Source organism: Loxodonta africana, chromosome 24, assembly GCF_030014295.1.
Source record: "Loxodonta africana isolate mLoxAfr1 chromosome 24, mLoxAfr1.hap2, whole genome shotgun sequence".
NCBI lineage: Eukaryota > Metazoa > Chordata > Mammalia > Proboscidea > Elephantidae > Loxodonta > Loxodonta africana.
This window is the reverse complement of record NC_087365.1, coordinates 13521194-13593282: the sequence shown is the minus strand read 5'-3', so window position 1 is coordinate 13593282 and position 72089 is coordinate 13521194.

The following is a 72089-nucleotide window of genomic DNA, read 5'->3' as shown; positions in this document are numbered from 1 at the left end:
TCCTCTATGATAATCCTTTAAAATTAACTGGACTAGATGTGCCTGCTCACTCATTCAATATGTATTTACTGAGCTCCCACTATGAGCTAGGTTCCTAGTAATTATAGAAGAACGAAATAGATGACAGTCTCTGTCTTTAATTTTCTATGTTCTTCAGCCCATGTTGTAAGCTCATCAGATTGTTTTTTCTGTTAGGGATGGGACCAACGTAGTGGAAGTCCAGTACACGCATGTCAGATGCATGAATGAATCAGGACTGGCTCCTCTTGGACAAATGATGCCCTTTGTCATCCCATTTCCTGCCTCTAGGACAGTTCTCTCTAATAGAACTTTTAGTGCTAATGGAAATATTCTCTGTGCTGTCAAATGCTGTAGCCACTAGACACATGTAGCTGTTGATAACTTGAAAAGTGGCCAGTATGATTGAGGAATTTAATTTTTAATTGAATTATTTTAAATAATTTAAATTGAAATAGTTGCACATGGCTAGTGTTCACTGTATTGGACAGCAGGGCTCTAGGTGTCCCACAGCCCTCCGTAAATCAGAGACTGCTGCTCCCTTGCCCTGCTGCTGTTCAGGGGACAGTGGAATGGGTCATAGTGAATACTCAGGCATCCAGAAACCAGATTGCTCATGAGGTAGGAGGCCAAGCAGGGTGCATAGCCAGGTAGGGAGAGTTTAATTCCTGGAGATGATGACTACAGGCAGCCATCCATGCAGATGTTTGCTGCTTGGAGGTTTTCAAGATCTCCTAATGGGAAATTTCAATTGGGGGGGACAAGATACTATACATGATCAGAGATCATGAGGCCTGGCCTAAGATAGTGATCTTTGAACACTAAGTTGGGTTTTAGGTGCTGAAATTCTGTTCATTGTCAGGGCAGTTGAGAGGGAGACAAGACACCAGTCTTTGAGAAACTGTGATATGGGGCCAAGTTTTTAGCTTTGGACAACAGTGTAAGCTGCTACTTGGTGACTAGACTTGGGGTACCAGGAGAGAGACAGATTTCCAGATAAAAGAACTTACACCCAAGGTCATACAATGAACAGCAGCAAGGTATACATATTATCGAGTCTAGTGAGCTAAACTAAGCTTCTTATATTCTTCCTACATGGAGCTGGCTGGTCTGGGAGGTGGGGACCAGATCCATCTGTTGGCCGGGAAGGAATGAGGGGAAGCAATAATATGTCCTCTTTGTTTTCCCGGAGGTTCGGCATGTTTCCTTGCAGGCATTTAGAAGAAACAAATCCTTTCTTGGAAAGCTCTGAAATATGAACATGTTACAAATCCTGCCATGTAACTTGAACTACCAGTATTTAATTCTATCTATTTTTGATGATTCTCTTGTGCTTTAGCTCCATGACAACAACCACAGTGGAGCCTAACAGAGACAGAACGCTGTGGCGTGCTGAGTTGGGAGGGTCCACTATGCATAAGTGTAGTGTGAAATCTCACAGATTAAGAAACACAATCTCAAAGTCCAGGTGGTAAACTGACTTGGGCAGTTGAGCACTTATTCAGGTGCTGGAGAGAGAAACAAGGATTTAGGTTAGGGGAAACCTGATCAATTAATTTCAACTCTTTGTGCCTTGACAACTTTTTGTTGGACTATTTCCCTGTAAGGTGACGCTGCCCTAGATAGCTTAAAAGGCCTCTCAAGGCCACAGAGAATTTGCAACTTACGGTTTCCTATGTATATTTGAAATTATTTTTCAAAAATCATTAGGTTAAGTGGATTCGTGTTCTGGCTCTGCCATTACATATCCCTATCAGTCAAGACATTTAACTTCCTTTCACTCGAACCTCTTCACATATTAAAGGAGGTACATCTGAGTTCCAAGGTTTTTTTTTTTTTTTTTTTCCTGAATAAAAGAAAGTATCTATCTTGGATTTCGATTGTTAGAGATGGGAAGATCAGCACTTTATACTTATTTTATAAGTAGTGGGTTATAAACTGGGTTGGTGTAGGAGGAAGGTAAGTATCAGAATCTCAGGGAAGTGGCTATATTTTGAGAAGCCATATTCAGTATTATATAAATTTATATTGGGAAACTTTTAAATACAAACCTTCTAAAGAATACTTGACTACATTTCCTCATGACTAGTACCTTCAATGATTTTCAAGTTGCTGTGGGTCCAATTGTGTTCCCCCAAAAGATATGTTGAAGTCCTAACCTGTTGCCTATGAATGTTATACCCTATTTGGAAATAGCATCTTTGCAGATGTAATTAGTTAACAGGAGACCAAATGGAATAGGATGGGCCCTAACCCAATATGACTGGTGTCCTTATCAAAAAAAGAAAGAAAAAGAAACTCAGAGAAACACAAAGAGAAGATCACGTAAGGTTGAAGGCAGAGACTGGAGTTATGCTAACACAAACTAAGTAAGGAATGCCTGGGGCTGCCAGAAGGTGGAAGAGGCAAGGAAGGATACTCCCAAAGAGATTTCAGAGTAAGCATGGCCCAGGGACACCTTGATTTCAGACTTCTAGCTCCCAGAACTGTTAAGAGAATAAATTTCTGTTGTTTTATTCAGCTTTTAATACTTAACTACAGCACCACTACTAAAAAACCCACTGCCGTCTAGGAAGCTAATACACAAGTCATCTTCTTACGGGCCCGTCCCTGACCAGCATACTTAATATAGTAACCCTTGGACTGGCATTCTTTTCCACCTTTCCCTTCTCGATTCATTTTTCCTCCACAGGCCTTGTCACTTTTAACATACTGTAAGCTTTATCTGTTTATGTTGTCTATTGTCATATCACCCTCCCCCAACCACTCTGTCATTAAAATTCAGTCTCCACGAGAAAGGTTTTTTTTTTTTTTTTTTTTTTTTCACTAATGTATCTCTGCCCTTAAACTGTCATTGGCACATAGCAGGAACTCAATAACTATTTATTGAATGAATGAATGAACCTTCTTGGTTGATAGGGATACATAGTATATAGACTAAGGTCTGAGATTTATGGATGCCACCTTCTATGAGAATTTATCAGGATTTTCCTGGAGAATGTGACAGAGACTAAGTACTCACCAAGCCCATTTCCTCTTCTTCCTTGTCCAGCTAGACTATATTTCCTATCTACCCTTGTGTTAGATGAGACCACATGATAGTGGTCTGGTCAATGAAATGTGGGTGGATGTGATGTGTGCTACTTCCAGGTCTGGCTCGTGAGAACCCGCCTTCTTGGTCCTCCCTGCTCGTTACCCCTCTGGCTGGCTTAAATGAAGCTGATTCCCAGGGCACAGAGTTCCAAGTTTAAGGTGGCCAAGTGTATAAAAAGGAAGGTTCTGGGAATCTACGCCCACCCCATAATTGAGTTTTAATATTAACATCGTTGCAACAATAAATATATTTCTATTGTGTTAAGCCACTGAGATTTTGAGTTTGATGTTATAGTAGCAGTTAGGGTTTCCTTAACCTTCAGCATGAAATTTTTATGTTTATCAAAAGAAGAACTCAAATTTTAAAAGGAGACAAAAGACTGTTATGGAATATGGCTGTGTTACTGAAATAACCACAGTGCCTTTGTCACAGTCCAGTGGGTCAACTTAAGAAAAAAGAATTTAACTTTCAAATGCCAAAAGCAAAATCTTTTTTTTCTGCTTTGTCTAACTGGTCAACTGACAAGTTTTCTTCTTTTTATGGATCGATCTCCTTCATGGAAGAGGAGCATTAGATCCTGGAAAATTTTATCATACATTCAGATTTTTATTTTATTTTGGCCTTTCATTTCTTCCAGAAACCACCTAGTGAGTTGTGTTACAGGAACATTTTAAATTAATTGAATAATTAATTAAATCAATAATGCACCTGTGAGAGGGCCAAGAAACAATATTCTTTTTCAGTTTATTTAGTATAAATTTTCTCTTTGGTTTATTTGCTGGAGTTTTTCATGTTTCTCTTTCATGTTTAGAGTATAACTTGTGGGCCATGTGTTACGATCTTATTAAGCTAACTCACAGTGTTTTTGTGGGGATGCAAATATTTTCCAGCTCTTCCCTCCCATTAATTTTAGAATTTGTAGTTCCAGCAATTTCTTTCTTTGGAACACACATTAAGAAAAACCATAGCTAAAAAATGGGTCTTAATTATAGTGTATGAAATGGTCATTCATAGTGGATAAAATTTTTAAGAATTTATTTTCTTTTGTTGGGACTTTCTTTGAGAGGCCTTATCTTGGCTGGGGAGAGATAGTTATATGGCTATATATACATATATATGTGTATATATGTATATGATATACTGGGAGAAAGATGTGGCAGTCTGCTTCTGTAAAGATTTACAGCCTTGGAAACCCTATGGGGTAGTTCTACTCTGTCCTACAGGGTAACTATGCGTTGCAATCAACTTGACAGCAGTGTTTGTTTTTTTTTTTTTTTGATATGATATATGTCATTGTAAAATATATAATTTTATACTTTCATATATGCATATAAATTATATATGCACATATAAATGTAAATATACCACTGTACATATACCTGCTCCTTACTTATTGACTATCTCATCTGATGTTTTGCATTTATGACATAGTAAAAAATCTACTACCCAACTATTTCACTAATTAATGACGTACGTCTTGCAGTAATGAATGCCGAAGTGCAAGGTGAGAATAATACTGGCTATGATGGTCAAGGTTATGTGTCAGTCTGGCTGGGCCATGATTCTCAGTGATTTGGCAGTTACATAATGATGTAATTTGGCAGTTATGGTATGATATAATTTGGCATTGTGCAATGATATAGTCATTCTTCCTTTTGTCCATTTTGTGATCTGATGTGGTCATCCTCCATTGTTGCATAATACTGATTTTTGCATAACAACCTGGTCTTTGGAACCTAACCATTTGATAAGTGAGGCATGTGTGTGTGTAAATATATATGTGTATATTTACATACTTCTTTTATTGTGTTATATATATATATACTTCTTTTATTGTGCATGTGTATATATATATATATACTTCTTTTATTGCCCCTATCCATTTAGAATGCAGATCCTGTGAGGCAGGTTTACAATTACCAGGTTCCAGTTGCCATTGAGTCCATTATGACTCATGACAGCCCCATGTGTATCACAGTAGAACTGTGCTCCATAGGATTTTCAATGGCTGATTTTTCAAAAGTAGATCACAAGGTCTTTCTTCGAGGCATCTTTGGGTGGACTCAAACCCCCAACCTTTTTCGTTAGCAGCTGAGAAAGTTAACCAGTTGCACCACCCAAGAACTCCACAATTACCAGGTAGCTGAGTATAAACTGGGGCCTCCTGTTTCCATATATTGAAGTGTGTCTATACTGTACAATATATATAAGACTTTTTTTTTTTTTTTCAGCTTGGGCTTTAAAATGTACATTCAAGGAAAAGTCTAGTAAAAATGACATGGTTAACTTGGAGATTTAATTACCTAACAGAGCAGAGATAGAGGTTACATTTTGGGTGTCAGAAGGTTGGTACTCCTTGCTGTTGGCATCAGTTTCTAGCCCTTACAGCTTTGGCTGCTGGTTTTCAATAAGGCTGCAAGTATTGTAATGCTGATGTTGTTCACAGTCACTCTGTGAGACCTCATTTACACTGGCTGATACGGCTGGAGAACTCAGGTGAAAAATAATAATGATTAAATGTATTTATATTTGACTTTGGATTGTGATTTTTTTTTTTCCTAATTGCAAATTTACTTCCCTAAATAGAGTCAACTTTTAGTTTTTACCTGGATGTAGGTAAATGTGAGGAAGTGATGAGTGGAAGGGGAAAGCCAGCTTGATATTAAATGTTCCTATAACCTTTAATCATAAATGCAAATTGGTATTTACTCAGATGGAGAATTGAAAGTTCTTGATCTCATATGGGATCACATATTAGGATTTGAGCACTATGCGGCTTAATTTGAATATGTATTCATCAGAACACTGTGGACTAAATTTACGTAATTGTATATTATTTAGAAGCCTTCATTTTAAATCTGCATGTGCATGTGGCCAGCATGTTAAAATGCTCTTTCAAGTGTGAATAAGAAAACTGGTATTTGAAGAATCTGCAGTGTTTATTTCAACAAGTTAAACTTGCTGCAGGCCCTTGATGTAATGGCAAATTCAATGGGTATGATAGTTAAGGTTGTTATTCTTTATATTTCCTCCTCTGAACACGTTAACTGGTAACTTTCCTTCCCCTGTGCATCCTCTTCATGCATTTATATCCACGGATTTATAGTAAGAACAACAAAAAATCTCATCTTTTATGAATGAAATACTTAGAATACCTAGAAGGTGAAAATGAATTTCACCTTAAGTTTTAAATATTTGTCTTCTTGTAAACATTATTCTAGAAATTGTATGGGAGCGATTTCTGCTTTTCTGAGTAAGGACCTTTTTTTTTTTTTTTTAATTTTATGCCCTCTGGTTATCTCCAAGTATTCACCTGAATCTCTGGCTATTTCTTTCCAAAGAAGGGATTGGGGATCAAACAGAAGGAAATGACAATAAATTGGGTTTAGGCGACTCTTCCATAGCTACTCTATGACACAAGAGGGCATATTGACACTCCTGATTCCATAAGGCTTGGTGTTGTGCAGACTGGGCAATAAAGAGGAAAAAGAGCTTGCCCTGAGGCTGGAAGACGATGGTTTGAATCTGGTTTTCACGTTAGCTATACGACTATGGGCAAATTAGTTCACATCTGTTACCTTTATTTTATTCATTTATATGATAGAAAAAATTATTTTACTAGATTGTTTTGAGGATTAGATGAAATAATATGAATAAAAGATTTATACAAATGTCTTAATTTTAGCATTAATTTCTATGTTTAAAATATTTCATATTGCACAGTAAACAATTTAGCCTTGCCCTTGGCTCCTGACAGAAACCCTGGTGGCATAGTGGTTAAGTGCTATGGCTACCAACCAAAGGGTCAGCAGTTTGAATCCACCAGGTGCTCCTTAGAAACTCTATGGGGCAGTTCTACTCTGACCTATAGGGTCACTGTGAGTCGGAATCGACTAGACAGCTCTGGGTTTGGTTTTTTTTGGTTTGGCTCCTGACAGCCAACCTTTGTTAGTGCCAGATAATAACAATGTGTTTTAGAGTGAGGCCTGGTCACAACCATATAGTCTTAGGGCTGCCATTCCAGAAAGACCAACTATGTGATTTAGGGTGGGAACTGGCCAGTTCAGAAAGACTAGTCATTTGACTTAGGGTGGAGGTTTTGGGTCACGTGGTCATGTAGTCTCAGTCAACCCACCTGGGCAATAAATCAACCAATCATACCTAATTAATGAAGCCCCAGGTGGCCTTTTATTTTGTAGTGACAAGATTATGTGATGGCAGAACCAATCTGTTAACAGAAGATCTAACCAACCAGTCAACCAGTTTTCATCAAGTTGATTCTGATTCATGGTAACCCCATGTGTGTTAGAGTAGAACTGTGCTCCATAGGGTTTTCAATGGCTTATTCTTCAAAAGTAGGTCACTAGGCCTTTACTCTGAGGCACCTCTAGCTGGATTAAAATCTCCATCATTTTGGTTAGCAGACAAGAACATTAATCGTTTGCAACACACAGAGACTACAGTGGAAGACCTAGTGTCTCCAGTTTCAACAGTCTGTTAAATAAAGAGAAAAGGTTAGAGCAAAGGCAATATAAACAACGAGGATGAATCAACACAACAATGTAAACCTATGCGTGGTGGAATAAGAGAAATTAAAGCTTGTAAGAAAAAAAATTCAGAAGACACAATGGTAGTATGGTTTTCACAGCAGTGTCATGGTAGTATGGTTTACACAGCAGTGTCATGAGTCAGCGGCAGACATAACCAATCAAGAGGGCTTTCTTACTCCAGCAGCTATCACCAGTAGAGGAAATAAGATAAAGCTCATTGCAGTTTATTTGGAGAGCCAGGTGTGCTGTGGACCACTTGGCCCATATAGCATAAACTCTACTGCAAGGAAACATTGCCTTCCATCAAGCCCTGACCTGTCTGACATGCTCAGATTGTATTACTGCAACAGGAAGAGAAAGACATGTGGACCCACATATCCATTTGGGAACAATAAAAGCTCAAATTTAGTGTAATATAAACAAATTCTATAGAAATGGAAGGCAAGAGGAATTATCATTATTAACCAGTGTTTTTATAGCACTTAATATTTTGCAAAAAGCTTCACAATTTGGTATAATGTATCAGTAGCGGGGAGGGGCTAGGGGACAGAAGTGTTTCATGGTTCAAAGGAATAGCACATCTATTACTAAAACCAAAAAACCGAACTGGTTGCCATTGAGTCGATTTTGACTCATAGTGAGCCTATAGGACAGACTAGAACTGCCTCATAGGGTTTCCAAGGCTGTAATCTTTATGGAATCAGACTGCTATATCTTTCTCCCACAGAACAACTGGTGGCTTTGAACCACCAACCTTTTGATTAGCAACTGAGCACTTCAACCACTGTGCCATCAGGGCTCCTTCATCCATTAATAGTGTACTACTAATGTTTTTATTGTCTGATTTGTTCTCATGAACTAACTTAACCATAACAGAAGGTAAGAGAAGTTAGCATGGTCAACTTGGCTGGACTATGATCCTCAGTTTGGCAGTCACGATGTGGTTTGACAGTTATGTAATAATGTAATTCTGCAGTTATGGTTTGATGTCATTGCCTCTATAATGTGAACAGTTGTGATCAGCCATCCAGTTATAAGGGAGTTTCCTCAGTGATATGGCTTGCATTCAATTTATATGTATGTTCCAACAAAGCACACTGGCTTTTGCTCGTGCTGGATCCTGCACCTGGCACATCATCATCAGCCCTCCTGTTCTTGGGACTTGAGCCAGCAACCTGCTGTCTTAGCTGTCGATCTTGGATTCATCAGCCTTCACAGCCTGTGAGCCAGCAGCTTGCCTTCTGATTTACTGATCTTGTATTCATTGGCCCCTGCAGCTACATGAGTTAGGAGAGGCCTCCAGCTTGACACCTGACCCATGGATTTGGGGTTTGCCGGTGTCTATATTCCTGCGAGCCATTCACTTGAGATAAAGCTCCCTCTCCCTATATATATGTGCTTCACTGGTTTTGCTTCTCTAGAGAACCTAGCCTAAGACATTTGGCACCAAGAGTGCTTCTAGAAAAACAAAATTATAAGGATGAGTTTTCTAAGTTGGTTCTCAAGTCTGGTTAGTCTTAAAGATGTTGAGGACTGTGCTTCCAGTAGTAAAGATGGCACTGTTATCCATGGCATGAGGTGGAAATATGCAAAATATCACCACCAATAGATCAAGTATTGGTGACAGGTGAGGCTCTGGGTGATTGCATGTTTGATACTTTTCTACAATTTTGTCAGAATGATAAATATAAGGAAACTACTTGATCGGTCCTATCTTTGTTAGACGAAGTGGTGTGTAAAAGAAATGAGCTTAGGGATCCAGAGTCAAGGCTCAAGCCCTGTATAAACAACCTCAAAATTTCCACTCACGCCCCTGAATGAAAGCCTTATTTCCTGTAGTAACAGAGCTGATATTGTTGAAAACCAGACCCAAAGTCTTATCGTAAAAGTGTCTAAGTTACAATGCAAATTGAATTCCTAGCCTCAAATGGTGTCTGAAGCTAATGTGGGGGATTGATTGGGAGGAAAAGGTATCCTGAAACTTGATATGGGGACATATGGGCAAATAATCAGGAAGCTGGGGACACAGACCCCCAAAATTCCATTAAATCAATCCTGCCAACAGAACCAGACCTCTCACTCTCATGTAGAGAGTTTACTCCATTTTGTTCTGCTAAGCCACCTCTCACTCCCATCTGATGAAATTAACCCAGCTGTGCCTGAAGACCCTTTGCCCTGAGATACAGAATGGAGTAGCATCTGAGTCGTCACCTGGGAAGGCATCTGAGCCTTTGCCTGGGGCATTGAAAGAGGGAGATTCCTTACAAGATATTGCTGAATGTTCTCAGAACACATCTCCACCACCCATTTTTGCTTCTAGATCTATAACTAGACTTAAGTCCTAGTGACCCCAAGAGGTGAAGTAAAAGTATGACCCAAGAATAGGTATGCTACACTCCAAAAGCACTGCTTCACTTTTCTAATATGTACAAACAGCAATCTGGGAAATGTGTGTGGGAATGGCTATTAAGGGTGCAAGGGCCATAAAGTTGGATCAGTCTGAGTTTATTGATATGAGCCCACGAAGCACAGATCCTTCATTCAATGTTTTAGCTTCAGAAGTTAAGAAAGGACCTAATAATAGTTAATTTGGTTGGGTTGTTGAAGCATGGACTATGTGGTAAAAAAAAAAAAAAAAAAATTTTTTTTTTTTTTTTGATGACCTACACTAAATCAAGTTGAAGTACCAGACCTGCCTTGGTATACTATAGAAGAAGGTATCCAAAGGCTTAGAGAAATTGGCATGTTAGAACGGATTTACCAGCTTAGACCCACAGAGGCACACATGGAGTGCCCAGCGGGCACACCATTTACCATAACGGTGAGGAACAATTTTGTGAAGGGAGCCCCAGCACCCTTGAAGACTGCTGTGATTACTATTTTATGTAAGTCAGATTTCACAGTGGGAACTGCCTTAACTCAACTAAGACACCTAACTACAATGGGGAAACACTGGTAGCAAAATGGTTAAGAGCTACGCCTGCTAACCAAAAGGCTGGCAATTTGAATCCACGAGGCACTCCTTGGAAATCCTATGGGGCAGTTCCACTCTGTCCTATAGGGCCACTATGAGTCAAATTTGACTCAACAGCAACAAGTTTGGTTTTTAACTACAATGAGGTTGATTGGACTCTATGGTGGGAGGGGCCAAGTGGTAGAATTCAATTGACAAAGACAAGCTGGGCATGGCTATCATAGTGGACAGCAGAGTCAAAACAGTAATCAGAATAGTTTGACTCGTATGGACTTATGGCATTGTATACTTAGTTATTGTGTCCCTAAGAGTGAATTAGATGGGGAATCTACTAAATATTTACTTGATCTGTACAAGTGGAAGATTTCTAGGTCAAGTGAAAGACAGCCTAACTCAAATTGCCAGAATACAGAATCTTGGCCTCTCAATCATCTCCAGGCTTGGGCCGTTTTACAGATCCACAACCCCTTGAATGATAGGGGTCCAGGTCCCCTTAATGAAGGACCCTACAGCACTGCCAAAAATTTGTACTTTTTATCTTCCTACTAGCCTTCCCCAAAGAGATCTATGGCCTTTTACAAGATGACTGTTCATTGGGAAAAAGTAAATCAAACTTTTTGGGAACTTCTAGACACTGGCTCTGAACTGACACTAATTCCAGGAGAACCATCACTGTGGCCAACCAGTCAGAGAGCAAACATATGAAGTTCAGATTATAAACGGAGTCTTAGCTCAGGTTCATCTCACAGTGGGTCCGGTTGATCCCTGAACCCATCTTGTGGTGACTCCCCCAGTTTCAGAATGCATAATTGGAATAGACATACTCTCAACTGGCAGAACCCTCACACTGGATCTCTGACATGTGGAGTAAGGGCTATTACGGTAGGAAAAGCCAAGTAGAAGCAATCAGAACTTCCTTTACCTGGGAAAATAGTAAACCAAAAGCAATACCATATTCTTGGAGGAATTGCACAGAATACTGCCACCATCGAGCACCTGAAGGATACCCACCACATGCCCATTCAACTCACCTTTTGACCTGTGCAAAAAGCAGATGGATCTTGGAGAATGACAGTGGATTTTAGCAAGCTTAATCAGGTAGTGACTCCAATTGCACCTGCTGTTTCAGATGTGGTTTCATCGCTTGAGCAAATTAATACATTTCCTGGTACCTGGTATATAGCCATTGGCCTGGCCAATGCCTCTTTCTCGATTCCAGTATCGAAGGAACACCTGAAGCAATTTGCTTTCATCTGGGAACGCCAGTAGTACATTTTCACTCTCCTACCTCAGGGGTGTATCTCCTCTCTAGCCCTATGTCATAATTTAGTTCATAGAGACCTTGATCATCTGTCCCTTCTATAAGACATGGTCCATTACATTGATGACATTATGCTGATTGGACCTAAAAGGAAGAAGTGCCATTGATTCCAGAATTACTGGTAAAAAAAAATTACATGCTAGAGTGTGGGAAATTAACATACAAAAGTTTAGATACCTTCCATCCCAGTGAAATTTCTAGGAGTCCAGTGATGTGGGGCATGTAAAATATTCCTGCTAAAGTGAAGCATAAATGTGGGCCTCTTTGAATTTTAGAGGCAGCATATCCTTCATTTGGGTGTACTCCCTTGGCATATTTATCAAGTAACTCAAAAAGTTGCTAGTTTTGCGTGGGGCCCAGTACAAGAGAACAACCTGCAACAGGTCCAGGCTGCCATCCAAGCCACTTTGCCACTTGGGTCATATGATTAAGCTGATATACAGTAGTGTTTGAAGTGTCACGTGAAGATAGAGATGCTGTTTGGAGTCTTTGGCAGGCAGGAGTTTATTGGTAAATCCAGAGCACGTCTTAATATTTTTTAGCAAATTCCTGCCGTAATCTTCAGATAACTACTCTCCTTTTGAGAAACAGCTTTTGGCGTGTGGGTGGGCCTTAGTGGAGACTGAATGCTTAACCATGGGCCACAAAGTCACCATGCTACCTGAGCTGCCCATCATGAGCTGGATGTTGTCTGACCTACGAGTCATGAAGTTGGATGTGAACCACAGCACTCCATCATTAAATGGAAGTGGTATATATGAGATTGGGCCCAAGCAGGATCTGATGGCACAAGTAAATTGCATGAGGAATTCACCTAAATGCCCATGGTCTCCACTCCTATCACATTACCTTCCGTCTCCCAGTCTACACCTATAAAGTACTGGGGAGTTCCTTATGTTCAGCTGACTGAGGAGGAGAAAACCAGTGCCTGGTTTACAGATAGTTCTATGTGATACACAGGCACCACTCAAAAGTAGACAGTGGCACCACTACATCCCTTTCTGGGACCTCTCTGAAGGACAGTTGTGAAGGAAAATCATCCCAATGGGCAGAGCTTTGAGCAGTGCACCTCGTTGTTCACTTTTCTTGGAAGGAGAAACGGCCAGATGTGCAATTATATACTGATTCATAGGCTCTGGCCAATGGTTTGGGTGGATGGTCAGGGAATTGGAAGGAACATACTTGAAAAATTGGTGACAAGGAGGCATGGGGAAGAGGTCTATGGATAGACTTATCTGAATGGACCAAAGAAGTGAAGATATTTGTGTCTTATGTGAATGGTCAACAAAGGACAATCTCAGCAGAAGAGAATTTTTACAGTCAGGTAGATAAGATGACACATTCTATGGAAACCTGTCATTCTTTTTCCCCAGTCACTCCAGTCGTTGCCCACCGGGCTCATGAACAGTGGCCACGGTGACAGGGATGAAGGTTATGCATGGGCTCAGCAACATGGACTTCCATTCACCAGGGCTGACTTGGCTAGAATCACTGCTGCGTGCCCATTCTGCCAGAAGCAGAGACAAACACTGAGTCCCCAGTATGGTACCATTCCTCAAGGCAATCAGCCAGCAGCCTAGTAGCCGGTTGATTACATCAGACTGCTTACTTCATGGAAGCGGCAGCATTTTGTTCTCACTGGAGTAGATAAGTACTCTGGATATGAATTTTTCTTCCCTGTGTGCAATGATTCTGCCAAAATTACCATAGTAGTCTTACAGGATGCCTTATCCACTGTCATGGTATCCCACATAGCATGACCTCTGATCAAAACACTCACTTCACAGTAAATCAAGTGTGCCAATGGGCCCATGCTCATGGGATTCACAGATCTTACCATGTTCCCCATCATCCTGAAACAGCTGGCTTGATAGAACAATGGAACGGCCTGCTAAAGATACAATTACGGTGGAGCTAGGTGGCAATACTTTGTGGGTTTTTGGCAATGTTCTCCAGGAGGCTGTATATGCTGTAAATCAGCACTAAATATATGGTGCTGTTTCTCCCATAACCCAGATTCATGGTTCCCAAAATCAAGTGGTGGAAATGGAAGTGATACCACACACCATTACCCCTAGTGACCCATTTGCAAATTTTTTATTTCTTGTCCCTGCAACCCTACACTCTGCAAGTCTAGAGGTCTCAGTTCCAAAGGGAGGAATGTTCCCACCTAGAGACACAACATAGATTCTGTTGAACTGGAAGTTAAGAATGCTACCTGGCCACTTTGGACTCCTCATCCCTCTTGATCAATAGGCAAAGAAGGGAGTTACCATATTGGCTGGTGTGATTTATCCTGATTACCAAGGGGAAATCGAAATAGTGTTGCATAATGGAGGTAAATAAGATTATGCCTGGAATACAGGAGATCTCTTAGGACATCTCTTAGTACTACCATGCCCTATGATTAAAGTCAGCAACCCAATTTCAACATTATTACTAATGGCCCAGACCCTTCAGGAATGAAGGTTTGGGGTCACCCCACCACGCAAAGAACTATGACCAGCTGAGGTGCTTGCTGATAGCAAGGAGGACGTGGAATGGGAGAGAGAAGAAGGTAGCTACAAATATCAGCTATGACCATGTGACCAGTTGTAGAAACAAGGATTATGATCATGTGATCAGTTGTAGAAACAAGGATTATAATTGTTGTATTTCTACCTTGTAAGTGTGCATCAAATATTTTTGTTCTGTTAATTTGTAAAATACGAGATGTAAACCGGGCTAGTGTGTTTTCAGTTGTACACATGTTTTAGGTGGAAGTATGACTTTAAAATTGTCTTTATTTGGAGATCATGTGTGATTTAAGGAGATGCCTACAGGTGACAAACTGATAAGGGTTGAATTGTGATGGTTAAGGTTGTATACCAACTTGGCTGGGCCATGATTCTCAGTGGCTTAGCAGTTATGGTATAGTATTGACAGCTGTGTAGTAAAGTAACTTGGCAGTTGTGAGCTTATATAACTCTTTGGGTTGATATTCTGTAGTTTCCTCGGGGGTATGGATTGCTTTCAATATATGTGGACATTCTGGCAAAGCTCGCTGACTTTTTTGCTCACTCTGGATCCTGCATCATCTGACCTCTGGTTCTTGAGACTAGAGCCAGCAACCTCCTGCCTCCTTAACTGCGATCTTGGGTCCATCAGCCCCTGCAGTTACGTGAGTCAGGAGAAACCTGACCCCTGATGCCTGACCCACAGATTTGGGGTACCAGCTCTACAATTGTGTGAGCCATGTCCCTGAGATAAATCTCTCTCTCTTTCTGTATATACATATGTATATGTATCTATCTATCTATCTATCTATCTATATATATATATAATTATTTCCCCACACACACTGGTTTTGCTTCTCTAGGGAACCCAGCCTAAGATACTTTCTTTACAGTGTTTTTTGATAACTTTTGGCAATTAATGCTATAATTTTAATGGATATATTTTATTTTTTTGGTATCAAATTTTCTGGTATGAACCCAACCTTAAGTGGCTATATTACTGCACGTAGTACAAGCATCAGAACTGGATTATATTAATAAATAGTTATTATTAATAAAACAAAGGCTAACATGCTCTTCATGATTTTATTATTCTTATTTAAAGATCTCTAGGCTATGTGACTTTTGCTTCCTCTCACTATCCACTTTTCTACTTAAATAAACACCAGTCTATTTTAGAGATCTTACCAGTATTGACTATTTGCCCATTTACTCCAAGGTAGTCCCACTTTGAATCTTTCTGTCCTATTATTCTCATGAACTCACACATTCATTTTTTTATATATAATTTTTATTGTGCTTTAAGTGAAGGTTTACAAATCAAGTCAGTCTCTCACGCAAAAACTTATATACACCTTGCTACATACTCCCAATTGCTCTCCCCCTAATGAGACAGCCCACTTTCTCCCTCCACTCTCTCTTTTCATGTCCATTTTGCCAGCTTCTAACCCCCTCCACCCTCTCATCTCCCTCCCAGGCAGGAGATGCCAACATAGTCTCAAGTGTCCACCTGATCCAAGAAGCTCACTCCCCATCAGCATCCCTCTACAACCCGTTGTCCAGTCCAATCCCTGTCTGAAGAGTTGGCTTTGGGAATGGTTCCTGTCTTCAGCTAACAGAAGGTCTGTGGGCCGTGACCACTGGTCCTTCCAGTCTTAATCAGACCATTAAGTCTGGTCTTTTTATGAGAATTTGGGGTCTGGATCCCACTGCTCTCCAGCTCCCTCAGGGGTTCTCTGTTGAACTCACACATTCTTGTCAGGACACATGTCTTGGCCTTTTATATGGAAAGAACAATCATTTTATCCAGCTTTGCCCGACTGTCCTTCCCTGTGTAAAGATTGTCTAGTTTATTATGCATGCAGTGTTTGGGAAATGGTTTCCAGTGTTATGCCACTTTTGTTCATATTGATTATTTCTCCATCAGGTTGGAACACAGTCTTAATTCTCAAATGAGTGGGATTTAAGAGTTTGTAGGAATTTATTTAATGCCAAGAACAAAACTAATCACTGAGGTAGGATTAATGGTGATGGTCTCTCAGATCTTTTTTTCATCAGGTCACTACCTGCATGTGTATCCCCCAGTGAAATAATAGCTTATAGCAGGGATCAAGGACAGTGCTCAGCACATAGCAGGCCCTCAATACAAGGATGTTCACCAATTAACTGGTCCCCTAGATGGGTCCTTGAAGGAAGTGGGGGTTGCAAAGTGTTACATTCCAGATGAAAACCTAGTGTGGACAATGTGGTATAAAATTGTGTAACTGAGAATGTGTTCGATCCAACTTGTTTTCTCTAACATTCTACTAGCTGTAGAACAGTAAAAAAGGGAAGTATCAAGTGAGTCATGAGAGAAAAGTTAAAAATCTCCAAGTTTAATCTGTTCACAGCTGTTTTACTGACAAAGTCAGAAAGAAATTCAACTGTGCATTTGTTAGAAAGATCACATTTTACTCTGATTAGGAATATGCTGAGACTTGCTTTTTAAGGCAACTTTATAATTGCACTGCACATTAGTTTTTAAATAACTGGAAAAAGTGTTCTACAGTTCTGAGTTTTTTAAAAGGGTTAAAAACTTAAGGCAGATGTTTTAAATCAAATCCAGTGTTTTGTAGTGGTTATAGTTATATGTATGAATATTGAAATACCTATGTAAGGAAGTTGTCATAAAAATAGAGAGACAAAAAAAAAAAAAAAAATGCCCTGCTCAGTTGAGTAACAAATTCAGAGCCTCTCTATCTGAACTTCAAAATCTAGAGCCTTTAAAAAATATTGGGAAAACTTCGACAACTTAACAACAAAAAGACAAATAGCCTAATCATAAAATGGGCAAAAGACTTGAATAGACATTTCATCAAAGAGGATACTCAAATGACCATCAAGCAGACAAAGATGCTCAGCATCATTAGCCATCAGAGAGATCAAATCAGAACCACAGTAGATATGATTTCATTCTCATTATGATAGCTAAGATTTAAAAAAAAAAAAAAAAACCAGAAAACAACAAATGTTGACAAGGATGTGAAGAAATTGGAACCCTTATCTATTGCTGGTGGGAATGCAAAATGGTGTAGCATTGTGGAAAACAGTGTTGACATTGCTCTAAAAACTAAACTAGAAGTATGATATGACCCAGCAATTCTACTTCTAGGTGTATACCTAAAGACCTGAAAGTAGAGACTCAAAAAGAGACTGATACATCAATGTTCACTGCAGCACTATTCACAATCGTCGAAAGGTGGAAACAACCTAAACATCCATCAACAGCTAAATGGATAAACAAAATGTGATGTATACGTACAATGAAATACTACTCAGCCAGTAGGAGAAATGGAGCCTTGATACGTGCTACGGTATGCATGGAGCTTGAAGACATTATGCTGAGTGAAATAAGCCAATCACAAAAGAAGAAATATTATATGATCTCACTTATATGAAAAGACAAGAAAAGTCAAATGAATAGAGACTAAAGTACATTAGTGGTTACTAGGGGTGGGAGAGAGGTGGAAAGGGGGGTTAATGGTGTTGGAAAAATAACACTGATTAAGCACAGCGTTGCACAGCCAACTACTGTAATTACTGTCAATAAGTTGTACACATGTAAAAAGTTGAATTAGCAAAAGTTGAGTGATAGAAATATATAGAACAATGACAAAAAAAAAAGAACGAAATAGCTGCTGAGGCTGCTTATGTACAACCAAACACCTCATAGAATTTGGTTCCTTGGTTTGGAGGTTCAGGGTCATGATTTCAAGGGACATCCCAGTTAATTGGCCTAATATCATGTTTAGTGCTTCCATTCTACCTCCTAGCTCTTTGCATAGTGCTTGGAGTCTTGAAAGCTTGCACGCAGTCATCCAAGGCACAAGAATTAGTCTCTATTCACCCAGAGCAACAGAAGAAGAAGGAGAGTCAGGAATAGGAGGATATAGAATGCGTGGCTCGTTGCCTCTATGAACATTTTGTTCAAAGATTCCATAGAAGAATCCTGGTCAAAAGGGGGAAAATGCAGAACAGAATTTAAAACTCTCATAGACTCTAGACTTTCTCGAGCCATGGAGGATAGATGAACTCCTGAAATTATTGCCCTAAAATAATCTTTAATCCTTAAACCAAAAATATCCCCTGAAGTCATCTTAAAACTGGACAGTAGTTTAGCTTAACTGGTAAAAAAATGTCTGCCTTGAGCATTATGCTCTTTTAAGAACTACCTATATGGGATAAAATTGACAACAGCAACTTAAAAGTGTAGATAGGAACCTTTTGGGGCAGTGATTTTATGTTAATTTGAGGAATGTAATCAGTGTCACTAAATTGTACATGTAGAAACTTGGATTAGTTTATGTTTTACTGTTTAAAAATATAAAGAACAAAAAATAAAAAAGTAATTATATTTCAGGATAAATTTGACAAAAGATATTCAAGACCTGTGTACTGAAAACTCTAAAGCCTTACTGAAAGTAAAGAAAACCTAAATAAAAAAAAAGGGGGGGGGGAGTGTATGGGAAGATAATACCGTTAGTCATCAGTCAGATCTCTGATGTTATGCTAAGTTTTAATTACAATGAGGAGAGAATTTTCATTTGATAAGATAAATCATAGTTCTGTAAAAAGAGTAAATTGATCACACCATTAAAAATTTAACATGGTTGCGGTTAAAGAAAACAAAGTTGTCTAAAATTATATCAATTAAAAAAAAATTCTGAAATTAATTTCTCTTGCCCGCTCCTTATTTTAAGATGCAGAGAATAAGAGAAAGTAATTGAAACGTGAAGGTTGAAAAGTGAACATTAATTTCAAGTGGGCAAAAACCTTTACTTGTTTTAAACTCAAAAGGTAACCTCTCAGGTAAATACAGATAGAAGGACTTAAGGTGATGTTCAACAGGTGACCAAAGGCGGAGGCAGAGGAGAACAGATGTGTTCTGTTTTTCATTTCAGCTGTCTCTTTTGAGCAGAAAATTCATCTTTCCCCTTCTAATAATTTTCTACTGGAACCAACTTTGTACATTCAATTAGCTTTTGTCAAAAATATGAAGAAAATCAAGGTATGGAAGTTTTCAATCTTTTTTCAAAATTGTTTTTTCCTTGTTTCTTACCCAAGTATTCTGGAAACTTCCACCTTGTTCTGAGCCTAGTGCAGTTAATAACAGACACCCAAAAATTAAAGTGAAATTAATATGCTGATAGGGGCATTTAAAAGATTTCGTGTATTATTAAAATAACATTGACATATTAAAAGAAAAAAATAAAAATCATCCATATTCTCAGTACCATAGCTTATTGTTCTTTCTCCCTGACCCTTCTTGTGTCGTGTCTTCTAAGCAGAGAAATTAATTCTGAGATCTGTTTTGCACATAGCACACTTTCCAAAAATGTCTCATGTGTTGGCATGCCCTTTGTAACTTTCGTATTTAATCATAACACAATGTCCCATCAACTTAGTACTCACAGTTTATTAACTATTTCCCTGTTTGGAAATATTTAATTTGTGTAATTTTTTTTTATTGTACTTTAGATGAAGGTTTATAGAACAAACTAGCTTCTCATTAAACAATTAGAAAATTTTAAAAACATTATAGATAATATTGGAAACATTGTTTCTGGGCCTTAACTTTGTTATCTTGAATTATTTCCTTGGAATAAGTCTCCTTGGGGGAGTCAGAATACATGGATAATTTTCATTTGTACCATAAGAGGGTAAAAAAACAAAAGGACATTTTAAGTTTAGTAGAATTTTTTTTTAAACTCCATATTCTATCTTCTCCTAAAGTAGCACCTGTTTATAAAAGTGTGTAAAAAGAAAATCATTTAATCATACATGTTGTATTGTTGTGTGTCATTGAGTTGATTCTGACTCACAGAGAACCTATATGACAGAGTAGAACTGCCCCATAGAGTTTCCTAGGCTATACTCTACAGGAGCAGATCACCAGGTCTTTTCTGCTGCAGTGCCCTTGATGGGTTTGAACTGCCGACCTTTCAGTAACCAGCGAGTGCTTAACCATTGAACCACCACCAGGACACCTTATATATGTTGTACAGCTAAGGAATTTGACATTTCTTGATATTATCTATTTCTCACAATTTCACCTTAATTCTTATATGTTAAAATACTAAGCAGTGTGTATCAAAAGTAATTTAGGTATCATCACTGTAGTCAGAAATTGCCAGGAGAGAAAAATATCTTCATAAACCGTGTCCCATAGTTCTTCAGCTTTCAGATGTCAATTCAGTTATTTCTAAAACGTCATATTGGAAATGGAGAGACCACTTTTGTCCTCATTTATTTACAGAACCCTTTTCCAAACTAAAGTTTGCTTCAGCTAGAGGACCCTAAAACATATTTGCCAAAATATTTTGTTTGAAACACTAGTCCCTTAAGATGAAATTTCCATATGGAGAGAAAAAAAATAAATCCATAAGTGTGTGAAATACTGTATAGCTGAAGTCGGTGGTTTTCAGAACATTGTCCAGCAGCATCTTCATCACTTGGAAACTTGTTAGAAATGCAAAATCTCGGGTCTTCTCTAGACCTATTGAATCAGAAAACTTGGGACGGGGCCAGCAACCCATGTTTTACAAGCCCTTCAGATGATTACGAAGCACACTGAAGTTTGTGAACCACTACTGGCGCTTCTCCTTGGTAATTTATAATGCTATTGTCTTATTAAAGTTTCTGAGAAGTTCTGCGGGAGGAAAAAAAATACTACAACACAGCAAGAATTTCTAAACCTTATTTGCCCAAAAATTTGACCTTAGAATATCTAGTTTATGTTCCTGCAAGCACACACACACATTTCTATAGAGATACAATGTTTGAGTCTAGGCTCAAATTGCAGGTGCTGGTTTCAACCTGACTTGTCAATACGTTTACAGGTGTTAACTAGTGTTTGACATATTTCTTGTGGCTAGACCATGGGGAGAACCACAGCATGTTATTAGGTAGTAGGAGGATACTTCATTGCCTGCTAAGTTTGATTCATTTTTATTATCATCTAGTATTTGCTGTAGCACATATCTTAATAGATGTGAGTGACGGATGTGTCTGGTATGAAATGTGTCATTATAATAGCCCTGTGTAACCAAGACTAATAGGAGAGCTTCTATTTGCATTTCTTCCTATTAGGAATGATAACGTATCTGAGTATTAAGTCCTAATATTTAATAAATGAACAGATCCTGAGTGAAGCAAATTTTACAGCCTTTGGGCTAAATATTTATTATCTGATAAGAGAAAATAACCATGTTACAAAATGAGAATATGAAAATAATAAAATGGAAAATTGGAAGTAATTACCTTTACATGAGCTAGAAAGTTGAAGTTGAATTTCTTGCCTATTAGCTGTTGCCATTTCAAAGGTTAGTGGGAAAATACCATTTTGATAGCAGACTTCTGACAATTTAATAATAGTGATCAAGCTTTGTGCATTTTATTTAAAGACTTATAGGCAACATATTCTAGTAACTGTCTTTATAACTATTGGAAAACTTAAATTTTAAAGGAAAATGGTATGTTTTATCTCAACAAGAAAGTTTTGGTTTATATATGTTTTATTTTTGCACGTCACTTATCCTGTGTGTTTAAATTACAGAGAAATTTTGAAGTTCAAATGAGCATGAAGTTGTTTGGCAAACTGAGATTACATAGATACAAAACCCTTGGTGATGGTATCTAAAAATAGAGGTGTCTAACATGAAAAGCGTTTGCCACAATACAAATGGCCCATTTTCAAAAAGAAGTGAAGAGGAGAAAAGCCTACAGCGTTGATTTAAAAGATTGTAATTAGAATCAGATTCTGATAATTAGATCCCAGTAGACTGAATTCAGACTTTTTTTTTCACTCAAACAAACGAAACATAAATGAGTGTAGGATGTCATTTCTGTAAGAATGAAAACAGAAATGGAATTTTAAATAAAGATCATGAAGCAAAAATGAGGCATTTTAATTCTTGCACCTGGAATCTTTCCATAATGAAATGAAAATTAATTCTAAAAATTTCTGACCTCTATTTTGCTGATTGCAGCCTAATATCATTCATTTTAGTTTTTAGAAAAAGAGGAAACACGTATCAAAATAAAATTATTTAGTACATGTACCTTGAATTTCGTAATAAAGTTAGATGATTGACTGTATGGTTGAATGATTTCACATTTCTCTTATGAAGAAAGATGAAGATCAAGGATGGAGTCCTTGGTATAAATTGGGGGGATCCATTATGATTATTTGAATCTTTTTTTTTTTTTTTTGCTTAAAATTCTATTTATCCTTCACCAGTGAGCTCTTACAGAATGTTTACTTATTATAGATTTATTATTCTAAATTTCCAAAACAAGTAATACTGCAATCTCCTTTTCAGCTGTAAAGAGCATGAATCTGAGTTTCATTAGTTTTGTTATTGTTGTCCGCCTTCGGGTCGATTCCAACCCTTAGCGTGTATGAAAAAGAAGACGATTGCCGGTCTCATATTGGTCTTTAGGTAGAGTTTATGATGGTAGAATATATGAGAGCTGATAGGTTGGTGGTGGTGTTGTTAGGTGCCATCAAGTCTGCTCCGACTCATAGTGACCCTGTGTGCAACAGAAGGAAACACTGCCTAGTGCTGCGCCATCCTCACAATCACTGCCACGTTTGAGCCCATTGTTGTGGCCACAGTGCCATCCATCTCACTGACGGTCTTCCTCTTTTTCACTGACCCTCTGTTTTACCAATCATGATGTCCTTCTCCAGGGACTGGTCCCTCCTGATAATATGTTCAAAGTACATGAGATGAGCTCTCACCACCCTTGCTTCCAAGGATCATTCTGGCTGTACTTCTTCCAAGATAGATTTGTTTGTCCTTCTGGCAGTCCATAGTATATTCTATAGTCTTCACCAACACCATAATTCAAAAGCATCAATTCTTCTGTCTTCCTTATTAATTGTTCAGCTTTCACACACATATGAGGCAATTGAAAATACTGTGGTTTGGGTCAGCTGTACCTTAGTTCTCAAAGTGACATTTTTGCTTTTTAACCCTTTAAAGAGGTCTTTTGCCACAAATTTGCCCAATGTAATATGTCATTTGATTTCTTGGCTGCTGCGTCCATGAGTGTTGATTGTGGATCCAAGTAAAATCGAACCCTTGACAACTTCAATATTTTCCCTGTTTGTCATAATGTTGTTTATTGGACCAGTTGTGAGGATTTTTGTTTTCTTTATGTTGAAGTGTAATCCATATTGAAGAAGGTAGTCTTTGATCTTTATCAGTAAGTGCTTCAAGTACTCTTTGCCTTCAGCAACCAAGGTTGTGTCATCTGCATATTACAGGTTGTTAATGAGGCTTCCTCCAATTTTGATGCCTCATTCTTCTTCATATATCATGTAGTCCAGCTTCTCAGATTATTTGCTCAACATACAGATTTAATAAGTATGGTGAAAGGATACAATCGTTATGTACACCATTCCTGATTTTAAACTAGTATCACCTTGTTCTGTTTGAACAGCTCCTTCTTGGCCTATGTTCATATTATCCCTGAGTACAATTAAGTGTTCTGGAATTCCCATTCTTTGCAATGTTGTCCACAATTTGTTATGATCCACACCATAAAAGGCCTTTGCATAGTCAGTAAAACACAGGTAAATATATTTCTGGTATTCTCTGCTTTCCGCCAAGATTCATCTGACATCAGCAATGATATCCTTCGTTCCATGCCCACTTCTGAATCTGGCCTGTATCTCTGGCAGATCCCTGCTGATACACTGCTGCATCTACTTCTGATTTATCTTCAGCAAAATTTTACTTGTGTATGCAGTTAATAATACTGTTCAATAATTTCCATGTTCTGTTGGGTCACATGTCTTTGGAATGGGCGCAAATATGGATCCTTCCCAGTCGGTTGGCCAGGTGAGTCTTCGGAATGGGCGCAAATATGGATCCTTCCCAGTCGGTTGGCCAGGTGAATAGGAGAAGGAGCTTCAAATCTCCTTCTGGGATCTACGGCCACATTATGTCTTATTTTTTTTTTAATCATATTTATGAATGATGTCATCATTTTATCTATCAGGAAAACAAAAATTGGAAAATTATTAAAACTATACATCACCAAACGAATTGCTGTTGATTCTGACGAAAAAGTAACTGGCATACTCACAGATATTTATAAAACAGATTGTATGAGATTGGGAAGAATAGAATGAAAATTTTGAATCTAATGGAAAGAAGTCTCCACAAAGACTTTGAAGTCATTTACAATAATGACTCTCAGACTTTTTTTTTTTTTATTTAACCTTGACTAGACATCGAAAACCAGAACTTGGATCAAAAACAAAAAACATAAGGGTAAGGTAGAATGGTAACCAAGAGTCTTAACAGGTTTAACACAACATACTTTATTATAATTTGTGTAAACTTAGGCTCTGAGCAACCTGCGGCCAAAAGCAAATGAAGCATGTATGTCCATAATTTTAACTGTAAATATACTGGAGATTTTTGGTAGGCTTAATAACAGTATATAGATGAGACACACATTTAATAAATATTTGCTGCTGATGACATTTATCCATAAGTCAACTGGTTCAATTGTCAATGTCCAAGTCCTCATCTTTTAAAATCTCTCAGCGCTTTTATTCTATTCTTTTAAATCACTTAAATGGACAAAACAAAACACTAGTACTTTGTTTTCTTTAATTTTATTTCACTGCTCAAACTTGTTCATGTTGACAACCAGAGCAGAATAGGATAGTTTGATGATTTGCTGAGCTCCTTATTCCTGCTAACCCTTCAATATAAGGTGTTAGAATAGTAGTTTTCAAATTTTGTAGCCTCAGAGCCCTCTTAGAGATTTGAGGCCACTTTATGGGTAAGAAGGAGAACAATTTACTCAGAACTGCATTACTCAGAACAACTTCGCTTTTCTCTGTTTTACGATGTTGTTTTCTATTCTTCCTTGCTTTGAAACAAGAGATCTGCTGATACTAGTTTGAAAACCACTGAGTAAAGGCAACCAACCAAGTTAGAGTGGAAAGAATTAATAGACTACCCTGAGGGGTGAGGTTTGTGAAACCTCTAGTCAAGGAATCCCAACCTGGAAATTGGTGGGTAGTGTTCCAGAGTGTTCGGAACCCCATGAAATCATAGAACAATTCTGTTTTTACAGGTGATTTATCTGTAGGGAGGGCCCATGATTTTCTTTGGTTCTTTTTATATTCTCATTAAATTTTGCAAACATACAAATAACATAAGAAGCATTTAGAGTTAATATATATTAACTTTTGTTAATAAAATAAATAAAACATAATGGAAAAATTTAAAATCCCTTTTTTAACCTTGCAGACATATTCCCCTTGTTCTCTCCTTAAACACTATTTTCAATTTGGTGCATAAGATCCTTGTATTTTTACACTTTTTCTAAATTTGCAGATATACCCATTAAATTATATTGTATTATTGTGCATTTTCGGAAACTTTTATAAATATTATAGTGTAATTATCATTGAATATCTTGTTTTCTCACATTACTTTGTGTTTTGGTTTCCATGCTGATACACAGAGATTCTCACGAATTCATTTTAATTGCCAGATACAATTCCATATTATGAACATGTCACATTTAATCTATTTTATATCTGTGGAAAAACATTAAAGCATCTTCCATTTGCTTGCTTTCACAAAAAACATGGTGACGAATATCCTTGCACACATGCACAAGAGTTGATGTAGACTGAGTATAAAACTAGAAGTGTAATTGAGACTCACAAAGGGTGCACATATTCACGGTATGCATAAAAGCCACATTATTATTCAAAGTGGCTGCACTCGTTTATATTCTCACCATCATTTTACAAGGATTCATATTTTTCTACATCCATCAGCAGTATTTTTTTTTACTTTAATTTTTTCCAGTCTAATGAGTAAGAAATAGTATCTCGTTACTTCTTAATGTGCATTATTCATTTTTTCCCCTAATGGATTAATTCTTTTTTTTATTTTTTTAATTTTTATTGTGCTTTAAATGAAAGTTTACAAATCAAGTCAGTCTCTTATACAAAAATTTATATACACCTTGCTATATATTCCTAATTGCTCTCCCCCTAGTGAGACAGCCCTTTCCTTCCCTCCACTCTCTCTTTTTGTGTCCATTCCACCAGCTTCTAACCCCCTCTTCCCTCTCAACTCCCCTCCAGATAGGAGATGCCAACATAGTCTCAAGTGTCTACTTGATCCGAGAAGTTCATTCTCCACCAGCATCTTTTTCTGTCCCATTGTCCAGTCCAACCACAGTCTGAAAAGTTGGCTTTGGGAATGGTTCCTGTCCTGGGCTAACAGAAGGTCTGGGGGTCATGACCACTGGAGTCCTTCTAGTCTTAGTCAGACCATTAAGTCTGGTCTTTTTACTAGAATTTGGGGTTTGCATTCCACTGTTCTCCTGCTCCCTCAGGGATTCTGTGTTGTGTTTGCTTGTCAGGGCAGTCATCAGTTGTAGCCGGGCACCATCTAGTTCTTCTGGTCTCGGGCTGATATAGCCTCTGGTTTATGTGGCCCTTTCTGTCTCTTGGGTTCATAATTACCTTGTGTCCTTGCTGTTCTTCATTCTTCTTTGATCCATGTGGGTTGAGACCAATTGATGCATTTTAGATGGCCTCTCGCTAGAGTTTAAGACCCCAGATGCCACTCTCCAAAGTGGGATGAAGAATGTCTTCTTAACAGATTTTATTATGCCAATTGACTTAGATGTCCCCTGAAACCATGGTCCCCAAACCCCCACACCTGCTACACTGGCCTTCGAAGCATTCAGTTTATTCAAGAAACTTCTTTGCTTTTCATTTAGTCCAGTTGTGCTGACCTCACCTGAATTATGTGTTGCCTTTCCCTTCACCTAAAGTAGTTCTTATCTCCTATCTAATTAGTGAATACCCTTTTCCCTCCCTCCCACCTCTCATAACCATCAAAGAATATTTTCTTCTCTGTTTAAACTATTTCTTGAGTTCTTATAATAGCGGTCTTATACAATATTTGTCCTTTTGCAACTGACTAATGTCACTCAGCATAATGCCTTCCAGATTCCTCCATGTTATGAAATGTTTCACGGATTCATCACTGTTCTTTATCGATTCATTGTATGAATATACCATAAATTATTTATCCACCTAATAGATTAATTCTTGTTGAAATTTAGTAGTTCTTAACATATTTGATATTTTTATATTTATATATATCTCTTTTCTTTTTTTTTTTGCCAAGTGTGTGTGTTGCCAATATTTTCTCCTATGCTGGAGCTGCTCTTTAAACTTTGTCCATGGAGACTTTTATCACTTTGAAGTTTTAAATTTTATGATGAAAAAATGTACTAATATTTTCTTTATAGTTTCTGCTATTTATGCCTTATTAAAAAAAAAAAAAAAAACTTTCCTAATGCAATTTTAGGAGGACTCTGTTGTTGTTGTTAGGTGCCGTTGAGTCGGTTCCCACTCATAGCGACCCAATGCACAACAGAACGAAACACTGCCTGGTCCTGTGGCATCCTTACAATCGTTGTTATGTTGAGCTCATTCTTGCAGCCACTGTGTCAATCCACCTCATTGAGGGTCTTCCTCTTTTCCGCTAACCCTGTACTCTGCCAAGCATGATGTCCTTCTCGAGGGACTGAGCCCTCCTGACAGCATGTCCAAAGTATGTAAGACACAGTCTCGCCATCCTTGCCTCTAAGGAACATTCTGGCCGCACTTCTTCCAAGACAGATTTGCTCGTTCTTTTGGCAGTCCATGGGATATTCAATATTCTTTGCCAACACCACAATTCAAAGGCGTCAACTCTTCTTCTGTCTTCCTTATTCATTGTTCAGCTTTCACTTGCATATGATGCGATTGAAAATACCATGGCTTGGGTCAGGCACAACTTAGTCTTCAGGGTGACATCTTTGCTCTTCAACACTTTAAAGAGGTCTTTTGCAGCAGATTTGCTCAATGCAATGCATCTTTTGATTTCTTGACTGCTGCTTCCATGGCTGTTGATTGTGGATCCAAGTAAAGTGAAATCCTTGACAACTTCAATCTTTTCTCCGTTTATCATGATGTTGCTCATTGGTCCAGTTGTGAGGATTTTTGTTTTCTTTATGTTGAGGTATAATCCATACTTAAGGCTGTGGTCTGTGATCTTCATTAGTAAGTGCTTCAGGTCCTCTTCACTTTCAGCAAGCAAGGTTGTGTCATCTGCATAACACAGGTTGTTAATGAGTCTTCGTCCAATCCTGATGCCCCGTTCTTCTTCATATAGTCCAGCTTCTCGGATTATTTGTTCAGCATACAGATTAAATAGGTATGGTGAAAGAATACAACCCTGACACACACCTTTCCTGACTTTAAACCAATCAGTATCCCCTTGTTCTGTCTGAACAACTGCCTCTTGATCTATGTAAAGGTTCCTCATAAGCACAATTAAGTGTTCTGGACTTCCCATTCTTTGCAGTGTTATCCATAGTTTGTTATGATCCACACAGTCAAATGCCTTTGCATAATCAATAAAACACAGGTAAACATTCTTCTGGTATTCTCTGCTTTCAGCCAGGATCCACCTGACATCAGCAATGATATCCCTGGTTCCATGTCCTCTTCTGAAACCAGCCTGAATTTCTGGCAGTTCCCTGTTGATATACTGCTGCAGTCATTTTTGAATTATTTTCAGCAAAATTTTGCTTGCGTGTGATATTAACGTGTGATATCAGGAAGACTCTGAGTGGCACAAATGGTTAAGGGCTGGACTACTAAACTAAAGGTTGGTGGTTTAAACTCACCCTGAGGTGCCTCAAAAGTAAAGCCTGAAAATCTGCTTCCAAAAGGTCATAGCCTTGAAAATCCTATGAGTGCAGTTCTACTCTGCACACCTGGGGTGACTTTGAGTGGGAATCAACTCAACAGGAACTAATCAAAATGACAACTCACAATTTTATAAAATTATTCTATCAATTTTTGTAAAAATGTTAAAATTCTGATATTCATATTTAGGCAATTAGCCCATGTAGGATATATTATATCTTATTTAATTTTATTCTCCAGATGGCTGTCCAATCGTCCCAGTACCTCCCCTCGTACTTGTAAAGCTGTATCTTTGAAAAGTCACATTTTCATAAATGTACATCTCTACTTCTATGATTTCTTTTTGATCTATTTGTCTATCTTGCCTCTATATCTAAACAGTCTCAATGATGCTATCTTAATAATCATGATTTCTGGAAGGGAAAAGCCCCTATTACCTTATTTTTGACCTTTTCTCTTCCAGATAAATTATAGAATCATTTTTCAAGTAATTCTTTTTGGGAATTTATCGAGGCCACATTGAGTGTACAGATGGTTTATAGATGTTGAGAGTTGTTATCTTTCTGAAATTGAATCCCCCAACTTACGAGCATTGTATAATTACAGGTATTTTTTCATTTTTCGTTTATAAACATTTGTAGTGTTTTTCTTGGTAATTTTTAACATTTTAATCTTTTACATACCTATGTTATAACTTCATTTTGACATGTTTAGATTTATTTTTGTATATTTTGGTATCTGTGTGTATTTTTTGTTTGTTTTCAGGATCAGGATCCATGTATTTCTTCAATTCTGTACAACCTACAATCATGCCATTTTTTTTGTTTTTCCCGTTCTGTCTTTTTTCTGGAGCTCTTGTAATATATATTGCCATAGCTACCTAGTGCTGCTATAACAGAAATACCACAACTGGATGGCTTCGACAAAGTGAAATTCATTCTCTCACAATTTATTAGGCTAGAAGTCAAAATTCAAGGCACCAGCTCCAGGCAAAAGCTTTCTCTTTCTCTTGGTTCTGGAGGAAGGTCCTTGTCACCGATCTTCCTCTGATTTAGCAGTTTCTCAGCACAGGGACCGGAGGTCTAAAGAACCCTCTCTGCTTCCAGCACTATTTTCTTGGTGGTATAAGGTCTTCATGTCTCTCTGCTTGCTTCTCTTTTTTGTATCTCAAGAGAGATTGACTGAAGGTGCAACCTCATCTTGTAGATTGAGCCCTCCTTCATTAACATAACTCTCTCTACTCCTACCTCATTAACATCATAGAGGTAGAATTTACAATACATAGGAAAATCACATGAGATGACAAAATGGTGGGTAATCACACAATACTGGGAATCATTGTCTAGCCAAGTTGACACACATTTTGGGGGGGACACAATTCTATCCATAACATACATATATGCATATATATATATATATATTTCTCTTTCATACTGCCTTTGGGCCTCAAATTCTCTCTTACATTTTCAACTTACACCAAACCTATTTTCAAACACAATGTTATTTATAATTTATATTTTTACATATTTGCCTTTCACTTATGATCCATTTAAAGAAGGGATAACAGATTTCCCTGGGCCCAGTTTTCCCTGAGACTATGCAGCTTCCCTTATATAGTTGTGTTTTAAGACTGTACAGATGATTAATATATTTCATCTTTGGAAATCTATTCTCAAAAGAATAGAGTACTATTATTCCAGAGCATGAAAAAGAGAGACTCTTCCAATTTCATATCATGAACCTACTCACTCTCTCACTATACACACTCATAAAAAAAAAAAAAAAAAAATCATAAGCATGTATTAATTCTGCACTGCATTGATAATAATCATAGGTCTAAGTCTGGGAATTGTCCAGGATGCTTATTAATCACTTTTGCTGCTAATGCTACACAAATAAAAAGAGGCATGCCGTTTGCCTTGAGATTAGTTACCATGTAAAATATATGGCATTGTCCTCCCATTCCAGTGCACAAAGAGACCAGACAATTGCTCATGGATGAGAATGGATTGGTTTTGCAAAAGTTCTTCGCAATATATATTAAAAAAGAGAGAGGGAGAGAGAGATAAGGATTTACTTGTTCAGGAAATGGATTAATATTGTACCGACTTCCATCAGTTCCTGCCTCCTCTAGCATATGCTTATATTTTGAAAACTATTCCGGTTTTACATTATTCAAATAAATGTTTCAATACTGCATGTAAATCATTCATATTACTAAATTATCTCAGAAGGTCCATCCATCAAGTGCTTCTCAATTTATCATTAATTTAAATCTTCTGGTCTACCCAGTAGCAGAACACTTACTCACAAAATAAAGTCATATAAATTGTAGATAAATTTATGGCATACCTTGGACTTGGAATTATAATCCCTATATAATAAATAATACATTGTTGTATGGGCCAGCAAAGTTGAGAAAATGAAGCTTTGCCAACACTTGCTAGTGTTAACTGAAAGAGCTCTAAGAAAGACTCAGGTGTTATGATTTTGTGGTAATTTGGTAAGGCCGCTGCTAGTTATGAATCAAGAATGAGAACAACCTTGGGAAAAATCTCAGGATTCCAAGATTCATTTGTAGCAGAGCTAGAGTCCCAGTCAAACAGTAATTTGTAAAGTTATTAAAATGACTACTAAAGTAAAGCTCCCTGGACCAGATGACTTTCTATACCTTCTGAACTTTGAGTTAAACCAAGTTGATTGAAGCTACAGTTCCAGAGCTTTTCCATTCCTTCATTGATTTCATTATTGAAAAAAAAGGAAATCAAGATTTAGGGAGAAGTTGATAAGAAAGGGGGCTAGTTCTAATTGTATGTCTTACATACTGTGTGTTATGCTAGGCATTTTTCATATGTCAGCTCATTTATTTTCATTCTCACAAACCTGTCAGGCTAGCATTATCCCCATTTTACAGATAATAAAATAGTCTTTCTAGCAGTTGAGGAAATACATACTTTAGTCCCTGTGTTAGCTTTCTATTGCCTAATGAAAAATTACCACACATGTGTTCTCCGTGAGTTGGAGTCAACTTGATGGCAACTGGTTTTGGTTTTTGGTTTTGGTGGATCAGGAGCCCAGATACAACTTAGATAGATACCCTGAAAAGTTGCATTTAAGGTGTTGGCCAGGACTGGATTCTCATCTGGAGGCTTGACCAGGGAAGTAGCGATGCCTGATACTGTGCTTACTCAGGTGTTTAGCAAAATTTATTTCTTTGTGGTTATAGAACTCATGGCAGCTTGTTTCTTTTAAGCCATCAAGGAAAGCAATACTCCAGAGAAAGTGTCTTATGTAACAATCATAGGAGGGACATGCTATTACCTTGCCGTATAACATAATATAATCTCGGGAGGGATATCTTATCGATTTTGTTATATGTATTGGTTAGAAGCAAGTCACAGGTCTTGACAGCACTCAAGGGAATAAGATTACAGGGTGGCAGGAATATCAGGAGGTGGTGATCTTAGGGACCACCTAAGTCTGTTCAGGCAAGTCCTGATGGAGAGAAGTGCACAACACTGCACAATGACCATGGCACCTAGTGCATCACCACCAGGTCACATAAAAAAAAAAAAACACTAAAATTTCATCAAGCCTACAGCTCATCGAGGAAAACACAGAGACAGATGTTAGGAGAAATGAGGCTATAAATTATCATTCTGTTAATAGCTTTAAAAAAAATGCAGAATCAGAGAGACCAATAGCAGCATTTACAACTGGAAAATAAAAAGAAAGAAATATTAATTAAAACAGATTGAGACTGATTGCTTAGTTGTAGGAATTATAGACGACCCTCCTTCCAATTTCAATAAAGGCATTTTTTTCCCTTACTATTAGCTTATTCTTACCATAAAGCTTGTAAGAAAACACTTTTAAACTATTAGTGTCATTTAGCTTGTTAGTACAAATACTTTCAGCCAGGAATGAAAGAATAGAGAATTATAACATTTGAATGCTAGATAAAACCTTTAAGATCACTCTTATTCTACAGATGAGGAAACTGAGAAGTAGAGAAATAAATTAAGTTCAAGGTCAGACAGCTAATTACCCACAGGACTAAGACTGAAACTTAAAATCTTTGATTTCGCTTATCATGCCATCTCCTAGTTTCTGTAGTTTTAAAACTCTTATTTCCAAAGTTTGTTTATTTAAGTTCATTGCACTTAAACAATGTAAAAGCATCTTTCTTAATTGTTATAGATCTAGAATCCCTCATTGATCTTCACAGAGAAAATGGAAGCCAGAGGCAAAATAAATAAATAAATAAAATACATTATGTACTTCTTGCCTCCAGATAAAATTGAAAACTGTAATCTGAAAACCCTTAAAATTGTGACTTACTTTCATTATGAGAGAAATTGTGTTTCTCATTATGTCCTAGCTCCCAAGTACTTCCTGTGTGGACTCAGCCAATTAATCCATTTACAAAATGCCACAATTAATGCCCATAGTTTAACATGTTTCCAGATTGAGAATATTTTCACTAATAAATTGTTCTCCTTATTGGTCTGAAACTTATTTAGAGAATAAAACAATATTCTTCATTTAACTTCTTCACATACATTGGGAGCTTATAGTTCCACACCTGGCCTCCTAAAGAGAGGTCTGTGGTGAACCATACATATTGTGCCATTAGTCACTGAAGATGGCAGTGAGCGTAGGAAGATCGGGGTGACAGGAATATAAAGGGGAGGGAAAATGGGGGTGGGGAGAACTGTTAGAGGGCACTTTTGGTAAGCTAGGCATGAGGGGACAATGGCTATGCTAGACTGATGGTGGGAGGAGGGAAGGATAGGAACACATTCTAGAGATTCTTTAAAGGAAAAATTGAGAACAATACAGATTGTATATATTTGTACAATTACACTGATAATTATAATAATGTATCTTGCATTATTATGTAATGTTATGTATTCATTTGTGTTACAGTTCAGTCAATTATTATATCATCGATTAAATTAGTGTATAGTCAGGAGGGGCAGAGCAAGATGGCAAAGTGCGTGGACACTACCATTTACTTCCCCAACAACTAAACCACTGAACAATGAGTAAAAACAAGCAAAGACTGAGATGTCAGAACGCTGGATGGCAGCTGAGACATTAGAAAGTCAGGATTTCCTGAGCACCGTGACATCATCAAAGGCATAGAAAGAATTTTCCAAGAGATAATCAGAGAAAACTTCCCAGACCTGAAGAGAGAACCAAGGCTTCAAATACAGGGAGCCACATGAACCCCAAATAGCAGAAATATGAAAAAATCAACTCTGAACCATATCCTAATAAAAGTCTTGAAAACCAAAGATAAGAACAGAATTCTGAAAGCAGCAAGAGAAAAATGCAATATAACATACCAAGCATCTTTTATAAGAATCATTGTGGCTTTCTCCCCAGAAACTCTAGAGGCCAGAAGACAATGAAGAAACGTATATAAAATGCTGAACAAAAACAATTGCCAACCAAGAATTCTTTACCCAGCTAAGTTGTCATTCAAAAATGAGGAGGAAATCAAGACATTCCCAAATAAACAGAAACTCTGGGAATTTGCCACTATCAGACCAGCTTTGCAAGCATTACTCAGGGAAGTACTCCAAATGGGAAGGAAACAGCATTAAATAAATAGTCTTATTTATTTATACATAGGAGGAAAAAAAAATAGAGAGTTCCAAAAAGGCAACAACATGGGCAATCATAAGGACTGAGTATGTGATATTTTCAGGCAAGAAATTCAATAATTATATCCCACAAAAAATGCAATATGAAATTTGGAAGAAACAAGCACAAAGTAAACTTATTGTTTTACATATAGGTTGAATATAGTTTGTATATTGATGTTTATGAAAACACACCAACAGAAATGGGAGAGGGAGGAGGAAATCAGGAATAGATTTAATATGTTAAGATTGTAAGTTAACTGTTGTTCATATGTTAAATGTTGTTTCAGTTGAAAGTTGAGTAATGTAATACATGTACCAACCACTAAGAAATCACCAATGAAAAATATTCAGAGAAAAGAAGGGGGAAAAAAAAGGCTCATCAAAAGAAAGCAGCCATATACAAACAAAAACAGAAAAATCAGAATAAAAAAACAAAGATACAAAACACTCAAAAAAACAAATAGAAAAATGAGTGAGGTAGACACTTCTTTTCAGTAATAACATAAACTGTAAATGATTTAAACAAGTCAAGCAAAAGGCAGAGAGTGGAAGAATGGATAGGAAAACACAATCCAGGCTTTTGCTGTCTATAAGAAATATACCTTAGACACAGGATACAAACAGACTAAAAATAAAATGATGGAGAAAAATATTTCATGCAACAAGTAAACAGAAAAGAACAGGCGTGTCCATACTGATATCAGATAAAAATAAGTTTTAAATCAAGATCTATTACAAGAGATAAAGAAGGACATTACATAATAAGATAAGGGTCAATGCAGCAAGAAGACATAACAATTATAAATATATACGAACTGAACAGCAATCTCCAAAATACATAAAATACATACTGACTAATATGAAAGGAGAAATAGACAATTCCACAGTAATAATTAGGGACTTCAACATACCACTTTCAATTATCGACAGAACATCTAAAAAGAAGATCAAAAATGACATTGAGAACTTAAAGTATAAGCCAATTGGACCTCACAGACATATATATAGCACTTCACCCAGCATTGGAACAATACACATTCTTCTCCAGTGCACATGGATCATTTTCCAGAATAGGCCATATTCGGGGACACAAAACAAATCAAAACTAATTTTAAGACATTGAAATTCTGCACAGCATGTTCTCTGACCATAGTGGTATGAAGCTAGAAATCAACAACAGGAAAAATAGGGAAAAAATAAACAAATACATGGAAATGAAATAGTACACTACTAGAAAACTATTGGGTCATAGAAAAAAATCAAAAGTGAAATTAAAAAATTCCTTGAATCAAATGAAAATGAAAACACAACATATGAAAGCCTTTGGGGCACAGCAAAAGCAGCACACAGAGGGAAATTCATAGCAATAGATGTCTACTTTAGAAAAGAAGAAAGATCCAAAGTCATTAACCTAAACCAACAACTTGAACAAATAGAAAAGGAAGAGCAAAAGAAGCAAAATACTAACAGAAAAAAGGAAACATTGGAGATCATGGCAGAAATAAATGAAATAGCAAATAGAAATACATGAGAAAGATTTAAGAAAAATCAAAAGTTGGTTCTTTGAACGGATCAATAAAATAGACAAACCACTGGCTAGATTGACAAAAGAAAAAAAAAAGAGGCAAGTAACCAAATTAAGCAATGAAATTGGTGACACTTCAAGTGATACAACAGAGATAAAGATCATAACAGATTACTATGAAAAATTGAACTCCAACAATTTGAAAACCTAGTTGACGGACAAATTACTAGAAACACATTACCCACCCAAACACAAACAGAGGCTGTTGTCGTTAGGGGCTGTCAAGTTCGGTCCAATTCATAGCGTCCCTATGTACAACAGAACAAAACGATGCTCAGTCTTGTACCATCCTCACAATCATTGTTATGCTTGAGCTCATTGTTGTAGCCACTGTGTAAGTCCATCTCACTGAGGGTCTTCAGAGTGATTAAGAGCTCGACTGCTAACCAAAAGGTCAGCAGTTGAATCCACTAGCCACTCCTCAGATACCATTTGGGGCATTTCTACTCTGTCCTATAGGGTTGGTATGAGTGGGAATCGACTGGATGGCAGCAAGTTTGGTTTTTGGGTTCCTACATTACCAAGCATGATGACCTTTTCCAGGGACTGGTGCCTCCTGATAACATGTCCAAAGTATGTGAGAAGTTTCACCATCCCTCCTTCCAAGGAGCATTTGGGCTGTACTTCTTCTAAGACAGATTTGTATAAGCAATATTCTTCACCAACAACAAAATTCAAAGGGGTCAATTCTTTGGTCCTCCTTATTCTTGCCCTGCTTTCACATTCACATGAGGCAATTGAAAATACCATGGTATGGGTCAGGTTTATCTTAGTCCTCAAAGTGACACTTTTGTTTTTTTTAACACTATGAAGAGGTCTTTTGCAGCAGATTCGCCCAATGCAATACATCATTTGATTTCTTGACTACTACTTCCATGGGTGTTGATTGTGGATCCAAGTAAAATGGAATCATTGACAACTTCAACGTTTTCTCCATTTATCATGATGTTGTTTATTGGTCCAGTTGTGAAGATTTCTATTTTCTTTATGTTGAGGTGCAATCCATATTGAAGAATGTAGTCTTTGATCTTCATCAGTAAGTGCTTCAATTCCTCATCACATTCAGCAAACAAGGCTGTGTCATCTGCATATCGCAAGTTAATAGCGAGGCTTCCTCTAGTCCTGATGCCACATTCTTCTTCATATAGTACAGCTTCTCAGATTATTTGCTCAGCAGCATTAGAAAATTTTAACAGATCCATTGCAAAAGAAGAGATTGAAGATGTCATCAAATCTTCCAACAACAAAAAAAGCTCAGAACCAGATGGCTATAGTGGGGGATTCTACTAAACATACAGAGAAGAAAAGTTGACACCAATCCTATCCAATCTCTTCAAAAATATAGAAGAGGAAGGAATACTACCAAAAAGTTTCTATAAAGTCAGCATAACCCTGATTCCTAAACCAGGCAAAGACATCATAAAATTAAATTAAAAGAAAAGAAAAGAAAATTATAGACCAATATCCCATATGGACACAGAGGCAAAAATTTTCAACAAAATTCTAGCCAAGAGATGTCACCAGCACATCAAAAAATCATACTGCATGATCAAGTGGGACTCATACCAGGATTATAAGGGTGGTTCAACATTAGAAAATCAATGTAATCCATCACATAAATAAAACAGGAAAAAAACATATGAATATGTCAGTTGATGCAGAAAAGCCTTTTGATGAAATTCAACACCTTTTCCTGATGGTAAATTTCTCAACTTAATTAATGACATGTATGCAAAACCAACAACCAACATTATACTCAATGGAGAAAGGCTGAGAGTCTTCTCTTTGAGAATGGGAACAAGACAAGGTTGCCTGTTATCACCACTCTTTTTCAACATTATACTGGAAGTTCTAGCTAGGGAAACAAAACAAGAAAGAAATAAAATTATCAAAATCAGAAAGGAAGAAGTAAAACTATCTCTATTGGCAGATTACATGATCCTATGCATAGAAGACCCTAAATTTTCCACAAGAAAACTGCTGGAACTGATAGAAGGATTCGGCAACATTGCAGGGTACAAGATCAACACACAAAAATCAGCTGGTACAAAGAGTACTTCTAAAAAAAAATCAAGAAAACAATATCATTTATAATAGCCCCCAAAACAATAAAATATCTAGGGATTAACCTAACCAGGGACATAAAAGACTTATACAATGAAAAGTATAAAACACTACTGCAAGAGACTTAAAGAGGCCTATAAAAATGGAAAGACATCATATGGTCACAGGCTGAAAGATTTAATATAGTGAAAATATCAATTGTACCTAAAGTGATCCACAGATACAATGTAATCCTGATATAAATCCCAACAACATTCTTCACTGAAATGGAAAAACTAATGGCCGACTTCATATGGAAAGGAAAGAAGTCCCAAATAGCCAAAGCAATATTAAAGACAAAGGACAAAGCAGGAGGCCTCACACATACTACTATCAAAACATATGTATACCTATTGTAATCAAAACAACCTGGTCTTGGTTCAATGATAGATGCATAGATCAGTAGAATAGAATTGAGAACTCAGAATTAAACCCAGCCATCTGTGAACAACTGATTTTCTATAAGGTGTCAAAGTCCCTTCAATGGTAGAAGAAATCTCTTTAATAAACAATGCTGGCAAAACTGGATATCCACCTACAGACAACTGAAACAGGACCCATGCTTCACACCATACACAAAAGCTAACTCAAAATGGATCAAATACCTAAATGTTAAATCTAAAACCACAAAATTCCTGGAAGAAATTATTATTCTATATTTTGTAAAAATAGAATAATAAACACGAGTACACTAATAGAAGAAAAGACAGATAAATGGAACCTCTGAAATTTTTTTTTAAAAAAATGCTCATCAAAACACTTTATTAAAAGAGTAAATAGACAATCCACAGACTGGGAAAAGATCTTCAGAAATGACATATAGTGTCTAATCTCTAAAATCTAAGGTTTTGGACTAGTTCATTATGGTTCAAACCTCTGCTGAGAATTTGCATTTCTATCCCAGATATACTAACTAAGAACTTACATTTTAACAAGATCCCCTGGTGATTCTTACATATAACTTTCTGGGAACTTGTTAGAAATGCAAATTCTCAACAGGGGTTCAAACAGGAATGAACAGGTTCGAAGCCCTGCTAAAATCTATAGAGAACAACAACAAACAGACAAACAATGCAATCACAAAACGGGCAAAGGACTCATGAACATTCACCAAAGGCCATCCAAGTAGCCAATAAATATATGAAAAGATGCTCATGATCATTATCCATTAGAGAGATGCAAGTCAAAACTACAATGAGATACCATCTCTCTTCTGTTAAAATGGCACTGATTAAAGAAAAAAAAAAGAATGAAAGAAAACAGATAACAATGTTGGTGAGAATGTGAGGAGATTAGAAACCTTATCCATTGCTGGTGGGACTATAGAATGGTACAACCACCATGGAAAATGGTATGGTGCTTTTTCAGAAAATGAGAAATAGAACTACCCTGTGATACAGGAATCCCACTCCTGGATATATGTCCTAGAACATATGCAAACCTATGTCCCCTGCTGCTTTATTCACAACAGTAAATAAATGGAAACAACTGAAGCACCCATCAATGGATGAATGGATAAGCAAAATGTAGTATACACATACAATGGGATACTATGCAACCATAGAGAACAATGGTGAATTCACAAAACATATTATTACATGGACGGACCTGGAGGGCATAACACTAAGTGAAATAAGTCAAGCATGTAAGGACAAATATTGTATGATCCCTTCTTTATCAGAAGACAAGAATAGATATAGAGAGACCAATGTTCACTGATGGCTACCAGGGACAGAAGCAGGGGAGAGGAAGGTACCCTTTAGATTATCAAGACTTATTATTTTTGGTGATAAGAAAGATGGCACCAAATGTGGGCGTGGAGAGCACAGTACAACCAAAGAAAATGAACACTCAAGAGAAAAGTTGACTGTACTAGAGAATTTGACATATATAAGATGGCAGAAACTCCAACAAAGACCAAAAAACAAGTGTTTGAGCACATATGGATGGATGTAGGCATATAGGTATACGGGTAGATACAGGTTTAATATATAGGTGAAGCCCAGATAGAAGTATCTCTAAACCCCAAAACCAACTGCTGTCCAGTTGACTGCTACACATAATGACTCTATAGGACAGAGTAGAACTGCCCCATAGGGTTTCTGAGGTCGTTAAGTCTTTACAGAAGCAGGCTGCCACATCTTTCTCCTGTGGAGCAGCTCATGGGTTTGAATGGCCAGCCTTTCAGTTAGCAGCCTAGTGAAGCATCTACAAATAGAAATATGTGGGTGCAGGTACATATATTCACCGAAGACATAAATACAGATGCTCCTCAGACGTAATCAAACACCTTCCAAGATTGTTTTCTGGGTTTGAATACTTAGGACCATAGTCTCATGGGACAATTCAGTCAATTGGTATAACATAATTGACAAAACTCATGTTCTGCATCCTAGTGAAGTGAGTAGTGTCTGGAGTCTTAAAAGCTTGTGAGTAGCCCTCTAAGATACAATTCCTCATCTCAAGTTGACAGGAGCAAAAGTATAAGAAGGTAACCAAAAGCTTGGAAAAGGAACAAGTCTACATAAGCCATGATCTCATTTACTCTGAGACCAGAAGGACTAGATGGTGCCTGGCTACCACCGCTGACTTTTCTGACCAGGGTCACAGTAGATGGCCCGAGATAGAATTGGAGAAAAATGTGGAGCAGAACTCGAATTCTTAAAAAAAAAAAAGAACGAAAGTAAAACAGACAAACTGGAACAGCAGAGAGCAGAGGACTCCCTGAAACTACTGCCCTGAAACACTCCTTAAACCTAGAACCGAGCCTATCCCCAGAGATTTTACCAAAATACCAGAGTGGCACACAAAATAAAGGATACTACCAGTGAGATTCGTGCTTTACTTAAAAGCCATCTATCTGTATGAGACCAAAAAAGCCAACAATTATCCAAAAGCAAAGATGAGAAGATAAGGGGGCAGAGAAACTGGAGTACTGGAAATGGTAATGAACAGAACACAAAGACAATGTTGACACTTAGTGATAAATGTGACTAATGTCACTGAAACATTTGTGTGGAAATTGTCAAATTGGAACTTAAGTTGTTATGTAAACTTTTGTCAAAAACTCAATAAAATGTTACTAAAAAATTAGTATATAGTTGTCCTTTGCTTTGAGAGGATAATCTATTTCTGGAAAGAAGAAGTAAACTATCACAGCATAAATTCTTCTAGGTCAAAACTTCACTGTTGTCGAAATTAATGATCCCTGATCACCTCAACAGTTAATAAAGTGTATGTGCTAATTGATTTTTATATACTTGAAACTTTAGTGCAAAGAAACCCCAACAGAACAGTCAAAACATAAGAAAAAAAAATTACAAATGATGCATGAAATTATCTACTATAAACTGGCAAACTACCAGTACTCTGAGAGGAGAATTTAGCACAACATGTGCCAACTATAAAACTGCAAAGATGACTGCATGGCGACTCTTGTTTCATGATGCTCAGCTGCCACTGAGGCATGCAAATTCTAATCTAAATTGGTTCTCATAAAGGTGAAGAAATGTCTCGCAAACCAAAGTAGGGTATTAAGGGAAATTACTTGTAGATTTTGAGTTCTCATAACCTGACTGGTTACATCAAGGGGCATGACTACATACGAATGTTTTAAAAATAGTTCTAAGATACAGTTACATATCTTTCATGGTATGGACAGCATCTTCATATATGTCTGACTTTGCCACTGAGCTTCAAATGTATATTAAATTAAACCTTAGGAAATTGTCAGTATTCAACCATTTTTGCTCTATGGAAATGACCATTTTGCACGATTTGACTGAATACATCCCATTCTCAACTTTACATTTCATCTTTTCATTATCTTGGCTTCATCTAGGCATATATAACTTATAAAGCCTTGTTTTCTCCAATAAAAGCTGTTCCAACCACAATTACTCAAATTTCAGCAAACGGTACTACTTATTTACTCAAGTGCTCAAGCTTCAGATCTGGACATCATTTTCATTTCTTTCCTGTCCCTCACCTTCCACATTCAATTCATTGGCATTTTTTTCCACCTTTGCCTGGAAGATAATATGTCAAATATGTGCATTCTGTATCCACTATCAATACCCTAGTTCATGTAATCATTATCTTTTGGCTGAATTCACACAAGAATCATAGCTAGTCGCTCAGCTTCTGAGCTTTCCCTACTCTAATTCTTTCTCTAAACAACAGCATAAAGAATTTTTTTAAATTATGAACCATATTATGCCACTCTTCTGCTTAAAACCTTCCCAGGCTTTCCACGACACCTACAATGATGTGCAAACTTCTTACAATGGCCACACGGCCCGGCGTACTCTGGCTCAGACCATGCTAATCTCTTTTGCTGTCACCCCAGCACATACCACACATACGAGCTACATTGAAAAGCTGGTGGAACCACGCCTATTAGAACTTTTGCTGTCACTCTTTTTTAAGACCCAGTGCCATCGAGTCGAGACATTTACTCTAAATCTTCACATGGTTGGTCGTTCATGCCATTCATGTCTCAGCTTAAATGGCGTATCTTTAGTGAGGTCCTACCTGACAACACGTTCTCAGTAATCATCCTCATTTTTCAGTTTTTATCATATGATAATTTAAGAATAAACCTTTTGCAGAGTACTTATCACTGTCCGAGCTTATCTTATTCTTATATTTTTGTAGCAAGATGTTAGAATGAAAGTTTTAGTTGTGGAGCATTCATTTATAGAGTGGCCGTTGTAAGAAAAGAAAAGGAAAAAAAAAAAAAGAGAGAGAGAGAGAGAGAAGTTAGAGCTATAGGATACCTTTAGTCTTAAATGAATAGTAAGAAAAGTCCAGAGGGTAGGAGTTTAGTTTCAGTAGGGTGAGAAAAAAAAAAAAAAAAAAATCAAATACATTTTAATTAGTTGAAATCTGAACATCAGTTGTACGAAAAGAACTGGAATCTAAGTACATGTTTCGAAATATTCATCCCAAATGCCGTTTTCCAAAAAAAATCCCAAGTATGTTCAAGGATATAGTTTGTAGGTGAGAAGTTTATAATTCCCACCAGAATGAGTCAATGTTATCAAAGATGTACTGAGTACCTTCTATAAACCAGGTGCTGTGTTCTTAATCCTTATGGCAACCATGAGAAAATTCTGTTTTTGAGTTGCGTGATTCAGAAAGCTTAAAACTTGCCTGCGCAAATTCTCTTAATTAGTAAGTGGAACATCGAACCCAGGTTGGACTAACCTTAGAGGCCAGGTTCTTTTCACAAAGGCATTTTGCTTCCCAGTAAGTGTTTCAACCTTATATTAACATGATGTTCCCTTTGGATTTAATGTTCTTAAGGGGTGAAATGGATGAGGCTGAGCATATTCTGCTGGCTTTCATAAACATGAAATAATTGGATTTCCTTGTTCCTATTATTTTTAGTCCTCTGTATGCAGACTCACACCACTGGTCTACAGGAAAGCTTGTGTTTTCTGTTGTCATGGTGTACTTCCCAGAAACAAAATATAATTTGTGTTCTCTTTTGAAAACAATTGATAAGTTCCACATTGAACAGAAACATTTCATTTTCTGAGCCATTTATCTATTCGTTGTAGAAGGAGTTATAATGGTATGCTGGTGTCAGTAATCCAGGTCCATTCCCTTTAGTAGATTTTCTTTTATTAATACTTCTCTGCTTAAATTCTGACCTCAAAAAGTGACCACTAATTAACTCTGGTAGCAACTCAGCCATTTTTTCTGGGAAATGGGAAATCGGGCAAATGTTTTGTACTGCTTTGTCAAAAACATTTATTTTTCAAAACTGCTTGGGAACATTTAATGGCACTCCATAAATTTCATGTGTCCAGTCACATTTGGAAAGGAGGCCTTGGGGACTGTGTGCCCTTCTTACTCACATGCTGGCTTGGCCTCAGCACCATGGCTTCTACTCAGCTCTTAATGAACATTAATCTATAGTGTATGACCTCCAGGTAGAACAATTGATTATTTATGTCTTTTTTCTGGAAAGATCCAGGATAAATCCAAAATTGTCTCCTTTCATCTTAAGAAATCTTACTTTGGGTTTCAGTTAAAAACATTTCTAATCAACTACTTGAAACCTCTTAAGACTGAGGGGAGCTTGAGGCATTGCATTTTGCAAACCTTTACATACCCTAAGGCCCTAATTTTTTAGATCACCCATTCTTCCATCCAACAAATATTTATTGAGCTTCTACTGTATGCCATGCACTGTGCTAACTGCTGAAGCAGTACCCATGCTTATGAAAATTGTATAGTTTGTGTCTTTCAAATCATAATTAGTCAGCACAATTTTATAAGTAAAATATAAAATAAAACTCTTCTGGTCCAATTCTCCTTCTTAAGGAGGTAATACTTGTAGTAAAATCAATGAGAAACCCATTCACAGAGTATTTACTGTTACTTGTACCTTGGCAAACAGGCAATGGACCCTTCCAAAACCGGGCTGTATAGACTTTTAATTAGGCTCAAGTAAGACTTACCCTCTTTATTTGGCCCTCTGACTTGACAAGTTCGTGATAATATCCCACAGGAAATAAACTGCTAAACCAAAGTGCAGGGGAGACAAAGAAAACATTGGTGCAATAACTGCAGAGTCTATTCTGAAGATTCTGCAATCAAAACGGTCTTGAAAGCCACATTCAAGGTAGATCATTTCCAAATACACACTGTGGGGGTGAGCGAAGGACAGGAAAGATGGTATCTACATATGACAGATTCAAGTTCATGCAAACACCCCGAAGACAGACAAAGAATCTGTCTTGATATTTTTTTAATTTAACAAGGTGGAACTTTGGCCTCATAAAGGATGGAGGGCCAGTAAGTTGTGGAATAAGATGATTACTTTTTGGATGCAAAACATGGAAAGCAGTTTCCCACAAAATAAAGTTCATTCATTTTTTATCAGGAAATAAATAAAATTATTTCAAAATTGTGTCCCATAGAAGGCCTAGAATACAGTCATATTTAAAGCCTATGAATACTGAGGGACATGGTCGCATAATTCAGTGTGGTCTCGATTATGTGAGCAAATTATGGGGATGTACTTGTCTGTTTATTTATCTATGTGTTCTTGACATTAGTGTCTAAGGAGTATCCTGAGACCTATCTTAACATCCTCTTGAGAATGGATACATGGACTGATGTAAATTATTAACTTCTTCCTGGACAGGTTCATTAATATTCTGTGAGTTATTATGGCTTTATTTGTTTCCCATCAGTTATTCTTGGTCTCTTTCCATCAGAGTCAAATTCACTCTTACTTAGATTTGTGTCTTACAATGAAGGTGAACTTAGCCAACTGTTCTTGGAATTTATTTAATGTTAAAATCATTTCTTTAGATAAACTTTTGTGTATCCTTAGAAGCCTCTTTTTTTCCAAAAATACTGAAAAGAAACTTTCCTTAATTGGGCAAAAAATAACAGTTCCTAGACATGGATCATTCTATAAATGACAGTCTGTTCTACAGGGTTACTGGGTCACAAGGAGTCGGAAACTTTGGTGGTTTTTGCAAACTGATACTTGAAGGTCTGAAAGACTGCTTTGTTTCAGTCCCACACTGACAACTATTAAGATGTTGACTTTCCAGAATGAGTACCTTATGCAAGGAGATGACAGCTATCAGGATATGATCAAGAAAGTGCCCATGAAATGATAAATCATCTGTTTTTCTTCTATGCTGTCCCAGTAGTGGTGATCTTAAGCAAAACAGATTACATGTCATAGTTATTAGCAATAGCGGTAGACTTCCCTCCCTTTCTCTTGAGCAGTATTATGTCTATAAGATCTTAAACAATAATTTAATAATTTAACTTCTACAAGTAATATATGAGCTCATTATCTTCTGTATTCTTGTGGTCTCCTCCATGTAGTTTTCTTGATTTTAAGGTTGGGAGGGACATTAAAAAGCATTTTATAACTCCCTCAGGTTAAAGATGAAGAAAGTAAGACACAGAGAAGGCAAGTGACCTTTCAAGGTCAAACCACTTATAGCAGTAAAATTTTTAGTAGACCATTTGGGAAATTCCATTATGGTTTCAGTGGAAGCCACTAAAAGCACTATTGAGATGTTCAGGACCTTAATGTCAGTGAGTGATCCTGAGTCGCTGGGTCCAGGGCCTATGAAAATTCCACTAAATTTGTAATAACTTAGCCAATAATTACAGCGTAATGTTAGACTCTTTGTAATGTGCTATGTCCTAGTCATTGACTGTAATGTGTTATGTCCTAGTCATGTTCCTTCCAGGGGTGGGACTAATGCCCTATTCATTTTCCCCCCTTGGACAATAAGATGATGCTTCAGACCATATTGACCAAATCATTGAAAAATCAATTACTATCAAGTTAGAAAAAAAAGAAACCTGTTGCCATCGAGTTGATTCCGACTCATAGCGACCCTATAGACCTGGCCGAAATATTTTGGAAAGTATTTAATTTATTCCTTGTAACATCTATTCTTTTAAAGTTCTTGTAATTTATGATCCCTGGCTGATGTGCCTATGATTCCTGACAATAAATCTCATTTTCAGATCCTTTTTTCTTCTTTTCCCCACTATCCTTCTAAATAAGAAAACCACTAAAAAAAAAAACAAAACAAAACATTCAGCACAGTGAGATAGGAACAAATCTGCCCAAGTATTATTAGAATAAAGCCTGTTTCACTCATTAATCAAAATTCACAGTCAGTGTGAAGAAAACAAAGTCAAACGGGCAGAAATAATACACTTAGACTTAGGAAAGACTTAGAATGCAGTCATATCTCATAAAAAGGTTATTTGGAAAGAAATCTGATGGCTGTGGAGGTGAAAAGTTAATGCTAGCATGGAGCCAAACCTTAATTCACTTGGTGATCTGCTGTTTCTGAAATGGTCTCCTAAAATCAATCTTATATTTCATTTTTTTTTCCCCTCTCCCTCCATTCCTCTCTCTCTCCTTTTTTTGTCTCCATTCTTTCTTTCTTTCTTCCTTCTTTTCTCCCTCCCTCTCTCCCTTTCTCCATTGTTCCTTTCCTCTCTATTTCCTCCCTACATTTCTTCCCCCTTCTTCCTGTCTCCATTCCATCTTTGCTTTCTCTTCCTCCTCTTTTCCCTCATTTTCTTCCACAAAGTTTTTACTTTTCTCCAAGCTCTTATTTTGTTCCACATTCTAAGTTATGTTCTGAGGATATAAAGATACAATACACAGAGCCTGAAACTCCAGCCCTCATAGGCAACAGCAATAGACAAATTATCAATCCTAAAACAATGTGTTAACTTCTAAAATTTAAGAATGCGTTAAACCGTTATTGAGAAAGGGTTTTTCTAAACTAACCCAACATGGGGTGATCTGATAAGACTTCTTGAAAACGATGATAGTTGTTTTTTTAAGAAAGATTAAGAGTAAGCCAATGAAAATGGGAGTGAGGATGGAAGAAGGGAAGAGAAGGGAGGACGAAGAGGGTAAATGTAGGTTCCTGCCATGGAGAAAAGAATGTGCAAAGGATGGAGGAAGTGAGGGAGAGATGGTAGAGAGAGAATGAGAAACCAAAACTCAAGGAACTACAATTGCTTCGGTCTAGAACATGGATTTCAAGTCTTTATACTTATCTGCCTTTTTTTCGCCTCTCTCCAATACAGTGAAAGCCTTAAGAAAAGAGACTATATTATTATCCTCTTAATTGATTTTTTTTTTTTTTTTTATCACACTAGCAAAAGGGTGGCCAGAGACCAGACCAGACGCCCTGTTAAATTTGAATAGAAGCAAATGGTGTAAAACAAAAGACAATAAAAGAAAACAAGGAAGCCAGAGAGGCTTGGAGTTTTATGAGGGGAATGGGACAGAAATTGATGGAAAGACAAAAGAATGGTTCTCATGGTAAAGTGGAAAAGAGAAGTTAGACAAGCACTCAAGCTGGTTGGGTTCAAGAGAAGTTTCTTTTTAGTGTGACTGTGATGTTGGAGTGAAGAAAGACAGAAACTTGGGAGCAGTAGCCTGTACTATGAGAAATATTGAGAAAAGGACAGAGAAAGGAGATTTTGAAAGAAGACATATTACGTATAATGAATGTGCTTTTCTTTTATAAATGTAAGACAACGAAACATTATATTGATTAAAATTACTTCTTTTTAACGGCCAAATTGTGCTTTTTTTTTTTTTTTTAAAAGTATGTCTCAGGTCCTAGGTCTAGACTACGAAGTCACCAGCTATATGTGTGTTCAACAACCAATAAGTACCTTAACCAGCCAAAGATCAGTCCTGTCTTTCCCTGATGATCAGGTCAATGATCCATTCCAGCCCCTGCCCAAGGTCTCTGGGGAATCCTGCAGAACCCAAAGTCAGATACACCACTCCTTGAAGAAGGGCATGAGGGAGGAATTGCGTGGCACTCCCCTCACTCACCATGGCCAGAATGACTGCTCCTACAAAGTCTCTTTCTCCTGCTGTTAGACATGATTGCACCCAGCACAATTAGATCACATTGCTGGGCCATGGTTCATCTTCTGAGTTCTGGTTTTGTTACTCATTCCTGAAGACTGAGACAGGAATGAAAACAAGTGGCTGGGGGAATTTATATCCAGTCTCAAAGCACTTTTGGAGTTACACTGGGAAAAAGCTATGGTGTCTGTAGCCCTCTTTTCCTTCTTCTCTCATCCTCTCCAACTCTTCTTTGCCTAGCCTACCTACCACTAACCTGTCTCTACACCTGTCATACTCTAACCCTTTCCCTAGCTTCATGAAGGCAGAAATTTTGCCTGTCTTGTTTACCTCCAATTCCATTCATTCATCAACATTTGTTCTGAGCACTGAATGAATCAGTGAGTAAATAAAATTTCCCCTGTCTCTGTTCTAGCTGTGGGTACATAGGAAGCAAAACAAATCCATACTGAAGGAAGGACAATGTGGTCCTGAAAATCCAAGTGACAACTCTGAAGTTATTTTCCCATAGACCCATAGAAAAAAAATATATATATATTTTTTCCTATAGACCCATAGACCATTATAATTCTGTCCTTTAAGGATAATAGTACAGATGATTTAAGGTGTATATAGGGGCTCTGGAACCCCTGGTGGCATAGTGGTTAAGAGCTACAGCTGCTAACCAAAAGGTCAGCAGTTCGAATCTATCAAGTACTCCTTGGAAAATCTATGGGGCAGTTCTACTCTGTCCTATAGGGTCACTATGAGTCGGAATTGACTCAGTGGCAATGGGTTTGGTTTTTGTTTTTTATAGGGGCTCTAGGACTTGATGGCAATGGGTTAGGACTAGTAAGCATTATATACTTGGAACGAAATCCAAATGCTTCACTACGGCTGAAAAGGCCAACATTGTCTGACTTCCATCTAGCTTTCTAAACTTATCCCTGACCACATTCTCTACCTTGGTCATGTTATTCCAGCCACACTGGCCCTATATCTATTCTTTGAACAAACGAAACTTATTCCCACCACAGGGCCTTTGCATTTGCTATTCCTTCTGCTTAAAATGCTCTTCTCCCAAATTGTCTCATTCAGATTCAGATGTCAGCTTCTCAGCAGGATCTTCTCTGAACACCCCACCAAATATAACCTCTACTCTCCACCTGCCCAAGTCCATTTCAACTATATTCCCCAATTTAATTTTTTCTTAGCACTTATCATCTGAAATAAAGTTGCTTGTTTATCATTTCATTGATTAGTTTATCTCTCACGACTGGAATCTAAATCTCTTGTAGGCTGTATTCTCAGCCTCTGGAACAGTGTTTGACACATAGTACGTGTCTAATAATTATCTGTTTAATGAGTAAATGCGTTAGTGGGGGCAGCCAACATCAAGCTCTCTGTGAATTAAATGAGTATCGTGGCCTGCCCTTGATTCCTATCCATCATTCCCAAACCTATTTCTTGGCAAAATCAATTTCTTTAAAAAAAAAAAAAATATTCTAAGCTTCACCAAGCAACATTATAAAAGAAAAAGAAAAAAATTCCACTGGACTACAACCCATTATAAATTTCAAAAGTTCTACATTGTAAATACAACTAGAAATGAATTGTTTGGATAAGTAGACATTTTTGAAACTTAACTGCCCCAATTGATTGGTCAGGAAAACTCAAATTTTTTGCAAAGCACATTTGTTTAAATCAGGGAACAAAAATTAGTTAAGTGGTTTCTGCTTGAGAACTCAGCAGCCAGAGCTCTTTTATCACTGCACTTCCTAGCCTAGGGAACCTTGGTGATTTAGTGGTTAAGTGCTACAGCTGCTAACCAGAGGGTCGGCAGTTAGAATCCGCCAGGCGCTCCTTGGAAACTCTACGGGGCAGTTCTACTCTGTCCTATAGGGTCGCTATGAGTCAGAATCGATTTGATGGCACTGAGTTTGGTTTGGTTTGGTTCCTAGTCTATGCTATTTCATTGATAAACCATTCATTTGGAAGATGGGGATAATACCAATGTCTGTGGGTCCAAATATCCTGGGGGGGTCCAACACCACCTCACTTCATCAAAACATTAAAATTTCATCAAAGCTGACTGAAGCACCCAAGAAAATAGCTAGAGGTAACTGAAGAAGTTGATGGCAGATGAACTCAACTGCTAGAAAAATAAAATGGAGCCAATAAATACTGTGTCGGACGAGCTGAAAGACTCCGACCTCCGACCTACTCATGGGGTTTAAATTATCAGTGTAATCTTTTAAAAGTGGGATCTAGGGATCTTCCCAGACAGTTTAGCACAAACATCTGCTCAATTAGTGTGTATGTTTTTATGTGTCACCTTTTAAAAAAACAAAATACTTAATGGCAGTAAAAAAAATGGGAAAGGAATAGCTATAGGGGTATAAAGTTGCATGCTGAGATTTGATGGTTTGGGGATGTCACAGCTGAGTTAGTATTATTGGAGGTATAGCTCAGTGGTGAGTTAGTGTCATTAGCTAGCATTTTAAAGTGCTTACACAGGTGTTTGGAGTTGTGTGGAGCAGAAGCAAGGTCTGTAATGGTGGAGGTGCATTACCAAAGGAGGACAGTCCCAGCCACAGCCACAGCTTTAAGCAAATTATGTATTGTGGGAGTTTCTAAAGGCTCAATTTTGCCTTTAGAAACTGGATGGAGGTTACAGGAAGGGCTTTGGGTGGCAGCTCTTGTTCTGCCACCAAGATCTTCCAAAAATGTCCATTTCTCCTTTCATTTTCTGCAACTTTCTTCCTCACCAGAAGGAAGAGCTTCCTCCTGTGCCAACTTTTCTTGAAAACAACAACATAATAATAATAGAGTGAAATGGGCTTTTCATTAGCTCAGGGACTTCACTTTAGGCTGCCACTGAAGTGTTCCCATTTATTTATAAATTTTATCTACAAGTAGGAAAAAAAATACTTTCTACATTAATCTCCGGATAAACAAAACAAAACTCAGAGGCTGTCAAGTTTTTACCTAATGTAAGTCAGTTCCCCAAATTTGCTTTTACATCATTGTCTTGTTATTTGGGGTCAGGGCTTTTAATTACTTTTTTCTTTTTTAATTGGGGAAAATATGGAATGGGAAGAGAGAGGTACACTTGACGAATTATATGGTTTTGCCGTTTGACAGTGTAGATAAATGTACAAAAGACCAGTTATTATGAAATTTAAAGCTGGTATAAGATATATTTATCATCTCCAAGAGATTTTGATAGCTAGAGGAACTACAGGAAAATTTCTTTTTTATATTAAAAAAAAGTCCTTATTCTTGCAAGTGTGACTTGGGCTCACTAATACCAAATTACCTACCATCACTGACTTTTATTATGATTGGTTTTCTAATAGGTGAGATTAAAATTCAGTGTTTGAATATGTTGCCCATTAGTGTGAAGAAAAGCCAATAATTTGACACTAATATCATATTTAATGTGATTTATTATTTTAATTTTTATGTTGGCTCTTGATCATTCCATATCTTTAATATTCAGATTGCAAGGTTGTTAGGCCTTTTTTTTTTTTTTTTCTTTTTCAGTTACTTCTGTTTTTGCATTGGTATCATTTTATCTCATACCTCCAGTCTGAGGTGAATAATAATGCATCATTATGCCACTTTACCAACAGAAAAACTGAAGATTCAGAGATATTAAAGGGATTTACCTAATATTTAGAAAATTTCAACTTCTGTTTAGGGTAGTGATAACTTCTTCTCTACCTCTCTCTATTCTTTCCTTCTTTATATTTCTTTCTTTCACTTGCACCTTTCTTCTGTCACTTCTTTCCTCTTGCCCTTCCTCCTTCTGGTTCTCTTTCTTCTATTCCTTCCTTCCTTCCTTGTTTTTCTAAGGAATGTACAGTAAAACCTCCAAAAGTCAGAAACTGTGTAAGGCAGAAACCTGTCAGAGGAGGAAAACTAAAATATTTTTCACTAAAGCGAGTGATAGAAAAGCAGTAAGAGTGTGCTGTCAAAGGCAGAAAGCTTGTGAGGCCCAGAAAAACAAATCAGTCCTGTTGAGTTCTGGCTTTCACAGGTTTCACTGTATAAAAACAAAACAGAACAACAACAACAAAAAAATGTTTCTGCTATTTTATAAGAAACAATTACGCATTATAAAGTTACAAATTTCTATTTAGGGAAAATACTATCTAGGACAATTCTCACTCCTTCTCAGTTCACTATAGTAGTGAGATGGGGGTGAGAAGAGTGAGAAAATGTCCTGGCTATATGGGGTAAAGCAGTGAGCTGGAATCAGTGTCCTCAGGCAGTCAGACTCACTCTTTCTTAGAAAGCAAGACTCCAGTTGAAGAGGGTCCTAAAACTGCCCCCTCTGATTCTGTGTCGTGTTGGATCACATAGCCCCTGAAGCTGACTTGGAGTAAAAAAAGTGACATGGTCTCTTGCCAAGAGGTTAATGACACAGCCAGTCTAGGTACTGCAATATTATAAGCTAAATCCTCTTATTATTTCAGGGCACTGATAGGAAGAGAGCAGATGGGGCAAAGGGTCAAATCTACCTACCTAAAACTAACTCAACACCTTTTTTTCTCTAATTTGTCTCCAGGCATTCCTATTTCTTTCTTTTATTTTTTTAATTGTGCCTTAAGTGAAAGTTTACAGTTCACATCAGTTTCTCATACAAAAACTTATACGCACATGGTTATGTGACCCTAGTTGTTCTTCCTGCAATGTGACGGCACATTCCCCCTCTTTACCCTGTATTTCCCATGTCCATTCAACCAGCTCCTGTCCCCTTCTGCCTTCTCATCTCACCTCCAAACAGGAGCTGCCCGCTTAGTCTCATGTGTCTACTTGAGCTAAGAAGCACACTCCTCACCACTATCATTTTATGTGTTATAGTCCAGTCTAATCTTTGTGTGAAGAGTTGGCTTTGGGAATTGTTTCAGTTTTGGGCTAACATAGAGTCTGCGGGCCATGTCCTCTGGAGTCCCTCCAGTTTCAGTCAGACCATTAAGCCTGGTCTTTTTACTAGAATTTGAATTTGAGTTCTGAACCCCACTTTTCTCCTGCTCCATCAGGGACTCTGTTGTGTTCCCTGGCAGGGTAGTCATTGGTGGTAGCCGGGCACCATCTAGTTCTTCCGGTCTCAGGCTGATGGAGTCTCTGGTTTATGTGGCCCTTTCTGACTCTTGGGCTCCTATTTTCCTTGTGTTTTTAGCGTTCTTCATTCTCCTTTGCTCCAGATGGATTGAGATCAATTGATGCATCTTAGATATCCGCTTGCTAGCTTTTAAGACCCCAGATGCCACTCATGAAAGAGAGATGTAGAACATTTTCTTATGCCAGTTGACCTAGATGTCCCCTGAAGCCATGGTCCCCAAACCCCCACCCCTGCTACTCTGTCCCTTGAAGTGTTTGGTTGTATTCAGGAAACTTCTTAGCTTTTGGTTTAATCCAGTTATGCTGACTTTCCCTGTATTGTGTGTTGTTCTTCTCTTTGCCTAAAATAATCCTTATCTACTATCTAATTTTTTTTTTTTAATCTAATTAGTGAATACCCCTCTCCCTCCCTCCCCACCCTTGTAACCATCAAAGAATGTTTTCTTCTGTGTTTAAACCTTTCCTTGGCTTCTTACAATTGTGGTGTCATATAATATTTGTCCTTTCACGACTAATTTCACTCAGCATAATGCCTTCTAGATTATTCCATATTATGAGATGTTTCATAGATTTATCAGTGTTTTTTTTTTTTTTATCGTTTTGTAGTATTCCACTGTGTGAATACACCATAATTTGTTTTTCCATTCACTCATTGATGGGCACTTAGGTTTTTTCCATGTTTAGCTATTGTAAACAGTGCTGCAATGAATATGGGTATGCATATATCTAATCGTGTGAAGGCTCTTATTTCTCTAGGATATAGTCCAAGGAGTGGGATTGCTGGATTGTATGGTAGTTCCATTTTTAGCTTTTTAAAGAAGTGCGAAATCAATTTTATGTCGTGTACTAGGGTTCCTAACATGGTCCCTATTTTTTCTTGCATGAGCTTTATCATTTTAGATTTTATATTTAGGTCTTTCATCCATTTTGAGTTACTTTTTGTGCATGGTGTAAGGTATGGGTCTTCTTTCACTTTTTTGCAGATGGATATTCGGTTATGCCAGTACAGTTTCTTAAAAAGACTGCCTTTTCCCAATTAACCTTACTTTGGGCCTTTGTCAAATATCAGCTGCTCATAAGTGGAAGAATTTACCTCTGGATTCTCAATTCTGTTCCATTGGTCTATGTATCTGGTGTTGTACCATTCCCAGGCTGTTTTGACTATCGTGGCAGCATAATAAGTTCTAAAGTCAAGTAGTGTGAGCCCTCCTACCTTGTTCTTCTTTTTCAGTAATGCTTTACTTATCTGGGGCCTCTTTTCTTTCTTGGTGAATTGTTTCTCCATCTCATTAAATAGTGCGATTGGGATCTGGATCGGGGTTGCATTGAATCTGTAGATCACTTTGGGTAGAATAGACGTTTTTCACAGTGTTGAGTCTTCCTATCCATGAGCAAGGTATGTTTTTCCACTTATGTAGGTCTCTTTTGGTTTCTTGCAGAAGTGTCTTGTGGTTTTCTTTGTATAGGTCTTTTACCTCTCTGGTTAGATTTATTCCTAAGTATTTTATCTTCTTGGGGGCTAATTGCAAATGGTACTGAGTTGGTGATCTCCTCCTCAACATTCTCTTTGTTGGTATAGGGGAATCCATTTTTGTATGTTTATCTTGTATCCTGATTCTCTGCTGAACTCTTCTGTTAGTTCCTGTAGTTTTCTTGTGGATTCTTTGGAGAGTTCTGTGTATAAAATCATATCACCTGCAAATAGAGATATTTTACTTCTTCTTTACCAATTTGGATACCCTTTATTTCTTTATCAAGCCTAATTGCTCTGGCTAGGGCCTCCAGCGCAATGTTGAATAAGAGTGGTGATAAAGGCAACCTTCTCTGTTTCTTGTTCTCAAGGATAAGACTTTCAGACTTTCTCCATTTAGGATGATGTCGGCTGTTGGCTTTATAAAAATGCCCTTCATTATGTTGAGGAATTTCCCTTCTATTCCTATTTTGCTGAGAGTTTTTATCATGAATGGGAGTTGGACTTTGTCAAATGTCTTTTCTTCATCAATTGATAAGATCATGTGGTTCTTGTGTTTTGTTTTATTTATGTGATGAATTATATTGATTGTTTTTCCAATGATGAACCATCCCTGTATACCTGGTATGAATCCCACTTGGTCATGGTGAATTATTTTTTTGGTATGTTGTTGAATTTCTATTGGCTAGATTTTTTTTGTTGTTGTTAGAATTTGTTGAGGCTTTTTGCATCTAAGTTCATGAGCGATATAGGTCTATAATTTCCTTTTTCGGGGGCATCTTTACCTGGTTTTTGTGTCAGGGTTATGCTGGATTCATAGAATAAGTTTGGGAGTATTTCGTCCTTTTCTATGCTCTGAAATACCTTTAGTAGTAGTGGTGTTAACTCTTCTCTAAAAGTTTGGTAGAATTTTCCAGCGAAGCCATCAGGTCCAGGGCTTTTTGTTGTTGTTGTTTTTGGGAGTTTTTTAACTACCTTTTCAATCTCTTCTTTTGTTATAGGTATGTTTAGCTCTGTTTGTGTTAGTGTACATAGGTAGTGTGTTTCTAGAAATTTGCCCATTTCCTCTAGGTTTTCAAATTTGTTACAGTTTTTCATAGTATTCTGTAATGATTCTTTTAATTTCAGTTAGCTCTGTTGTGATATCACCCATGTCATTTCTTATTTGGGTTATTTGCTTCCTCTCCTGTTTTTCTTTTGTCATTTTTGCCAGTGGTTTATTGATTTTGACGATCTTTTCAAAGAACCAGCTTTTGGTCTCGTTAACTCTTTGTTTTTCTCTTCTCTATTTCATTTAATTCTGCTCTAGTTTTTCTTATTTGCTTTCTTTTGGTACCAAGGGGCTTCTTTGGCTGTTCTCTATTTATTTGAGTAGTAAGGTTAATTCTTTGATTTTGGCCCTTTCTTCTTTTTGGGTGTGTCCATTTATTGCTAGAAATTGACCTCTGAGCACCACTTTTGCTGTGTCCCAAAGATTCTGGTAGGATATGTTTTCAGTCTCATTTGATTCTGTGAATTTATTTATTCCATCCTTAATTTCTTCTATAACCCAATAGTTTTTGAGTGACATTTCCTTATCTGCTAGCAGTTTCCTCATTCTTCCTTCCTGTCACCTGGGCTGTGTATATTAATCTTTGGCTCTTCTGTCTTTCCATCTCCAAGCAGTCCCATATTTTTTTTCTTTTATTATGTTTAATAAATCTATCTCTTCCACACAATTCTAGCCCTCTATCTCCCCACGCAATTCTTGAGACGTTTTTCTTCCTGTTGACCTGTCTGAATTTTTCTTCTCACCTCCATTCCAAAGTCCACTGTTAATTTAATCAACTACCTTAGCCAAATCAGCCTTTGCCCCAAACCTTTTGATACTTTTCCATTAGATACAGAATATAATATAGATTTTTTAGCCCAGAATGCAAGGTTTTTGAAAATCATTGTTCACTTACAAGTCCTTTAAAGCCATACTTGTTCTAATAAAGCCAGCATCCATTGTACCATCTTACCGTCCATAAGAGGCCTGGTGGCACAGTGATTAAGAGCTCAGCTTCTAACCAAAAAGTTAGCAGTTTGAATCTACCAGCTGCTCCTTAAAAACCCTACCATTGGTTACCATTGCCTTATTTCTTGGCTATTCCAGTCTCTGAGTGTTTGAAAATATCATTCTCTCTGAAAGTAATGTTTTCATACCCCCCCTCATTTGGATATATGTGCCCAAACACACAAGTGCTTGTGCACATACACACTTGCCTGTGACCTTCAGTTCATAGAATCTATGAATTACAATTTCCTGGTAAATGTTTTGATAGAGATGATGGTGAAGACAAAGAAAAGAACAGGTTCAAAGGGATAATTTCTGGGTAAGCTTCTGGCCAGAAGGATCATGTTTGGAAATGACATTCTTATCTTGTTGCCTTTCACAAGAGAAGTTCCTTAAATAAATGCAAGAGGAAAGAACTTCAAATCATGTCAATTCTTCTAACAGTGGAGTAAAAATAACCGTATAAAAAAAGCTATCAGTTCTGAAACACTTCTTAAAGTCATTCCCATTACGGGGTCAACAGTGCCCCTGCTGGGTACATGGCTTCTTTTTTGTTTGTTTTTAATAATTTGTTTGTTTTCTCAACTCAATGGCAATTTTTTCTTTCCCCTCCAGCTCAATTTTAGAAAAACTTGACCATCCACTGTAGGTTAAACTCAGTGAGTACTGTGTAGCAGAGATACCAAAGCCAAACTTCTTCAGGTTCAAGGAATGAACAGAGTAGACTTTACTAATGCCCATCTAAGAACTCTTGCTCTACAAAATATCTGTCTTCCAAGTGCATTAAGGAGGCTAATACTACCTTTCAATTATCCTTCCCCTACAATGAAGAAATGAGAGAACACAAATAAATGATATACTCTCTACTAATTGATTTGATTTCAAAACAGAATTGTGGAGAGAACCTCATTTCTTTTGATTTTGACTATTACCCCTTGTCACATTCTACTTCCCTACTATGTCCACCAAACATAGAATGCTTTGAACACAGCTGTTGAACATAGGCAGAATGTCACAACCACTGCTGATGATAGCCCATTTGAACGTGGTCTATGATTCAGGAACAGTGACCTTCCAACCCTATTTATCCTTCTTGTCATTATTTTTTTTCTGTCCTAAAGAAAAAAACCAGTCGTTCTTATTCTGTTTATTATTTATTGAACATTGTTTTTAAAAACTCTGTAATTACATTCATTCATTCAATTATTTAACACAGGCATTTGTAAACATTTTCTCTAAAGGGCCAGAGAGTAAGAAACAATAAAATATTAAACTTTGTGAGCTACGCAGTAGCTGTCACAATTACTCAGATTTGCTGTTGAGTGTGAAAGTGGCCATAGAAAACACACAAATAAATGGAACTGGCTATGCTTCAAAGAAACTTTATTTACAGAAACAGTAAGTGGGCTGTTGCCTGGAACCTCTGATTTAACTTATTGATTAGTTTCTATGTTCTCATTACTATGGTTGGTTCTGGGGACACAGATGAATAGACTTTGGTTTCTGCCTCAAAGTTGTAAACAGGTTAATATTTCCACACACAAGGCTGGCCTTTGGCAAAGTCACTATTGGTGTTTTTCCATTGCTCCACTGCCCCTTTCTCTGCCAGTGTCTTAGGCCTGTGTTGCCACTCTGATATGCCATCTAGGGTGTCTTGGTGTCTGAGGTTCTGTGTTACATAAATTCTCTTTCATTTCTGCCCCCATCACTACTTGCTGGCTCTCAGCTTATTGCCCTCCACTAGCCAGGGGACATAATAAATTGTACACATCCAAGAGTGACTCGCTGGCAGTAGCTTAATTTGTCCATCTTCTTAGCAGTACTTCCATATTAAAAGAGGCTATTTTAAATTCACAGACATGTACCTGAACTTATAAAATTCCTGGCAGAAGGCTAAAGGAGATCTTCCTGGGTAGGGAATTTATGATGCCATCTAAATCCCACAGTATAAGTGGCCGCACATTTCTACTTGATAACCAACATATACCGAGTTAGTATAGTGTTTCAGCAGTTGCTGTCCTAAGTGCTTTCAGGTAAGATCTACTGTGAGGCTCCTAATAACCCTATGAATTAAGTGCCATTATTAACATCCCTATTTTAGAGATGATGAAACTGAGACTAGAGACGCTAGGTTAACTTGGCAAAAGTCACACAGCTTCTGTGTGGCCCAGGCGGTATTCGAACACAAGTAGTGTGCAGTCTTAATATTGTAACCTCTAAAGAAGTGAGTCTTCTTTCAATCAAAGATAGTTGAGCTCTGTAATAGAATCTTATAAGAGGAGGTAATATTGGGGATTCTTTTAATTTTTTTCCATTTGCCTGATATGCATGTGAAAGCTGGGCAATGAAAAAGGAAAACTGAAAAAAAATTAATGCATCTGAATTGTGGTGTTGGCGAAGAATATTGAATATACAGGGTCACTGTGAGCTGGAATTAACTCAATGGCAACGGGCTTGCCAGAAGAATGAGCAAATCTGCCTAAAAAGAAATATACTCAGTATGCTCCCTAGAAGTAAGGATAGCAAGACTTCAGCCCACTTATTTTGGACACCAATTGGGAAAGTAGACGGTTAGTGAAAATGAGTGAAACCCTCAAGGAGATGGATTGATACGACAGTCACAACAATGAACTCAAACATACCAATGATGGTGAAGAAAGTGCAGAGCTGTGCAACGTTTTGTTCTGTTATATGTAAGGTCACGAAGATGGAGCTAACTTGACAGCAACTGATTACAACAACAAAAAGTAATTTTATTTTAAGAACAAGGGGGCTAAGGCTTAGAAAGTTTTCAGTCTGACAAAGTAGCTGCAGGCTGCTAGAAGTAATGATGTTTTGTTTTGTTTTTTATTGTGGTAAGTAATATATAACAAAACATTTGAACATTCTGTTCTTAATGCAGAGCCCTGGTGGATCAGTGGCTGAGAGCTTGGCTGCTAACCAAAAGGCTGACAATGTGAATACACCAGCTGCTCCTTGGAAACCCTACAGGGCAGTTCTATCCTGTCCGAAAGGGTCCCTATGAGTCAGAATTGACTCGACAGCAACAGGTTTTTTTGTTGTTGTCGTTCTTAATGCTGTTTTTTTTTTCTTAATTTTTTGTTTTGCTTTGTTTTTAAATTTGTATTTTAGTAACACATGGCCTCTTGAAAATAGTGATGAGTACATGAATTCATTAGAAAATGATTCCTCCCTGCTGGGGACATTAGTCTGTGTAAGACTATAACTTGTGCAAATTTGCTATTTTATGCTTCCATTCACCAATAATCGTAGGCCTAGAGGATCCAGGTCATTGCCCCTCATCCAATGAGAGATTGAGTCTTAGTGAAGTAAACCCACACAACAGGCTCTATTGAATAGGAACGATGCATTCCTTCACTGAAATTTCACATCTAAACACCGGTGAAAGAGAACTCTTTCTCTGAATTTCCCAAAGGCTACTTGAAAGTCCTCACAAAACATAGCTAAGGCTAAAGATATCTGTATGTTTTATAAAGAATGTAAAGAATTTCCCAGTTAGGTGACTCAAGAAAAGGTTTTGTCTGAGCAAATTTACTTCTGTGGTAAATTCTAATTAGATCAAAAACTGAAACAATATGCATCATTCAATTAAAAATGGCAATAATTGTTAAAAAAAAGAACTTACCATCATATGGCACATCCTTATATATACTGTGCTTACTATTTTAGCTTCTTGCGTTTTCTGTGAACATATTTGTATAATAGATAGCTATTGTTAAGGCAACAGAACAAAACATTGTCCAATCCTGCCTCATACTCATGACCACCAAAATATTTGAACCCAACCTTTTGGCTATTGGGCCACATCTCACCAGTAATCTCCCTCACCCTCGTTGACCCTGTACATTTCACCAAACATGATGTCCTCCTCAAGCAATTGATCTCTCCAGATGACATAACCCAAACAAGTGAGTCAGATAATGTTCCGTCGTGATTTATAAGGCTTTCATTGACTAATTTCCAGACCTAGATCGCCAGACCTTCCCTTCTCTGTTTTCCTCTGGAGCTCTGCTGAAACCTGTCCACCACGGGTAATTCTGCTGGTATTTGAAAGACTAGTGGCATAGCTTCCAGTATCATAGCAACATGCAAGCCACCACAGTACGACAAATTGACAAATGGGTGGTAGGTTTTCATAACAACTTGTTACAATCAAGGCAAATCCTAGAAGTGAAAGAAGATCTAGGTATTTCATATATCCTAGGAATCTGATTGTGTAAATTGTCATAAAGTGAATGGAAACTCACACTCTCAGCCTGTACATCATGTTGGGAATTTAGCCTCTCAGTGTCTTTCGTGAAGATTGGTTTGCATATTGTAAGGATGCAATCACAGGGATATCTTCACCAACTCCACTGCTGGCATCATTTTCATTTGAAAAAGATAATGTTGGGCAGAGAAAAACTGCTTTTCCATCCATTACATAAATTATATGTCAACTTTTTTTTTTAATTTTTATTAAGCTTCAAGTGAATGTTTACCATTCCAATCAGTCTGTCACATGTGGGTTTACATACATCTTACTCCCTTCTCCCACTTGCTCTCCCCCTATTGAGTCAGCCCTTACAGTCTCTCGTTTCGTGCCAATTTTGCCATCTTCCCTCTCTCTCTATCTTCCCATCCCCCCTCCAGTCAAGAATTGCCTACACACTCTCCCGTGTCCACCTGATTTAATTAGCTCACTCTTCATCAGCATCTCTCTCTCCCCCCACTGACCAGTTCTTTTGATGCCTGATGATTTGTCTTCGGGGATGGTTCCTGTCCTGTGCCATCAGAAGTTCTGGGGAGCATTGTCTCTGGGATTCCTCTAGTCGCAATCATACCATTAGGTGTGGTCTTTTAGTGGGAATTTGGGGTCTGTATCCCATTGGTCTCCTGCTCCCTCAGGAGTTGTCTGTTGTGCTCCCTGACAGGACAGACATCGATTGTGGCCGGGCACCAACTAGTTCTTCTGGTCTCCGGATAATGTAGGTCTCTGGTTCATGTGGCCCTTTCTGTCTCTTGGGTTCTTAGTTGTCGTGTGACCTTGGTGTTCTTCCTTTTCCTTTGCTCCAGGTGGGTTGAGACCAATTAATGTATTTTAGATGGCCGCTTGTTGGCATTTAGGACCCCAGGTGCCACAATTCAAAGTGGGATGCAGAATGTTTTCATAATAGAATTATTTTGCCCATTGACTTAGAAGTCCCCTTAAACCAAGTTCCCCAGACCCCAGCCCCTGCTTCCCTGACCAATCTCTGAAACATTTCATAACATGGAGGAATCTGGAAGGTATTATGCTGAGCAAAATGAGTCAGTTGCAAAAGGACAAATATTGTATAAGACCACTATTATAAGATCTTGAGAAATAGAAAAAACGGAGAAGAACACATACTTATGTGGTTACAAAGGGGGGAGGGAGGGAGGGAGAGGGCTTTTTATTGATCAATCTGTAGATAAGAACTGCTTTGGGTGAAGGGAAAGACAACACTCAAAACAAGGAAGGTCAGCCGAATTGGACTGGATTAAAAGTAAAGAGGTTTCCGGGATAAAATATGTCAACTTTTATATATGGTTGATGATCATTATTCCTGGATTTCATATTGAAAATTTACCAACTTGCTCAAATGTACTTGTAACTCCGAAATCAATACTTAATGGTGCCTTCGTGGTCATTCACAGAAACGTGCAGAGCAGTGACATATTTGAGTTGCCTGAGTTACATGTTCCCAACTGAGGTTGAACAAGGTGACACTCTGCCATCTTGTTTCAGCTCTCGTACTGTAAACAAGTATCTTTTTGTCGTCTACTTAAAGCCATATTTTTTGTATTCTTGTGCTTTCGTTGGTTATTTTGCAGTTGAAAATGGCTCTCAAGCATAGTGCTGAAATGCTGTCTAATGTTTCTGAGTCCAAGAAGATTGTGATGTGCCTTATAGAGAAAACATGTGTGTTTTCTCTGTAAGCTTTAATCAGGAATAAGCAACGGTACTGTTGGCTATGAGTCCAATGTTAATGAATCAACAATATATATTACATAAGGCGTCTTTAAGCAAAAACACACATAAAACAATATTTGGTATTGATTGGTTGATAAAAGTGCTGTGAATATGAATTTCCCCTAGAAACAATGGTTCAGTATTTGCTAATTCTGTGTCTGAGGTAAGTTTATAAAACATAACTACTCTGAATAAGCGAATAATGAGAATCGGCAGTACGCAATTTAGAAAACTCAGAGCAGAGAAAAACCACAGCTCCTTTCTACAAGAAGTATGAATAGCATATATGGCTTCAGTCAGCTGTTCATACAAAGAGTCAGGTAACGCTGGGCAGCTCTAAATTTCCCTGGTAATCAGAGGACTGAATATTGTTCACATCTAGCATGTGGTAGCAAACCAGATGACTTTGAAGCTGAACCAGGAAGAATAATAAACAAATTATCATTTATCTCCTGCCCCCACACACTTTTTTATTTATTGAGATTTCCGCTTCTTTGTACTTAATGATTTATTGAGGTTCTAAGGCAGCCACTACATTTTGCTTTGTTCAACAAATTTTCTGTCAATTCATATTATCCTCATTATAGAAGGAAAAAAGCTAGTCCCGGAAAGGTTAAATTGCTCAGTATTACATTGCTATAAAGTGATATAGCTCGAATTTGAACCCAGGTCTTCTTATTCCAACCCAGGTATTCTTTCTACTGAACCAGGCTGTCCTCCATGGTGGGAGCTGGAGGATGGTGGTTAGGGGCCAGAGAGTGGTTGTGGTGGTGGTGGTGATGGAGGAGGCCCAGGGTACTGTGAATCTTTCCTGACATGTGTTTATGGGATATGAATAATAGGGTTATTGTGTTAGGAATAGGCTTACCTGTAAGTAACAATTTCCTCAGTTAGCAGTTTCAGAATTAGTCTGTCAAGGTCTCGTACAGCTGCACAACATTGTCAATAAAGATCTCAGCATGTTCTTTCTTTCTACTCTGCCATCTTTAACATGCTGGCTGCAAGTTCATGGGGACAGAATAGCTGCTGCAGTTCTGTTCATCACAATTAAGCTCAAAGCATCTATGTATTTGCTCGTACCAGGAAAAGCAAATGTTTACCCAGAGCCTCCAGCACTCTTCATTTTACCTCATTAGTTATTGTTGTGTTACATGGTCACCCTACGACCATGAAGTGGTTATCACCCCTGGGGCTGGAAGAATTGCCATCCCCAAACAAAAAGGACTCTTAGGTAGAAAAAGCAGGCTGGGGACAGAAACTAGATAGACAATACACATTGTCTGCCAGAGTTACTAATCAGGTTACCATCAGCCTTCTTCTTCTATAGCCCAGTTCAGAGTCTCTCTGTGAGCACTCATTCTGGTCTCACCCTGGTAATTTTGTCAAGCTTCAGGGAAATAAAAAGTAGCTGCTCTTTAAAAGAAGGTATACCCATTAAAAAAAAAAAAAATTCCTTCTTTTTTTATACCCATTGCTGTTGAGTCGATTCCTACTTGTACTGATGCTATAGGACAGAATAGAACTGCCCCCAAAGGATTTCCAAGGAGCAGCTGGTGGATTAGGACTGCTGAACTTTTGGTTAGCAGCTGAGCTTATAACCACTGCACTGCCAGGGCTCCACTGGTAGCAGACTCGGATTTACTACATGATTCATTGCTTGTTCTCCTGCGGTATTTTCCCCAAAATGAAAAATAAACCTGGCCCCAGAAGTCTCGCCTTTTTGGAGCATATATTTAGCATAGAACACTGTTCTACTCTACTCTATCCACTCTGTTTCTTTTGGCATTTGCTAAATATCCCTCTATAATTATTTTATTTTCTAGGATTTATACAATTTACCAGTCAGTTTCTTTTATTCACATGTGTTGTCTAGTTTTTAGCCTAGCAAGATTGTCATTCCAATGACGGAATTCAATTCTTTTTTCTCTTGAAGGGTAAGTGTTTTAAACAAAATAAATAATGTTAAAGAATTTAAGCTGTTGTTTCTAAAATGAAGGTTGACTACATACGCTGTTCCAGATCCAGGACTTTTCATGGCTGTCTTTTCTTGCACTGAGAAACGAATGTCTCCTGGTCATCCCACAATGTTATAAATGTGCTCTTTAAATTGAAGAATCATTGGGGCTTCTTCCCAAGAAAGAAAACCTGAGTTAGGGCATAACGATGTCTCAGCTCTGTTATGAGTGCATCTTCTCTCTACTGCAAGCTGGGTCATTGTTTCCCAACCCCTTTGCTGAGGTGAACCAGCATCAGTGGGAGCCACCCATGATGAATGCCCAGCAGAAATGACCAGAAACAACCCTGGCCAACTCATAGTCAAGCTGCCCACTGCAAAAATCTACTGTGAAAGAAGTTGGGGAGCTAAAAAGAAAGTGAGTTTTTAGTCATTTAGATTTTCTGCTTTAAAAAACCTAAACCTAAACCCATTGCCGTTGAGTCGATTCTGACTCATAGCGACTCTATAGCACAGAGTAGAACTGCCCCATAGAGTTTCCAAGGAGTATTTGGTAGATTCAAACTGCCGACCTTTTGGTTAGCAGCCATAGCACTTAACCACCACGCCACCAGGGTTTCTGCTTAAGACTTAGAATAACTCTGTATTGCCTATTTTAAAAGCCTATAAAATATAAACATACTCTCTTGAGCTTAGTCTGTGCCTCCTCAGGCTGTGCTAGAGCAGTAGGTTGCCCATTTATCTACTGCCAGGTAACCGGGCATGAGTCTTGGTGGTGCAGTGGTTAAAGTGCTCAGCTGCTAACTGGAAGGTCAGAGGTTCAAACACATCAGCCCCTTCACAGGAGAAAGACATGGCAGTCTGCTCCCTTAAAAATCACGGCCTTGGAAACCCTGTGGGGAAGTTTTACTCTGCCCTATAGGGTCACTATGAGTTGGAATTGACTTGACTCTTTTTGGTTTTTATATAACTGGGCATCTGTGGACTCACTGAGCCTCAGGACACTAGTCTTCTCTCAGCTTACCCTGCTCTTACCCCATGGAATTGTTAATGCCCCATAGTTTAGTAGCTTGCTGCTCCTGGAAATCCCATCACACATTTGAATGTTTCTTAGAACTCATATCACTGTTTTGATTCATTGTGTCTAATTCCCTCTTCTATCCTATGGGTCTAGCTTTGTGCCTCCTATCCAGTGGGAATGCAATACGTATTATTAAATTGAAATTGACCTTGTAAGGGAAGCCAGGTATGCAGGATTAGCTTCAGGATACAAAGAAAGAATAAGGAGGTGTTTGGGGCCAGTTAAGTATATAAATAATAAATAAATAAATAACCCACTGCTGTTGAGTCAATTCTGACTCTTAGCTACCCTGCAGGACAGAGTAGAACAGCCTCATAGGATTTCCTAGGCTGTGAATCTTTATGGAAGCAGACTGCCACATCTTCCTCCCATGGAGTGGCCGTTGGGTTCAAACTGCTGTTCTTTTGGTTAGCAGCCAAATTCTTTAACCACTGCTCCACCAGGGCTCCTTAAATAAATAAATATAGATCTATAAGTCCTAGAAAAAATAAAATAATTAAAGAGGGATTTTTAGAGAATGCCAAAAGAAACAGAGTGAATAGAGTAGGACAATATTCCATGCTAAATATACTCTCCAAACAGTGAGACTTCTGGGGCTAGGTGGTCAAGGAGGAAGAAAAATGCAAGTCCCTTAGTTCTGAGTCTTCTCTCCATTATTTTGAGAAGCCATCATAGAAGATGGCTTTCATTACTTATTCTTTCTCATTCCCAATAAAACATTTGTGTTTGTGTTTGTGATATCTGAGTTTAGTATGCATTGCCAAACCATAGTAGTGACTTGGTTTGCAGGAGTGGCTGAAGTATTAAAACTCTACTGGTTTGCCTTCAAATTTTACCAGGAAGCTACCAGCTAAGGGAGAATGGAGAGCCGTAATTGTAGGCCTCTCATTTGTTTCTCACCAGAGAGGAAAGAGAAATAGCAGCAGTTTTGTAACTAGAATTCATGTTGGACATGAATTCAGCTACAGGAGGTTGGACCCACCATTGGTGACTCTGATAACAGATCTGAAGAGCATCTTGTCCTTAAGGGAGGAAGGAACCCCAACCAAAGCTGAACAATCATTTGTCACTGGAGCTCTCAGTAAAATTTGCCAGTGTGGCCTCAACAATCAGGGTCCCTTACTCCACTGAGGTGGGATATGATGGCTTAGTAGTTAAAGCCTGGATAAAGGCGACAAACACTCTGGCAAAATTTTAGACTCACCACTTACTAGATATAAAAAAACAGGCTAATTGCCTAACCTCTTTGTCTTCTTCATATGAAAACTTGGAATAATAATGGTATCTCCTTGATAGGATTAAAATAGTTAATATTTGTGAATCTCTTAGAATAGTACCAGGAATACAGTATTCATGTTTGCTAACAAATGGTTAAAAAGTAATAACCAAAAGATCTGAGGCTGATTATAGATAACAACGGAGAAGCTGGAGTCATTGTATCCATTAGGTAGAGTTAAGAGCTGAACAAAGGTGATCCAACAGATAAACGGACACCCTCGAGTGACTGTCTCATGATGGGTGGTTGAAACACAGATCAACAAATGTGGCTGGGGATCATGCAAGTCAGAAACTAGCAAAGGCTTGGCGAAAGTTGTAGATGTAAAGGGTCTTACATTTCCTCAACGCAATTTATTTTTTTCAAGACAAGAAATTTTTCTTACATTCTGCTGTGACATTCCCTACACTGTGTTTCCCTTCTGTGCCTTTTATTACCTTACACTCTTTCCAGGCATTTTACCGGTCTTAGTAATCTCCCTCAACAAGGAAAATGTAGTTCAGGCTCTCAGCGTGGCCAAAGCCACACAGATGTTTCCAGTCAAGGGAGAATGATTTTATTTCCCAAGGTTCTCTTCACTGGGTAATGGTGTTGTGTGGGTTGTACAATGGATATTTATCTTTGAAACCTGGCTGGTTTAAGGTTCTCTGAAAACAAAAGGATGTTAAAAGATAAACTTGACCATCTATCTCCTTTCCATTTTATACACTAAGTAGTAAGCAAGCTGACTGGTAAAAATTAGACCTATAAAAAATGCAATGAAAATTGCCCACTGCTTACATAATTGAGAAATATAAATATTTTAAATGATAAAATTATATTTAAAAAACTCTATTAATACTCTGGGAATGTCTTCAATTTGTAAAAGCTAGGGGATTCATAGAGATGGCTGAATATGAAGTCTTTGAGATCAATTTTTTTTTTTCTGGTTGTTTCAAAAATTGAAAAAAGTGAGTATGTGAGCAGTCACTAGGAAGGAAGCACAAGGGTGAGTACAGAGTAATCCTTGTGGGAAAATGTATTTAGGAAACAGGGAGGAAAAAACAAAAAGAAAAAGAAATTTCAAAAATAATCCTGATTTGACACTGTGTACATGTTTTCTGGAAACCCTGGTGGCCTAGTGGTTAAGAGCTATGGCTGCTAACCAAAAGTTCAGCAGTTCGAATCCATCAGGCACTCCTTGGAAACCCTATGGGGCAGTTCCAATCTGTCCTATAGGGTCGCTATAAGCCAGAACCGACTCGACGGCAACAGATTTTTTAATTTTTTTTTTTTATATGCTTTCTGGAAGGAGTGGTTATCATCCTTTTTCTCAAAGGGTATGATTTATTGTGATTTAATAAGGACTTCTGCTTTAATTTGGTTTCTTAGTCCTTGAAAATTTGGACTAACTCCCTGTAAGTATGAGAGGCATGGCATAATTAAATATTTTAAGAGAAATACAAGAGCAGGGTAAGTTAATGATCCCAAGCCAAGGCCTCTTAGTAGATTTGTAATAGGACTCAAACATAGATGCAAGAGGAGAAGTACTATTTATTTTAATAGTATATATAATGGTATATTTTCTACAATTCAATCTTTAAGAGGTATGCATAGCTAAGTGTGTGTGGGTGATTGCATTACACAACTGTGGCAGACACTGTCTATAAAAAATATATATATTAATTGTCATTTTCTGCTTAATAAAGGTACTCCAATTTTATTTGGGATGGTAATGTACCAAGCTATATATAAAATTAAGAAAAAAAAAAATTCCCAGACATCTTTGCAGCTAGCCATGGCCGTGTGTCATGGTTCTGGACAACACAATCTAAGTGAAAGTTTTCTGGGAAAGTTTCATTTCTTAATATGGGCAATATCCTGCCCAGTCGTCCTTTCCTTATTCTTCTTGTGCAGCATCCAGCGCCTTCCTTTCATAGCACTCACCACAATTGCAAACTTCATATTTAGGCCAAATCGCCAACTAGAGGCTCTCTTGCCATCTTGCAATTTTCCTTCCCTGCAACTCTTCCAAATGTGCTTTCATATTGACGTGATTCTTTCCCTTAATCCTCTTTCCCTGTCACCTTTTGAAGCTGTTGAAGGTAGGGATCCTGCCTGCTTTTCCTCACCAAAAAATGTCAATACCTCTCAGTGTCTAGTACGTAGTATGGTCTCGGGGAGTACATGGTTAATAAATGAATGAATAGAAATAGATGCCTGCTTTCTATATGGCTTCCCAAGAGAAGATAAGGGTGAGGTACTTATGAGGAGAGAGTTTTAGTCCCTCTGCCTTTGGGTGGGTCTGTGTACTGCTGTATCTTTCCTCCCCAATATGTATCATTCAATCATCTTGTCCTCACAGGAACCCAGTGAGTTGGCTTGATGTTATAGTTGTCATTTCCATTTGAATCACCTGCTGTGTAATGTGAGGCTAAGAAGACAAAATGATTGCAATGCTCAGTGCAAGTGTCCAGCATTGTTTTATTGGGCTGTTAGGTCATGTCCAGTTTGCTCATTCAAATACTTCATCACGTTCCACTGCCAGGTCTATAAATGTCAAATAATAACAACCCTGACCTCTCCTGGCTCAAAGTTAAATGTGCTGCCAAATCAGCCTCATTGGCCTGCTTTCATAAGAGAATCTTTAATATGGAGTAATCATATAATAATAATAATAACAGGTTTGTTCTTTTTAATTAGAATCCTTGGGGAATGTCTTTTATTGGTGAAATGTTATTTTACAGAGTAATAAGATCAAATTGAATTTTATTTTTTAATTAAAAGATGAAAGGTTTTACTTAAAATGTTTTTAAAAATATCTTCAACTTGAGTAGAAATGATAGACCTGTATCATTTTGCACTTTTACACACTTTACTAGGCTTGGCATTTGAACTCCAAGATGAGCCTGGTAGTCAATGGAACATTTGTGGAGAAGACAAATTGTCCAGAATAAACAAAGCCAGTGTTTATTTTTAATCGGTAACAGCTGAGCACAGGAGGTGTTGTTAGCTCAAGGCACAGATCAAACTCATTAAGTATTGTGGGCCTCTTATAAATCATGGGATGTGTCCAGTCTTGAAATAAACCCAACAAGGGAAAGGTTCAGTATTCTCCCCTTGCACCAACCCAAGTTGGCATAGAGACCTTTGGAGGGAAATTGAGCAAGACTGTTTTTTCCCTTAGAAATTTCTGAGCCTGTGTAGTTGTCAGCATAGGTGATTTGACTGTGCAGAGCCCAGGGTTGGAGCCAAGTGGCCTGGGTGTGAGTCCAGGCACCTGTACTCCCTAGCGCGGTGGAGCAGACACTGTTGGTACCTCACCTCTGCCCTTCAGCCTACTCAGATATCGCCTGCAGACAGTTAGTTCCTGTACTTATGGAAGACTTCCTGCAACTCTGGCCTGGAGGCAGTCTCTGGCCAAGAGGATATGCTAGGCTCAGATGCAGGAAAGGCCAGAAATGCTGAGTTAGCCAATTAGGGATGAACTCTGGTGAATAAATACCCTTGGTAAATCACACCTCAGTGGAAAACTCAATGTTGTGTTTTACACAGTTCCTCAGAGCATCCCCAGAAGGATTGAATGCCAGTTGCCCACAGAGGTGACACATTCTTTAATGCACACTGGACTGTCTCTTCCTCATCTTCTACCTCACGGTGGTTTCTGGAATCATGTCTGAAATAAGCATTTTCCCAAATCCTAGTCTCAGCATCTTGGGAAACGAACCTGAGACACTCTGTAACTGTGGGCCTTTTATTCCTAGCACAGCACTGAGGATAGATAGAGGCAACCTGCCCTGGGGATAAGAGGGCAATCTCTAGAGGCAGAGTATGTGCTTAAGTCCTGGCTTTGCCACTCACTAGCTTTATGATTTTGAGCAAGGCACCGGACTTCTCTGTGGCTGTTTTCTCAGCCATAAAATGGGGTTGTTGGCAGTAATAGCGCCTACTTCATGCGGTTACTGTGAGAATTAAATTAATAATCCAAGTAATACTTCCAGAATACTGCCTAGCACATGGTGAGTGTTCAGTAAGGTAAGCTTTGCTTAATAAACTCACAGAATATCAGCCTAGGGAAGAAGTTTACAGATTAGTTAGTAAGGCCTCTTTATTTTCTACATGAAGCAATTGAGGCCCAAAGAGACACAAAGTGCTTTCTTTGGGGTAACACAGCTAATTAGTGACAGGAAAACTCA